General features: G+C 43.5%; 1 protein-coding gene and 7 non-coding genes across 8 annotated transcripts; 2 read left to right on the top strand and 6 right to left on the bottom strand.

The window, feature by feature from the left end:
• The first annotated feature begins 2,438 nt into the window (after window positions 1-2,438).
• Window positions 2,439-2,510, top strand: trnap-agg (transfer RNA proline (anticodon AGG)). The gene has a single exon. It is a non-coding gene; the product is annotated as a tRNA-Pro (tRNA).
• Window positions 2,511-20,084: 17,574 nt separating this feature from the next.
• trnan-guu (transfer RNA asparagine (anticodon GUU)) lies at window positions 20,085-20,158 on the bottom strand. The gene has a single exon. It is a non-coding gene; the product is annotated as a tRNA-Asn (tRNA).
• A 7,091-nt stretch (window positions 20,159-27,249) lies between these two features.
• On the bottom strand, window positions 27,250-27,331 carry trnal-uag (transfer RNA leucine (anticodon UAG)). The gene has a single exon. It is a non-coding gene; the product is annotated as a tRNA-Leu (tRNA).
• A 3,786-nt stretch (window positions 27,332-31,117) lies between these two features.
• Window positions 31,118-31,205, bottom strand: trnay-gua (transfer RNA tyrosine (anticodon GUA)). Its single transcript is given in 2 exon segments — window positions 31,118-31,153; window positions 31,169-31,205. It is a non-coding gene; the product is annotated as a tRNA-Tyr (tRNA).
• A 750-nt stretch (window positions 31,206-31,955) lies between these two features.
• Window positions 31,956-34,637, top strand: LOC138242669 (histone H4-like). Its single transcript, XM_069198225.1, has 4 exons — window positions 31,956-32,256; window positions 34,132-34,199; window positions 34,420-34,536; window positions 34,599-34,637. Exons 1-4 carry the CDS (start codon window positions 31,956-31,958, stop codon window positions 34,635-34,637), a joined length of 525 nt encoding a protein of 174 aa, XP_069054326.1.
• LOC138243905 (U7 small nuclear RNA) lies at window positions 32,568-32,623 on the bottom strand. Its single transcript, XR_011192523.1, has one exon. It is a non-coding gene; the product is annotated as a U7 small nuclear RNA (small nuclear RNA).
• A 6,777-nt stretch (window positions 34,638-41,414) lies between the features above and the next one.
• Window positions 41,415-41,487, bottom strand: trnav-aac (transfer RNA valine (anticodon AAC)). Its single transcript has one exon. It is a non-coding gene; the product is annotated as a tRNA-Val (tRNA).
• Window positions 41,488-60,010: 18,523 nt separating this feature from the next.
• On the bottom strand, window positions 60,011-60,083 carry trnak-uuu (transfer RNA lysine (anticodon UUU)). The gene has a single exon. It is a non-coding gene; the product is annotated as a tRNA-Lys (tRNA).
• Between the last annotated feature and the right edge of the window lie 5,584 nt (window positions 60,084-65,667).

The raw sequence follows: 65,667 nt of genomic DNA on the forward strand, positions 1-65,667 counted from the left end.
GTTGCCTGTTTTTACCTGGAGGAACTTCAGCTCGTTGATTGGCTGAAAGTTCCATGGGCATCAGAGTCCCACGTGGGTTACTCGGCCCTACCAGTCCCTGATTGGTTGATCAAGGTGAGATATGAGTCATTTACTCCTGACACCTAGGAATGCAGTCCAGATGTCCATCTGGCACTCCCTAGACAGATAGGCGCCAATGGATGACCATTGATCATGATAGCCAGGCTTAGCTAAGTGCATCCCCCTTTGGGAGCTGTCCCTTATCAAAGGAAACCTTAAATCAGCCAGCATGAATAGTTTCTCTGTGGCTGCACCACAGAGATGAACAGAGATGGGGCCTCATTTGGGAAGGCTCAGAACACTTAATTTTTTCTTATTAATAAGCCTCGCCGCTACAACACATATGCAGTTTGAGCAAACATAAGACAATAACGAAGTACCACAAACTACCAGGCATCTAGTATCATTAGCAGTTCAGGTGGGGAGCTGTGTCACCATGTGTAGGCTGCAAAGGAACAAGTAATAGGTCTATTCCATGCTTAAAAGAAAAGAAAGAAAACACAACATTTCAGCCGTGGAGCCCTCACACCTGAAGAAGGCTCCACGGCTGAAACGTTGTGTTTTCTTTCTTCTCTTTTCATCTAGTGTCATTAGCCTTTTAACAGTTCCTGTCAAAATAAAATAGAAATGGATAACATTCTAGAGAGAGTTTGAAATACCAAGGTACAATTTAAAACATATCTCTTCCACTACAACCACAATATTTTGGAGAGATCATTTAACCTCACTGTTCTGACATGTCCGTTAGCCTCCGTCCTGCTTCAGCAATGAATGTGGCGGGGCACATTCCGAGGGAGATGAGGTCAATCAGGTGGCAGGAAAACCACGCTATGCTTTTTTTTGAGATCCTGAAAAGGACAGAGGGGCCATCTATATGTGTGCAGCTGGATATGTAATTGCAGGTGGCTAGCAAATTCTGCTGAAGCCCCACTGCCTGGTGTGGACGGTAGCTGTGCATGTTGCAGCAGAATTGTGCATGTGAGATCAAGGGGGCATGTCATGTGTTTCAGCACTTCACTCCCTTCAGAAGCACATGATTCCCTGAGTTCTTTGGATGACCTGTGGACCGATCTTTCACGATGAAGAATTCCTTAAGAAGAATAGATCTCGGCCCACCATCCGAATGCCTCCGTCTCAAAACAGCGACCTCCCACTGCCCTTGGTCTGCAAGGCAGTCTTTTCAAGTGCGATGACGACGCCGGGACCTTCGTTGCCTATTGTACGAGCTGAACTTTTGTGCTCATCAATTCAACGCTCTTTCCATCAACTCATCTTGTCTTTTGACGCTTCGTGTTTTGCGCTCCTTTGACTATCGGCATATCGGGTGACTGCAAACACTGAAGTTCTTGCTTACGGAGTGTGGAACATTGTTTTCAAGTGATCGCTGTTCTGTCATGTTGACGCCGAGTGAATCTTTCTTTGGCAACATGGGCAGGCTGACAGCAGTGCGAGCGAAAGTAATGGCAAATTTCTTGACTTATTTCTGAATGTGAATGTTCTTTAGAAAAGGGATGTGGCGTTGCTTCTCGCCCGTGTAAAGGTCACGCATTCCAGACGTGGTTATGAGCGAACAGTTGCCGCAAGTGTTTGAAAAGAGCAAGAGAGGAAGCAGCCCTGCCCCGTGTGAGGATCAAACTCAGGCCCTTCAGATGACGAGACTGACGCACTACCAATTACGCCAACAAGCCCAGCTGCAGTACACACACCGGAAAGTTTGCCTCACATGGATTTCAGTCGCCCGTTCCCTAATCTTTAGACGCCCTCTGCTGAATGTTGCATTTGCCTTTTGATCTCACCGATACATTTTTGGTCTGTTTCTGTTGCGAGTCCGTCTTTCAGATCTCACCTAGCACAAGTCTCTGTGGCTGAAGTGGCCTCTCTGCTTCAGCATCGTGCCCTCACTCAGCCATTAAAAATGTCACTCGGACTTCTGACATGCTGACATGAAATGTCAAGAGAGAGGGGCGGAGTGACGCTTAAGCCAGAGAGAAGATGAAAAGGGGGCGTGGCTGCGAAACGCTTGACAGCTGCACGATGCTCTCCATGCAAGGCGTGACCACAGGCTAAAGGACACCTTTCGGCACATCAAGCTCTAAGCACACACCTGGAGGATGCAGGAATTGATCCTGCTACCTCCCACATGCAAAGCAAGCGCTGTACCATACAAGCCAACCCCCCTCGCTGGGACTTATGCCTCGGCGTCACCTAGTGCCGCTTGTTCCCCTCTTACCGGGCACAGTTCACTGCCCTTCGTCTGCAAGGCAGTTGTGTAATTGCGGCTTTCTTGACTTATTGATGAAGGTCTGACTGGACGAGCGAATGGCGCCTCTCCCCCATCCTCAAGCTCGCTGACAGATTGAAATGAAAAGTGCTGCTGTGGCTAGTTGGTCTAGTGGTATGATTCTCGCTTAGGGTGTGAGAGGTCCCGGGTTCAACTCCCGGACGAGCCCTCGTGTGCTCTTTTCCTCCTCTTCCACAAGACTGGGAACTGATATCCACTGGGAACTGATATCCACATCACTTCGCAGCGTCTGCTTACGGCAAACGATGGAATGTGACTAATGACTGAACGAGCCTGGTGAATTCTCATCAAGTGGCACAATGAGAGCGTGCAGTCAGCTGTCCAAGGCGGCAACCTCATTGCTTGTTCAAAAGAACACGTACTGAAAACTCATCACCACTGTGTCGTAGATGAGCACCGCGATCGCTTGTTGTCATGCGTCCTTACTTGGGAAATGCCACCGAAACGTGTGCGGCTCGCCTTGCGCTCTCTGCGCCTCGCATATTTGTGGAGCTGTCTGCTCTTCTTTCTGTTGAAGTAATCAAGTTACGGGGCGTCCTGCAGCCTATGATGTTCTCACTGAGAGCTTTCAAGATTTGAAGGAAAACTACGAGCTTGATGGCTCAAGTCGAACGAATGTGATTGTTAAGTAATCGATGATCAAAAGCACGTCTTCTAACAATTCGTGAGAGTATTATCAGCACTGTTTTCACTCGGATATACTTTTCACTTGCTAAGCTGACAAATTGGACGAGAATATGCCGGAGACGCACTCAGTGCAGACTGAGGTTCGGAAGGAGGTGTGGCCCTTCAACGCTTGACAACTGAAGGACATTCTCTCCGCAACGGAGGAGCACCTGTCAGAAGTCGCAGAGGCTGAATGAGAGCACCGGGCTCCCGAATCTCCAAACTCAGACCTGGAGGATGCGGGCATTGATCCCGCTACTTCTCGCATGCTAAGCGAGCGCTCTACCATTTGAGCTAATCCCCCTCGCTTCATGCTTCTTGGCATCATGGCTTACCGCCTCTGCCCCTCTTACCGGGCACCGCCCACTGCCCTTGGTCTGCAAGGCAGTCCTTTCAAGTGCGATGACAACGCTGGGATCTCCGTTGCCTATTGTACGAGCTGAACTTTTGTGCTCTTTCCATCAACTCATCTTGTCATCTTACAGTCTGGGTAATTGGAGACTGCACTGTTCTGCTTCCTAAGGTCATATACGGGTTTTTCTCATGAAGCCGTGTTGAGCAGTATTTCTCGCATTGTGAACATGTGCACACAGCGGTCCCCCGGGTTCCAGTTAGTGCGTAATTACGCATCGATGAAAAACGAAATTAGCTCACTGAAAGTTTGATGTAGAGAATGTGGAAATTTCCACAAGTTGTGGTCTTTAAAATGCATTTGGTTTGAAGACGTTCTGTGTTTCCATTGTGAAGATATGGACAAAACAATATTTGAGCGTGGTAAAAAAAGTAATAAAAATGGCAAAGTGATGGCTGAGAAAGCATTCACAATGCATTTTAATCACAAAGCAAGTGTTTTTGTAACTCTAAGAGATTTCGCGAAAGCACTACAGGTGTGCCAAAATCGTTTTTGAACTTCAAGCTAACTTTACCCCGGTCTTAGAGAAATGACTGCCTTTCACTTCTCTGTGTTTTCTTTCACAGCGCTGTGCACTTTTTCATTGCCTCGCTTTCAGAGCCTCTGCACAGCACACGACTCGACATCAGGAAGCACATTGAAGTGAAAGCAATAAGAGGTGAGTGGGTCTGTTCGATCACAGTGCTAGGCGTATCTCAAACAGTGTGCGTGGCAACAAAAAAAGCTGCTCTGTTTTGAACTGGGGACATTTCACATGTGAGGCTAACGTGATAACCACTACACTATGGAAACAGTGGGAAATTGTGCCCAGTGGCCCAGTGCTGAGCTTCGCCAATGCTATTCAGGGGCTATTCAGGGGCCAATGCTATTCGATGTGAATTGAATGCTATTCAACTCACCAATGCTATTCAGGGGTGGAAAAGGGTGGAGCCGTGTGTGTCTTTTGTTCAAAGACACCCCCATCTCAGAGCCGGAAGTACAGGCCTTCCTCCCGCAGGTCCACAAAGATGTTATTTTTTAAGAAGATCCTGCGAAAGTCGGCCATCCGCCTTTCAGCCCTGCAGTAGGCCAGGCTGACAGAGAAGCAGTCCTTCACCCTGGCAATGTACAGCCTGACAAGGTCTGGCTTCAGGCCATTGTACATCATGAGGTTCCTCCTCTCCCAGACAGCTGTCCTCGTTAGGCTGAGGAGGAGGTTCACTAAAATGGCGTTAACCCCCCTCTCAGACCCGCGGTACCCAAAGAGGAACAGCTCTTTCCAGGGCACCCCGTCAAGAACAGCTCCTCGAACTGAGCGAAACAGGCCATCCAGCAGATCCGTCAAGTACGCCCTGGCTCGAGCTGGGGGAAGATCTTACCCCAGAACACCTCTGAGACCGGCACTCTGAAGCGTTTCGCCAACATCAGCCTGTAGAACATGCTGGTTGTGCACCCCAGGAGGTCCACCCCACGGTCTCCCCACTTCACCCTCATCTCCGGCCAGGCCGGGCCTGCTGCCCCGTCTTGTAGATGGAGCTTCTCCAGCCAACTGTCCGGGAGACTGAGTTTGAGCTGCTCGTAACATCCAACATTCTGATGGATGTTACTGACTGGCAGCTCGTCGTCGACCTCTCGGACAGCGTCGACAATAGCCTGGGTGGGCAGAAACCCGTCTTTTACTTCATCAAGAAGATCCTTGACCTTGGATATGCCAGCCTCGTAGAGCCGCCTGTTCCATCGAGACCCCAGCAGGGGGTTGAGGAACAGAGGCTGCTACAGAAGCTGGGCCCGGGTCTCCGGCGTGTAGGAGACATGCTGGGACATGAACTCCCCCCACTCCAGCAGGACCTCCCTGTAAAAGGGGGGCAGATGTTTTACCAGCCCCGGAGTCAGCCTCGTCAGGAAGTCTCCTGCCCTAAGCCCCCACAAGTCTCGAGGGCCCGGGCGGTTGTACCCCGGCTCGCCCACTCCCCTCCCCTCCCCCACCTCCCTGTCCTCCCTCTCCACCCAATCCATCTCCACCACCTCCCCTTCCCCCTCCATCTTCATGCCCTGTAATTCCACCTCCTCCGTCCCTGCCCCATCCATCTCCAGACACCCATCCTCCATTCCTACTTCCACCACTTCCCCTACCTCCTGTGTAGTTGAAAAGTGAAATTAATTCTCCGGCCCGCGTGACAGTTTCCCCGCCCTTTCTGCCACATTCTCATTGCCAACACTTGCCGCTTCCTCCGCACCTCCTGTCTCCGCCACCGCAGAGACATCAGGGATGGGTCTGCGGACAACTCTTGAACTGGGCTTCAGGTTGGGCTGAGGCCTGACGTGGTGCCACTGGATCCCAGCCTTCGAGGGCCCAGGCGGTTGTACCCCGGCTTGCCCACTCCCCTCCCCCTCCTCCCTGTCCTCCCTCTCCACCCCATCCATCTCCACTACCTCCCCTTCCCCCTCCATCTTCATGCCCTGTAATACCCCTCCTCCGTCCCTGCCCCATCCATCTCCAGACACCCATCCTCCATTCCTACTTCCACCACTTCCCCTACCTCTCCTCCCACGACCATATCCAACTCCCCTTCCTCAGTCTCTGCCAACGGTGCCTGACCGAGTATTGAAGAGGCTCCCTCACCTGGCAGGCCGGTGTCTTGTGGCCGCTGCAGGGCAACCGGGCGCTTCTCCTCAGGCTCCTCTGAGTCCTCGGGCGTCTTTTCGTCTGGGCCTATGTCCACCTTGCCAGGGTCTTTTCGCCGTTGCCGCTGCCGCTGCCGCTCGGTCACACGCCTCGCAGCAGCGCCTTTGCTGACCCCAGCAGGCTTCTCATGCCTGGACCCAGAGGAGGGCCCTGCTGGCTCACTGGTAAGCTGGGGAACCGCTGACGGTGATGGTGGTGGTGGTGCTGGTGCCGTCGCCTCCTCCCTCTGCCTCTCTCCCTGCACAGGCTGGGGTGTCAAAAGCCCACTGGTACGCTGAGGGGCCGCCTCTGGTGGTGGTGGTGCCCGTAGGATCTCAGCTGCACCACGCTGCACCGCCGCATGTTGTGGAGCAACCTCCCTCTGCTTCTCTTGCGGCACAGAGTGGGATGCAGCAGGATTGTTAGGGCAACGGGGCGCCCCTGCTGGTGGAGATGCTGGCTGGTCCCCGGCTCCTTTCTGCTGCGCTGTACCCAGGATTGGAGGGGCCTCCCTCTGCCTCTCCCCCATCACCGGCTGGGGCGTTGCTGGCTCACTGGGGTCCTGGGGCGCCGCTGCTGGCAACTCTCCATGCTCAGCTGCAGCGGCCACTCGTAGTCCATCTTCAACCCCCTCGGCGTTGCGGGCAGCTGCTCCTGCTCCGGCTGGATCTTCCGGCTCCGGCTCGCAGTTGCAGCTCATGAGCGCATGGAGGCAGTCCGGACACTTGGCAGCGGTGCAGTTCCTGGCGCGGTGGCCGGGCTGTCTGCACTCATAGCAGAGGAACTTGGGGCAGTCCTTGGCAATGTGCCCCGAGTCCAGGCAGACATGACACACCCTTTGTTGCTGGTCGTGGAGGACCCTGAAGTACTGGTCCCCCTCTGCCGTGGCGAAGCGGGTGCTGTATGGCAACGAGGCTACATGCCATCAGCAATGGTGGTCCCAGGGTAGTGGCGCATCCTGATGTCCGAAATCACTCTCACCCCCCAGCTACTCAGCTTCTCCTTGATAGTCTCGTCTGAGATATATGCCGGGAGGTGGAGGAAGGAAACCACTACCTCCTTCTGCTCCAGCCTGCGGCAGGGTCCGCGTGTTCTTTTGAGTACAGAGTCAGTTCAAACTCTTTTGGCGTCTGGGGGCGGCAGGCAAAAAGAGAGCCCTCCCCATAGACGCCATGCACCGCTGCGATAATAGCACCCGCAGATGGTTTCTCCACACCGCTCACATCCACCACAACAGTATGCGCCCTTGCAAAAACCCGCCGGGGGGGTCGATCCGAATTCCTCATCCTTCTCTTTCCTACACCACTCTCCTCCTCCACTACAATAACATTCTCTGCCTCCATGTTTTTTCCTTCCATTAAAACACAAACAGGACTCAGAAAGCAACAAAAAAGCAACAACAAAAAACCAAAAGTCTCTCCCCTCCCCAAACAGCGCTAGGCTGAAGGGGAGGGCTTCAAAAATCAACCAAAAATTCACAAAAAACCACAAAAAACAAAGTCTTACTTGAGACAAACAAATGCTCTATTCCTCTCCTTCTTCCTGCTCTCACGCTGACCACGGCCCCTGTGACGTCAGAGGGCCTGCTCAAGGGGGTGTGGCCGTAAGCAAGAGCAGGGCTCAATGGCACCTTTCTTATAGAGAGGACAGCTCCGTCACCTCTTTTACGACGCTGCTTTTTTCCCTTGCGTTTTTCTCTTCTTCCCACGTTCTCTCTCTTCACTGCCTTCGTCCCCACTCTATTTCACTTCAGTCTTTCACTTGTAGCGGCAATGCTTGTTAATAAGACAGAATTAAGTGTTGCTGTGCTTTCCCAAATGAGGCCCCATCTCTCTGTTCATCTATGTAGTGCAGCCAATGAGAAGCTATTCATGCAGGCTGATTTAAAGATGTTTTCTGTTGATAAGAGACAGCTCCCAAATGGGGATGCACTTAGCTAAGACTGGCTATCATGATCAATGGTCATCCATTGGCGCCTATCTGTCTAGGGAGTGCCAGATGGACATCTGGACTGCATTCCTAAGTGTCAGGAGTAAGTGACTCATATCTCACCTTGATCAACCAATCAGGGACTGGTAGGGCCGAGTAACCCACGTGGGTCTCTGATGCCAACGAAACTTTCAGCCAATGAACAAGCTGAAGTTCCTCCAGGTAAAAACAGACAACACAGAACTATTCAAAGGAGAACTCCAGGGGTGCGAGACAGTTCCAGGGCAGGACAGCCCAGGTGCAGAAAGGCTCCCAAGGGCAGGACATTCTCGCAGCGCGCCTCCTGACCATCCTGAGACTCAGCCCGGACAACCACGGAACGGCCAGTGTGTCAGAGTGCCAGAACTTTCCTTTGTTCTAAGAGTCTAGAGTGGAGGTTACCAGAGAGTAACCAGAGGATCAACACGAGGTTAGCACCAGCAGCAAGCCTTGTGAACAGGTCAGAACTGTGGACAGCTGAATCACTATTCAGAACTAGCGCTTCATCAGGAACGAACCGGTATTCTTCCTCACCTGCTGGGACCCACACTTATCTTTTCTCCTGTGCACAAACTTTGCTAGTTAAAGCCAACACTAACTAGCCGGTCAGTGAGCATCAGCAGCGCACCGTCGCAAGCCACACAGCACAGCCTGGCACGGAGCCAGAGAGCCCGCAGGATATCTACATCCCCAGAGATTGGATGAGCATTCAACTGCACTGCATCACAGCTCGAGAATTCAATTGTTATTCCAACCAGTTGATATCAATTTAATTCCTAAGAGTTATGTACTTGTTTTGAGTATCTAATGTAGAAGTTATAACCAAGTTCATTTACGAAACGGTCTAAATGAATGATATACTGAACGTATGTCCTCTTGATATACGTAACTCTTCGTAACTGATTGAATATATACCTTTTGTATTCTGATAACCCTCTCGATAAGATGCACATTTTATGTATAAATATTTTATGTATAAATATTTTATTAATAAATATTTCCTCGTGTATTAGTACCTGTGTGTATGCGTTGTTTGAGTTATATCGCATGGTTGGATTCTAAGGCCATTAAAAGAATCATTTTATTATTTACTGCTACAATTAATAATTGTCCCAGTAAATGCCCAAACCCTACAGAACTGGTGCCTCGTGAGAGCACACTACAACTGTATTATTATTATTATTATTATTATTATTATTATTATTATTATTGAAAGACAGGCTCACTGTCTGTTCCTCAGGCTGGGACAGGAGATCACATACTGTATTTTTATTATTGAGAGACAGGCTCACTGTTCCTCAGGGTGGGACAGGAGATGACATACTGAATTATTATTATTGAGAGACAGGCTCACTGTATGTATTTTTATTACTGAGAGAGAGGTTCACTGTCTGTTCCTAATGCTGGGAAAGGAGATCACACACTGCATTATTATTATTGAGAGACAAGCTCACTGTTCCTCATGCTGGGACAGGAGATCACACTGTATTATTATTATTGAGAGCCTGCTCACTGTTCCCCAGGCTGGGAGAGGAGGTCACACACTGTATTATTATTATTGAGAGACAGGCTAACTGTCTGTTCCTCAGGCTGGGACAGGAGATCACACACTGTATTTTTATTATTGAGAGACAGGTTCACTGTTCCTCAGGCTGGGACAGGAGATCACACTGTATTATTATTATTGAGAGACAAGCTCACTGTCTGTTCCTCAGGCTAGGACAGGAAGTCATACACTGTATTATTATTATTGAGAGACAGGTTCACTGTCTGTTCCTCAGGCTGGGAGAGGAGATCACACACTGTATTTTTATTATTGAGAGACAGGCTCACTGTTCCTCAGGGTGGGACAGGAGATGACATACTGAATTATTATTATTGAGAGACAGGCTCACTGTATGTATTTTTATTACTGAGAGAGAGGTTCACTGTCTGTTCCTAATGCTGGGAAAGGAGATCACACACTGCATTATTATTATTGAGAGACAAGCTCACTGTTCCTCAGGCTGGGACAGGAGATCACACTGTATTATTATTATTGAGAGTCTGGCTCACTGTTCCCCAGGCTGGGAGAGGAGGTCACACACTGTATTATTATTATTGAGAGACAGGCTAACTGTCTGTTCCTCAGGCTGGGACAGGAGATCACACACTGTATTTTTATTATTGAGAGACAGGTTCACTGTTCCTCAGGCTGGGACAGGAGATCACACTGTATTATTATTATTGAGAGACAAGCTCACTGTTCCTCTGGGTCGGAGAGGAGGTCACACACTGTATTATTATTATTGAGAGACAGGCTCACTGTCTGTTCCTCAGGCTAGGACAGGAAGTCACACACTGTATTATTATTATTATTATTGAGAGACAGGCTCACTGTCTGTTCCTCAGGCTGGGACAGGAGATCACACACTGTATTTTTATTATTGAGAGACAGGCTCACTGTTCCTCAGGCTGGGACAGTAGATCACACTCTATTATTATTATTGAGAGACAGGCTCACTGTCTGTTCCTCAGGCTAGGACAGGAAGTCATACACTGTATTATTATTATTGAGAGACAGGTTCACTGTCTGTTCCTCAGGCTGGGAGAGGAGATCACACACTGTATTATTATTATCGAGAGACCTGCTCTTTCCTGACTGTTCCTTAGGCTGGGACAGGAGATGATAATCTGCTTTATTATTATTGAGAGACTGGCTCACTCCTGTCTGTTCCTCAGGTTGGGACAGGAGATCACACACTGTCTTATTATTGAGAGACGGGCTGACTGTCTGTTCCTCAGGCTGGGACAGTGGATCACATACTATATTATTATAACTGAGAGACAGGCTCACTTTCTATTCCCCAGACTGGGACAGAAGATCACACACTGTATTATTTTTATTGAGAGACAGGCTCACTGTCTCTTCCTCAGGCTGGGACAGGAGGTCACACACTGTATTATTATTATTATTGAGAGACAAGCTCACTGTCTGTGCCTCAGGCTGGGACAGGAGATCACACTTTATTATTATTATTATTGAGAGACAGGCTCACTGTCTGTTCCTCATGCTGGGACAGGAGATCACACTCTGTATTATTATTATTGAGAGATAGGTTCACTGTCTGTTCCTCCGACTGGGACAGGAGATCACACGGTTTATTAATATTATTGTTGAGAGACATGCTCACTGTCTGTTCCTCTGGCTTTGGCAGGAAATGACACACTGTATTATTAGTAATGAGAGACAGGCTCAGTGTTCCTCATGCTGGGACAGGAGATCAACAACTGTATTATTATTATTATTGAGAGACAGGCTCACTGTCTGTTCCTCAGATTTGGACAGGAGATCACACACTGTATTATTATTATCGAGAGACTTGCTCTTTCTTGACTGTTCCTTAGGCTGGGACAGGAGATGATAATCTGCTTTATTATTATTGAGAGACTGGCTCACTCCTGTGTGTTCCTCAAGATGGGACAGTGGATCACACACTATATTATTATTACTGAGAGACAGGCTCACTTTCCATTCCCCAGACTGGGACAGAAGATCACACACTGTATTATTATTATTGAGAGACAGGCTCACTGTCTGTTCCCCAGGCTGGGACAGGAGATCACACAATGTATTATTATTATTATTGAGATACAGGCTCACTGTCTGTTCCTCAGACAGGGACAGGAGATCACACAGTTTATTAATATTATTGTTGAGAGACATGATCACTGTCTGTTCCTCAGACTGGGACAGGATATTCCACACTGGATTATTATTATTGAGAGACAGGCTCACTGTCTGTTCCCCAGGCTGGGACAGGAGATCACACAATGTTTTATTATTATTATTGAGATACAGGCTCACTGTCTGTTCCTCAGACAGGGACAGGAGATCACACAGTTTATTAATATTATTGTTGAGAGACATGATCACTGTCTGTTCCTCAGACTGGGACAGGATATTCCACACTGGATTATTATTATTGAGAGACAGGATCACTGTCTGTTCCTCAGGCTAAGACAGGAGATCACACACTGGATTATTATTATTGAGAGACAGGTTTAGTGTCTGTTCCCCAGGCTGGGACAGGAGATCAAAAACTGTTTTATTATTATTGAGAGACAGGCTCACTGTCTGTTCCACAGGCTGGGACAGGAGATCACACAGTTTATTTATATTATTGTTGAGAGACATGTTCACTGTCTGTTCCTCTGGCTGGGGCAGGAAATGACACACTGTATTATTATTATTGAGAGACAGGCTTGCTGTCTGCTCCTCAGGCTGGGACAGGAGATCACACACTGTATTATTATTATTGAGAGACAGGCTCACTGTCTTTTCCTCAGGCTGGGAAAGGAAGTCACACACTGTATTATTATTATTGAGAGACTGGCTCACTCCTGTCTGTTCCTCAGGTTGGGACAGGAGATCACACACCGTATTATTATTATTGAGAGACGGGCTCACTGTCTGTTCCACAGGCTGGGACAGGAGATCACACAGTTTATTTATATTATTGTTGAGAGACATGTTCACTGTCTGTTCCTCTGGCTGGGGCAGGAAATGACACACTGTATTATTATTATTGAGAGACAGGCTCGCTGTCTGCTCCTCAGGCTGGGACAGGAGATCACACACTGTATTATTATTATTGAGAGACAGGCTCACTGTCTTTTCCTCAGGCTGGGAAAGGAAGTCACACACTGTATTATTATTATTGAGAGACTGGCTCACTCCTGTCTGTTCCTCAGGCTGGGACAGTGGATCACACGACGTTGCGCTGCTGATGCTCTCTGAAGACCGGCTAGTTAGTTTTGGCTGAAACTAGCGAAGTTTGTGCACAGGAGAAAAGATGACTGTGGGTCCCAGCAGGTCAGGAAGAAGACCAGTTCGTTCCTGATGAAGCGATAGTTCTGAATAGTGATTCAGCTGTCCACAGTTCCGACCTGTTCACGAGGCCTGCTGCTGGTGCTAACCTCGGGTGGATCGTTTGGTTACTCTCTGGCAACCTCCGCTCTCGACTCTTAGAACAAAGGAAAGTTCTGGCACTCGGACACACTGGCCGTTCCGTGGTTGTCCAGGCTGAGTCTCAGGATGGTCAGGAGGCGCGCTGCGAGAATGTTCTGCCCTTGGGAGCCTTTCTGCTCCTGGGCCGTCCCGCCCTGGAATTGTCTCACAGCCCTGGAATTCTCCTTTGAATTCCCTTTAGAATAGTCTTGGAGCTCTGTGTTGCCTGTTTTTACCTGGAGGAACTTCAGCTCGTTTATTGGATGAAAGTTTCATGGGCATCAGAGACCCACGTGGGTTACTCGGCCCTACCAGTCCCTGATTGGTTGATCAAGGTGAGATATGAGTCACTTACTCCTGACACTTAGGAATGCAGTCCAGATGTCCATCTGGCACTCCCTAGACAGATAGGCGCCAATGGATGCCCATTGATCATGATAGCCAGACTTAGCTAAATGCATCCCCATTTGGGAGCTGTCCCTTATCAAAAGAAAACATCTTTAAATCAGCCTGCCTGAATAGCTTCTCTGTGGCTGCACCACAGAGATGAAGAGAGAGATGGGGCCTCATTTGGGAAAGCACAGCAACACTTAATTCTGTCTTATTAACAAGCATTGCCGCTACAATTAGTAGGAAGAAAGATACAATATTTTGAAAATGTAATATGTTTTAAAGGATTAAAGGGAAAAGAAATACTTTATATACGCAAACTAATTCTACTGAGCTCCTCTAAACAATATCGCCTGAAGAATTGTCAAAGCACAGTGTATCAATTTGGGTGACAGTGGGGGAAAAGGATCACAACATTGAAAACCACAAGGCTTATTTTCAACAACAAAATTTGTGCTTGATAATATTTGACAAAATAATGAATATTACACGCACGGAAATCAATATTTACCATTAGGGTAGAATGCCGCATAGAACAGTTGGATAGAAGGTTAGTGTAACTCTATAGTGCATCACAGAGGCTGGTCTCTTCCCCTCATTATGCAGGCTGACTTGTTCACAGTGAACTGTCCTCCAGCGATAGTCAGCTGTAATCACTGATGCAGACATGATGTTAATACTCTGACAGCATCTTGGCTGATTTGGATAAAGTTTTTTCCTATTAAACAGGAGATTCTGCGTTCAAATCCCAGCAGTGTCTTTCTTCTTGTCTTGTCTTACAAAATGTATCACTATGGATGATTACATGCAGCTTGATTTTGTTTAATTCAAGTTTTCATTCCCTTTCTGATGGCTCTCTACAGTAATTTTTAAAAGTACTAATCGGGATGGATTACTGTACATATCCTCAGTAAAGGGGAATATATAAGTAGTGACTATCCAAATTGCATTTTTGTGTGAAACACATTTCAGAAAATCGAAAAACAATTTTCAAAACTCACAATAACAAGACAAAGGCAAAACATAAGTTCACTTGCACTTTATGCATATTTACCACAACCTTGCCTTCTGATCATAAAAAGTCTTAATTTTAATATAGCAGTTTTAAATGGGACATTCAGAACATGGCATATGAGAATATATGGTTAACCGAGGATGAGCAAAGGATGATCGCACTTTCTGCTTATCGCTATGAACCTACCCCTGGTTATAAAAATGTCTCAAAATTCTGACACTGAGGTGTGAGACACAATGTAACAGGCTCTCATAATCCCGAAAAACAAGAAATTTTACTGTAGCGTTTTATAAATTTGACCCTGTGAACATTGCATGTCCCTCCATCCTCATTACCAAAACATCTCAATGTCCCGACACTATGTACTTTTGTAATTACAACAATTCACTGTTTCATTTATGAGTTGTGACATTGTGAACATGGCATGTTAAAGTATTTAGAAAATCTAGATCAGAACAGGCTAAATGCAATTCCTAGTGATTTATCATTTTCTTACTTTCTAAATGAAAAAAATATTTTTTCAGTGATTATGACACTTCAGTATGACATAAAATATGCTTCAATGACAGAATAAATAATAATAATAAATAATCATCGAAAAAATACCCAAAGTGGACATTCATAGTTGTGATTATAGAATGTTAGATATCGGGTGAGTAGCTGCGTCAGCATGCGTAGGCTGCAAAGGAACAAGTAAAGGACTACTCCTGCTGAAAAGAGAAGAAAAGAATCACAATGTTTCGGCTGTGGAGCCTTCTTACATAACTAACCTCATCAGATCCCTCAACTCCCAAGTCTTCCAGTTTCTCACTTCAGAGAAGGAAAAAAAACTCAAAATCCTCTACAGAGAAAAACCATCAACACCCTTATCACCTCCACCAATCCTAACCTTGGTGTTACTACACCCTCTGACCTTTCCCTTTCACCCCTTTGCATCCTCAGCTAACATATTTTAATAGTACAACAAAATTACAATAGATTGTACAGTATTTATGTTTAAAATTAAGGTAAATATGTCAAAATATCGAAGTCCAAATGCACGGTGCTAATGTAACAATGCTTGCATGTTCTTAAACAATTCTGCATTGTATTTTTAAAATATTTCAGCAGAGGATGCAACGGGGGTATAAATGACGACTCGACTTTTTCTTGGGTGAATATGGTTTTCTGGGGAGTTGCGATGTTGGGCATACAGTAATTGGACATTTCCCGGTGATTCTGACACCTGTTAAGCACTCGCATTTCCTGCAAATATTAAAATGGTTAAGGTTTCGCTGAGAAATCCAATCGACCTTTGCGAAGACAATGTTCACATCACATAAGAAACACGTCTCTGGGTGGACTCGAACCACCAACCTTTCAGTGAACAACCGAACGCGCCACACAGATGGAATGGTGGGTCCGTGTCTCGCATCACAACTTTCAGGTTAAGCTGGTAATATTTCTTCTGCACTGATAATCAAGAATTGAATTTCATTTCTCGCAAGCTGTGTGAATTTCTTGAAATACAAGTTTTCCAGAAAGGAAATGAATACATGCATTCAACGAAATCAAGCCCTTTGTGATAGTCTGAAATGGTACGTTATGTACCACAAGATAGAAAAAAAAACATGACTGGGATTTTAACCTACGTGACCTACGGTACCAGACCGGAGTAAAGTTAGCTTGAAGTTCGAAAACGATTTTGGCACGCCTGTAGCGTTTACACGAAACGTCTTAGAATCGCGAGAATACTTGCTTTGTGTATAAAATACATTGTGAATGCTTTCTCAGCCTTTACTTTTTCGTTTATATGACATTTTTTTGACCAATCACGAATATTCTTTTGTCCATATCTTCGCAATGGAAGCACAGAACGCCGTCAAACCAAATGCATTTTAAAGACCACGACTTGTGGATATTTCCACACTCTTTACATCAAACTATCAGTGAGCTAATTATCTTTTTTTAAACCTCCGGTTTTTCATCGATGCGTAATTACGCACTAACTGGAACCCGGGGGACCGCTATATACACAAGATCACAACACGAGAAATACTGTTCAATACGGCTTCATGTGTAAAACCCGTATATGACTATAGGCAACAGAATAGTGCAGTCTCCAATTACTCAGATTGTAAGCACGCGAATAAAGCTTTGTCTGAATTCTGAAACCCTTCCTTTACGTCCTGTTTTCATTCAGGTAAGAGTCAACTATATGCACAATACTACTGACAGCAGGAAGATTAAAATATTCTTTACTCAGCAGCTTATTAAAAACGGCTCCCATGATGTTCAAACCGATTTTTTACACAGAACACTGACACAGCTTTGCGTTCTGAATCTCTTTTTCTCGTGTGTTTATTTAATGTGGCACAATGCACTGGGATAGGGGTATTCTGTTCACAAACCAATAGCATTTAAACCACAGCACCCACAATGCTGCAAGTAAGTGTTTTGCACACTAAGCAGAGAGCGATGTCTTCCTCGTTAGTATAGTGGCGAGTATCCCCACCTGTCACGCGGGAGACCGGGGTACATCAGGACATGCATTGAAGTGAAAGCAGGATGCGCTGCGACATCCACTGTGCAGATCCCGCCACACTAAGAGGTGAGTGGGTCTTTTAGATCACAGCGCTAGGCGAATCCCCAAACAGTGTGCGTGGCAACAAACGAAACAGGCCTGTTTCCGCCCGGTTTCGATCCGGGGAAATCGGGCCAAGTAGTGGCGGGATCTGTACAGTGCATGTCGCAGCGCTTCAATGTGCTTCCTGATGTCCTACCCCGAGAACAGAAAAGACAGCGTCCGCAGCAACAACAGCTCAGGTCTCTGCACAGGAGCTAAGCTGCCCTCATCTCCTCTGCTCTGCGGCTCCTGCGGAGTGGAGTCCTGCCTGGAGCCGTGTTTGCAGGCGGCGGCTCCCTGCACCCTGTCTGTGCGTCGTGTCCAAGAGCTCCTGGGAGGAAGAGAGAGCCCTCCCACTCGGGGGCTTTTCCACAGTCTGTGTGAGGAGGGGCGGGTGTGTCCAGTAGCTTATCGAGCGGAAGCCTGGGGCGGCGGAGAGCTGTGATCGTGCAGACCTTGAGGTGTCACCTCTTTGTCTGCTTTCCCGCCTCCCCTCCGCCCAAGCTCTGCTCCAAAGTAGCCCGGCAACCCCTCACACCTGCACGTGTCACAACCTAAGGTGTGGTCATGAGACACTCATGGGGTGCCGTTCTGTTCTTGCTAATTGTTTCCTGCCCATCGCAGGCAGAAGTCCATGCGAGGAAGATGCTCTGGACAGAGCTCAGAGGGCGCAGCTTGGTGGCTTTCCTTCTGAGGGACATTCCTGCAACACTCTCCCGCTCCTCTTGGGGCGCTCATGCCGCAACACAGGAAGGCTGGAGCAGGTGGCTGTGCACTGAATGCAACGCCGAAATTGCTCAGTTGGGAGAGCATTAGACTGAAGATCTAAAGGTCCCTGGTTCGTTCCCTTGTTTTGGCATTTTGTTTCATCGCGCCCTTTGTTCCTCTCTCCAGCGCCCCCTGCCTAAAGTGACGCTTCCCTTTCTCAGCCCGAAACGCAAGCGAGACACCAGCAGCAGTCTCTGCAGGTTTCTGTATTGTAGCGGCTATTACGTTCGCCTAACACGCGAAAGGTCCCCGGTTCGAGACTGGGTGGAAACAGCCTCGTTTTGCACGCTCCTGTACTTCACAGAGGTCTTGAGCGACCAGTCATTTGTTCCCAATGTATTTCCGGTGCCTTCATGCACTCTTGTACCAAACGCACGTTCCTTCTGTACGCGGAGCCGATCATTTGCAATTGGGCTGTGCCGACAGACCGGGACGAGCTCTGTCGGCTCAAAAGCAGCACAGGACCTGCAAGAACAACAGAAAGATTAGCATCCAGCGGGGGCCTCTTAGTGAGCCCAAGAGCTCATCAAGAATCGGCTCCAGCAACAGGGCTGGGCGCATTGTTCCATTCTCCGCCCACTCTCGGTGTAAACAAGTCCCTCCTGGTCTCTGCTTGAAATGCACTTTCCTGCGTTTGCTTTGGTGTAACTGGCTTCCCCTGCATGGGCGAATGTGAAGAAGATCCTTAGTAAGTCATTGAAGAAAACCGAGAAGAGGTCGGAGTGGCCTCTGTCGTTCATCAACGATCCAGTCAGGCAGTACTCCTCTGTAGAGCGCAGTTCGTTCACATCGATTGGCTTTTTTTTTGCCTTCATTCGTGCGAGTAGTAAAAGCAGACGCCCCTATTCTGCCGTGACCTGGACTCAAACCGGGGTTGTTGCGGCCACAACGCAAAGTACTGACCACTATACGATCACAGCGAGTTACCGAGACACACGCGGCAGGGCGGAAAGGGCTGTGCTCTCTTCGTGTGACATAATTCGGAAAAGTCCTGACGTTGCATTTCAACTGAGCCCCAGTATACATCGACCCTTCGACACTCTGAGTGACAACTCTCTTGCGTGTTTTCTCATATTTATGTAGTTTGCTTGCATGACGCCGGTGAAGTGGAAATCTAATAAGTAAATTGATTCTTAAAAATGTAGAGAGCTTTGAAAAAATATATTGGTGCTTTTAGATAATATATTTCAAGGATGTAACTGCTGTGCTACAGTGCGTGCAGAATTTTAGAAAACAGTTTGTCAACAAAGTACACTGTTTAGGTTAGTTTAGAAGACAATGTACCAAAACAATATATGCTGTCTGGGTCATTAGAATTAGCTGAAAGTAACTGATAAGCTTTGAATAACAAATCTAGTTTTTCTTCTCTCGCTCTATGATGTAATCTGTTTTCTCTTAGAGAAAGGGGAAGTTTTAGAAGGGACCAAGTGCTGAACTTTTTTACAGCGCAACGTCTTATAAAAACCCTGTACTGCTTGTAACAAATTGAGTCTCTGGTTGCACTTTGCAGGGCTCCCAATATTGCAATATTGAAATAAAGACCTTACTCAGGTGAGAACTCTCTCTTGTGGCTTCCTTGATAGTTATATTTCCATGACAATTTGGGGGCTCGTCCGGGATCACAAACCTGAGCGCGAACGGCTGCTGAAACTCCATCCGGACCCGGACAATTTTAGCAAATTGGACGAACCTCGGAGGATAAACTGTTTATCCTTCCAGAGACGCGTCTGGAGAATTGGCAGCTGTCTGACGTCAGTAAGTGATCCTTTAAAATTAATAGTTATATTTCCATGACAAGAGAAAAACCATCAACACCCCTACCACCTCCACCAATCCTAACCTTGTTGTTACTACACCCTCTGACCTTTCCCTTTCACCCCTTTGCATCCTCAGCTAACATATTTTAAAATTACAATAGACTGTATAGTATTTATGTTTAAAATTAAGGTAAATATGTCAAAATATCAAAATCCAACTGCACAGTGCTATTGTAAGAATGCTTGTCAAGTTCTCAAACAAACCTGCATTGTATTTTTAAAATATTTCAGCAGAGGATTCAACTGGAGTATAAATGAAGATTCGACGATAATTTTTTTTGAGTGAATATGGTTTTCTGGGGAGTTGCAATGTTGGGCATTATTGGACATTTCCCGGTGACCCTGACACGTGTTAAACACTCGCATTTCCTGCAAATATTAAAATGGTTAAGGTTTCGCTGAGAAATCCAATCGACTGCAGACAATGTTTATATCGCAAAAGAACCCCGTCCCTGGGTGGACTCGAACCACCAACCTTTCGGTTAACAGCCGAAAGCGCTAACCGATTGCGCCACAGAGACTGACTGGTAAGGTCATTTCTCGAATCACAAGTTTTCGGTTAAAAAAAAATCTCATCCCGTTTATTTTGCCAGCCTGTAATATTTCTTCTGCACTGATAACCAAGAATTGAATTTCATTTTTCGCAAGCTGTGTGAATTTCATCAAAAACAAGTTTTCCAGAAAGGAAATGAACAGATGCATTTAACGAAATCAAGCCCTTTGTGATTGCCCGAAATCATACGTTCTGTACTACAAGATAGGAAGAAAGACACGGCTGGGATTTGAATCTCGGTTCTTTTGTTTAATAGAGAAGCGCTTTAACCAACTAGGCTACAGTGACAGGGTACCCATCACCTTTTACAGCCGCTTGGACACACCGCTCTGAGACATCTGCGTTCAGTAAGCGCTGAACCTGCGCTCAGAGCAAATTGCCTCTTTTACATAGCAGCCCCGACACTGAGAAACGAAGAGAACTGGCTTTTATCTGCCATTTTCATGTCCAATGCGTTTGACATCTCCCAAGGGCGACAGAGTTCTTTTGCGACACTATTTCTTCTTCTTTTTTATTTCTGTACGCTTTGATAAAAAACGAGAAATCGTGCAACGGAAAAATATCTTTTTTTCATAGAGAAAACGTGCACCAGGAAATGTTGTGTTGAGAAGAAATGATTTAACATGATACGTGACGTAATTTATCGGAGCAATTGCTCGACCAGCAAGATCTGGAGAGGTTGGAGAGTCTGGTGGATGTGATAATTATACGGTGTTGTGGAAGAAAACAGTCTTTCTTTGAATTCTCAGTCAATCGGAATTTCAGTGCGAAACATAAACCCCTTGTCTGATTTAAAGAGATTATATTTTAAAACTCATAAAAAATCAGAAAACACATGTTTCTCACTTTGAAATTTTAGACGGAGCGGTGCATGACTAGTAGCGGCGCTGAGCACACTTTGGGGGAATTCAGGTCATGTGAAATGCCAGCGGTTTAATAAACAACGCGTCTGATTCCGGATCATAAGATTGTAGGTTCGACCTATACCTGGTTCGTGTAAATTTTATTCAAGCTCCTCAGTAATAGATGTATATTATGTAATGAACCGCACCTGAAAGCAAACGTTGGGTCTGTTTCCTTTGTTTTCCAGCATGAAATAGCAAATCGTTACAAAAAGCACCTGCTAATGTCCAATAGCGGGTTTTGTTTTCAAATTACAGTTTCAGGCTTCAGACACTTTTTAATAAAACAAAAGTGTCCGGAAACTCATTAACTTTCAGGTTTGCTTGAACCTGTATTAAAAAAAGTTATCTGAAACTTCCGGGATTCCATTATCTGATGTAGCTGTCTCTAAAGTTGGACGTGATGTTAAGCAGATGTGAACTGTGCCTTTTCTCTTAAAAAACTCATTAACTTTCAGGTTTGCTTGAACCTGTATTAAAAAAAGTTATCTGAAACTTCCGGGATTCCATTATCTGATGTAGCTGTCTCTAAAGTTGGACGTGATGTTAAGCAGATGTGAACTGTGCCTTTTCTCTTAAAAAAAAAAAAACAAAGTTCTTTTTTCCCCTCCACTCCAATGCTGGAGACTGTAAGCCTGTGTGAGCTCCACACTGCGTGTCCTGTACTGCTCTATTTTGTTTTGATTATCTATGTGGTGTACAGATAGAACTCAACTGCATGGGGTGAATTCCGTGTTCAGGACCAGCAGAACCTGAAAAAGTAACAGCTGACCTCGACATGATTTGAACACGCAGCCTACTGATCTGGAGTCAGGCGCGCTACTGTTGCGCCACGAAGTCACGGTTGTCAGAGCTGTTGAATTTCCCAAAGGAGACAAATCAGCTTCACAAAAAAAAAAATCTCCTGTGAAGAGCGCAGCTCTCCGAAGAGAGTCTCTTCTTCACAGACCACATTTTATTCTTCCTGCGCAGCTCTTGTGCAGGTGTTGTTCTCAATTACAGATCCAGGAACACTGATTTTTTTTCTATTTTTTTTTAATTAAGTACCCCATGGTGCAACGGTAGCACGTCTGACTCTAAATCCCCAAGTTCATTTTCAAAGTATATCGGAGTCAACTGATACTGATCAGGTTCTGCTGCTACTGAACCCGCAGTCTTCACCTTAAGGTTCAATTCCTCAAGCCTTTTGACCTTATATGTCCATCCCTTCTCATCAAAACTCGTATTTTCACAGAGTACCCTTCAGAAATCGCAGTATAGAATGAAAAAACTCCAGTAGATCTCGGCCGCTGTTGGTGATTTTCCTTTAAAAATAAATGAATCTCTGGAAATTTTACGGAGTGTATCACTTTCACTGAGACCGAGAAGTGTTAAGCTGTACATGAGTCTTTGTGGTTCGGTTGTTAACCAAAAGGGTGTTGGTTTGAGCCCTCCCAGGGACACTATGAGCCTTTTAATGTACACACCCGTCTCACTTTATCTCCACGGCCGGTCTTGTACCGCAATCAAATACAGAGCCCGTAGGAGGCAGTAAGCTCGCATATATAGCTCACTGTGTATATAATGAAGAAGCAGAGGTTAGTTTCTCATCTGCGCGTTACAGAGCCTTACGCAACTCGTACTGTACCAACAGTTAGGGTTTGATCCCTGCACGGGCTATTAGTTGAAAAGCCATTGTAAATGACGTGTAAGAGATTTATAGATACTGTAGATCAGTAGTTCTCAAACTGTGGTACGCGTACCGGCAGTGGTACGTGGAGTGCCACCAGGTGGTACGCCAAATGACCCTGGAACTGTGTAGTGTGCACTGAAAAATCGGGACGGGTTTTCATATTTTGTATTTTAATACTTGTCGAATACGCAGGCTACATACTACGATACAGTGCGTGCTAATACTTCAGTGGACACAAGAGATACTCTGTAATTCTATACCACTCTATAGGAATGCGTGCTACGGATGCAAGTGACCAATTGTATTTAAAAAAAGCTATTGTATCTCCAGCAAATAGGGAGAAAGGAGAATTAGCGTGATTTTGGAACAATGCCAACATTGTAAACACAGGAATGCATAGAAATACGTGCTACGAACGCAGGCAATCTTGTGAGCACACGAAAGCGTGATAGAAAAATATTTAAGAACTGTTCGAATTTGAGAAAAATACACCGAGCGTCTCTGTGTTTCGCTCCCATGCGCATGAAATAAAAACTTTAAATAAATACGGAAATAAAAACGGAAACGCGGAAAAAGCTTGCGGATTGCTAAAGCAGGTAAGCTACACTATTTTTGAAGAACCTTATTTACCGTTGGCAAAAGAGCTGACACGTATTATGTGTGGAAAAAAAGCTGCTAAACAGCTCGACCGGCTGCCCCCCTCCCCCTGAAAGACACAGTCATTTATAGAATTATTGAAATGAAGGATTATATCAAAAGTACACTGATAGAGCGCGTTAAGATGAGCAGATGTTTTTCACTGCAATTAGATGAGTCTGTAGTCGATTTGGCCAATTTGCTCGTTTACGTTAGATTCGAGTTTGAGGGTATGTCTCATGAAGACTTTCTGTTCTGTAAACCGCTACCAACAGGAACTACAGGAGAGCACATATTTCAGCTTCTGAATGAATTTATCGAAGAGAATGACCTCGACTTGATAAAATGCATCTGAGTTTGTACCATTGTTCTCCAAGAAGGAAAGCTGTTTAACACTGACGTCACTCCTTTTTATTTAACCCAGATTGTGAAGACAACTCCACCCTATCAAAGGAAAATGTTGCACAAAAGTTGGAAAGCACACTCTGAATCCATCTGTACTGTATATTTGATTTCCGCGATCCATTCAAGGCTGCTTGGTGCTTCGCAAGCAAGTCATGTTCAGGGAAGAAACTCAGCTTAGAGAACTACTGGTGCATTTTCACTCATTGAATTTGATCTTTGTACTCTCTTTACATTCTCAGCTATAATATTTCAAAATTACAGTTCGGATTTGTTGGAAAACTTCACAGGCATTATTAAGTTAGGACTGTACAATTGTATTTTAATATCTTGGTATATTTACCTTCATTTTAATATGGATGTAACCATAAATGTTGTACTTTTGTCGTACATTTTAACTGAGGACGCACGACGACTATTATACCTTGTGATACATGCAAGACATCTGTAAACGAAGATGTAATTAGTCAAATTGGCAATTAACAGAAAACCACAATTGTATAATATTATTTCTCTATGTCGATGATCAGTTGAAGGATTTGAAGAAACTATATATTATTCCTCGATATCGATGATCAGTTGAAGGATTTGAAGAAACAGCAGTGATAGCAGGTGATTTTGGTTTTGAACCCATCTTTACACCTCAATAATCCATTTGTCCTCGAAAAAAGAAAAGACAGGCATGTTTTGAGTCTCATAATGATCATCTTCTCGATCCAAAGAAACATATAAATTTGATTCCTTCCGTAGTATTTTGGATTTTCTTACGAAGATCTCACGAAGTATTGCCAGGATCTATATTTAGCGTTCGGTAGCGATAACACTGCTGATATTGATTGAGTAGAAATCTATGATGTATTGACAACTTTATCTGAAGTGAGAAGTCCTAGAACGCTGTCTATGAAGTGTTAGGATTCATACCAAGATATACTTTTTGTTTTCAACCCAAAATGCTGCTATTGCATTACACATTATATGAACATTACCAGTTTTGGTAGCTTCTCTGCATGATTTTTCAAAACTGAAACTAAATACAAAATTATTTAAGATCAACCATGACAAAAAAATTATAAATCAGGACTAATATTAATATCAACTGATGTTACTACAGAAAAAAAGATTTAACTGAAATATTAATAAGACTATGCAAGCCTAAAAAGTAGAACAATTCAATTTATATAACTTTTTTTTTTAGAAATGGGCTCACACACCGGAAGACACTAACGTTTCTCTTCGTTAGAGTATGTGAATAACAGTTTAACCCAAAATATTTGGAGTCCAGAGGGAGGACTTGCTCGCTGAATGATCTCTCAAGAAATCCCTGGTGAGATTCAACAGGTGTTTTCTTCAACAGCCACTAAAAGTCTGATGACCTTCTCTGGATTTCCTGAATATGACGTAAAATTAGTTCAAATCATTTGGTAGTTAACACAACGAAATGCTTTGGAGGTACATTTAAAACAGCAGAGCAAGACTGTAGCACTTCGTGTGTGACTGAATTTAATTGTGTAAACCTGGCTCTCTATGAACACGAGCAAAGAGTTCTTACTCAACAGAAGATTGCGATGTGAGCACAATAATATAAGACATCTGGAGACGCCAGAGATTGAACTCAGGACTTCATACATGAAAAGCATGCACTCTACCACTGAGCTACATCCCCTATGGCACAGATGGTGGAACTGACTTAAAGATGTGCATATGTTTACTGACCACAATCCACCCTTCATGAATAATTGAAATGAATAATTTATTTTTATATCCAGTCACATGGGCGACGGTGGTTGATTCTTCAATGGGGGAGTGCGTTTTTCTACCTCCTTACTCGACTGTCTTTCAATTATGTTTTCTTTGAAACCTTTTTGCATCTTTTAAGTGCTTGCAATTAAATTACGCATAGAAAAACAGCAGTACAGTTGATGTTCATGGACTGATGCACACAACTCCAGTGATAAAGCCCTTTTGTAAATATTGTAGAAGAATGTTAAAGGGCGAAACAACGCTCCAACCACGTGAATGGTAACAAGAAGGATCGTGTTCTTATTTAATATGTGCTTTTGAATTGCCTAGTCAATACACACAGGCTTTAGAGATGGACAAATAATTGAGTGAATCAAATTAGTTTTTGTTGGTCGTCTGTGTCTTCATAACTTTGTAGGTGAGAGAGAGGATTGCGAAAATGTGCAGGTGCTTCTCAGAAGTGCGTTGGTGGTATAGGTTCCTTCAAATAACTGAGCCAGTGCATCCCAAATCTTTTCAAGATGATCTGTGATCTGGTAACACATCTCCTGAAACTAACATTCGAGGTAGGAAGTGTGCTCTTAAACACCAAAACACTCAAAAAGGAAGAAGCAGATCTCTGTACACAAGACGGTAGTGCGATATTAGAATTTCAGAGTTCTTGACGGATTCAGGCTCCTTCTCAGAGGTCCTTGCTCGCCAAATAACTTTGCATCTGAGGAAGAGCACCACGGAAAAAACCCAACTCAACAAGAGAGCGCGTTGGTTGCTCTTGCTCTTAATGCAAGGAGCTGTTTTTTTTTCCTCGCAATAATAATTATTAACCAGAAACAGCAGCACAGGTAGGTCGCATTTGTGATTATGTCATTTCTCTGCTTTAGCAAGGTCAATAAAAGACTCTGAAAGTAGTAAAGCAAAACTGAACTCAAAATCATATTGGGAATTCTGAGCAATATCTCCATACAGGTAATCCAATAAGAACGTTGAAATATTTGAATATCATCTCTCTGTAGATTGCGCTGCTTTTTACCCAGAGTAAAACTATTGGATTGAAGGAATGCTAACCGCTGGGTTAAAATGTATAGTTGTTATTTGGAGAAATCTGTAAACTCGTGATCGACAGTGCTGATTATTTTCCGGAGACGGAGCACCGATGACCTATCCGAGCTAATTGATAAAGCTCACCCAGTGGATACTCTAGCAGAACGTCAAAGAACATTCACCTTTGTATCCAAAGAAACCACAGGAACAACATCAGGAAGCACAATCAATTCCCCTTTTAAATCTTTCCTGTAAGGTATGCTATGTGAATTCATGAAGTTAATCCTCTGATCTCTTTTGATCACGAACAAAGTACTTCTGATGGAGCGCTATGTTCAAAGATTTAATAAGCTTTACCCCTGCCAACAATTCGGCGTGAAGAATTAAAAGTTTCACAGACAAAAGCAGCTCACCACCACAGCCAATATTAAATGTACTGTACTTGCCGGTACACTATCATGTGCACTGCCTCAAAAGTGATCTTGGCAGATGTTGTTCCCTACATAAAGCTGAACGTACCAAAGAGAATTTCTGTTGAGAAAACAAAATATTTTTTCTGCCTTGATGTTAAGCCTGTCTTTTAGAAAGTCTATCTCTTAACACCTCCTGCAGCCTAACAAAAAGCACTTTTACTGATCGTATTGCAGGTCTTAAAACACTAACATTTGGCAGCGGTGGGATTCGAACCCACGCCCCCAGAGAGACTGGAGCCTAAATCCAGCGCCTTAGACCGCTCGGCCACGCTACCTTCCTCCATGTCCATCTTCCTCACATTGCTGGCTTGGACTGGGGGGCTTCAGCTCTTGTCGTCGGATCTAATGATATCATGACATGTGGAAGTGACTGCACCTTCACCTTCCGAGATGCTTTCAATAGCACAAACGCTACTTTCACCGGCACAAACATAGCAATAACGAAGGAGGTGGGTTTCATCCTTTGTGCTGTTTGTAGGGGCGCAACTCTACGTCGATCTACTGACTTGAAGAGCAAAAATCAAAATCCTCTCCTACTACTATTGCTTTTTTCATAGTTTCTTCAAATCCTTCATTTGAACATCGATTTTGAAGGATATTGATGATAATACCACATAAATTGTGGTTTTCTTGTGATCGCCAATTTTATTCAAATATCAGCCTTTTTTACGGTTCCTTGCGTGTTTCACAAGGTATAATAGCCCCCCTCGCATCCTCAGCTAACATATTTTAAAATTACAATAGCTTATAAAGCATGCATGTTTACATTTATATTAAAATTAAAGTAAATATACAAGAATACATACAGTACTAACCCAATAATTCTTGTCAGGTTCTCCAACAAATCTGCGTTGTTATTTTAACATGTTTCAGCTGAGGGTGCAAAAGGAGTATAAATGAATTTTCCCGCCAGCCATTCAAAGACCAAATTCCATGAGTGAACATTATTTTCTCAGAAGTTGCCGGCATTGGACTTTGCCGGTGGTATTGAATTATGTCCAAACTGTTGTAGTAGTTCCTTCTTGAAATTCGACACGTGCAAAGCACTCGTAATATCATAGGTGTTAAAGTTCGCTGAGTCTATTCGAGTCATGGTGTGTATCCCTGCCTATCATTGGGAGACAGGTAGCTTTTTTACACTCAGATTCCAATCTTCAATGCTTTGTGTGAGAGCTTACATAACTTTCATTTTCTCACATTTTCTGATGACTGTTCCAAAGGGGCACCCTGTCAATTCCGAATACTTTTCAAAAATCTGCCTGCATGTTTGATTATTGTCATTTCATTTAAAAAAAGTTCAATATTGATCATAACTAAAGAAAATAATGATCATGAACAAAAAAGGGATAAAGATGCGAGTCGATCTTGAATCACAGCTGGGTGACACGGGCTTCTGTTCTGATATGGTTGTATGAGAAACAGGAGGAATCGCCAATCTCCTATAGAACATGAGTTGAATCAGGAGTGAGACATTTCGTATACTCGTGCATATGTCAACGTCTGACCTACATCGTAAAACTAACATTAAGTTGTCAGAGACATTCATTTATATACAAACAAGAGACAGACCAAGTAATAATTCTACATTAGTTCAGGTGGGTAAACCTGAACTAACTAACTAATAAACCTATTAATAATTCTACATTAACGTGTCCTACACTGATCAGACTAATTGACATGGTCTGATTCAGAGCCTGTGCAGTTCGTGCTAATTACAACAACGACAGTTCTGAACCCTCATCACCGAACTGAGCACAAGTTCAGCTGTTCTCCAGTTTTGTTACGCATGGTTTTTCATTGCAATTGAGTTCAGAGCTGGAGCTGATCTCCAGACAGTACAGTGTTTTGGGTAAGTTGTCAAAATTCACATGAGGCTGCAGACAACTTACCCAAAGTGTTTTCTATAGCTTTCAGGTGCAGTTCATTTATATAAAAGAATGTAAGTGGTATAAACTCAACAAGCCAGATGGCAGTCGAACCCATAATTTTCTGACACGAGGCCTAACGCGTTATTCATTACGCCACTGACCCTGCTATTATAGTGTTAAAAAAACGCGTTTTCTACGTCTGTTTAAAAATCACTAAAAAAGACAAAGGGCTTGTGTGTTGCGCTAAAATTCTGCTTCATTTCGAATGCAAATAAAAACCGTTTTGTTCCGTGAAATCATACATTTGTCACATCCTTCATACTATACTTCTCTCTTGTATTAGTAAAGCATTTTGATTTAAACTGAACAATATATTGTAACGCAACAAGGGCGCATTAGGTCGGCCCCCCACCGTCGGGGGCTCGAACCCGGGACTCCCATGTCTCTCTGCAGCAACCCAGCCCGGTGAGCTGAAGAGAGATCTCCCCACAACCCACGGGCTGTGGTCCTGCTATCACAGGGAAGGGCAGTGACGTCACCTGCTCTGGTACACCGGCTCTTACACAGTGCCTGTCGGCCGTAAGCGTTACACTATGAAAGGTTTCATCTATACACTTACACATAATAAGTATACGAATAAATACTCGGAAGAAGCCGCAGCTCAGGTATTAGAGAGATTTAAAATCGGATCGGAGGATTTAGAGTCCAGACTGCAAACCAACAGCTGACACAGGTCTTTTATAGAACTGTTTTGATTTCCTCTACTTTGTCCCCGTGACGTCATTGTCCTGCTCGCAGCCGAGCCCGACACACGTCTGGTTTCTGTCGCTGGGCGCACACACTGCGGTCCATGCGGGTCCTGATACCCCAGTACAATGACGGGGACGCTAAACTGTAAACAGGTGCCGTCCTTCGGCTGAGACGTAAAACCAAGGTCCTGACTCTCTGTGATCATTCAGGAGAATGGTGGTGGTGGCGGGGAGTCCCCATTACCTGTAAAGCGCATTGAGTGGAGTATCCAGAACAGCGCTATATAAGTGTAAGCAATAATGATTATTATTATTATGTAAAATGCAATAAAAAATAAAACAAAATATCAAACTTTGATTCAAAATAGATTAATATAAAACTGATAAAGCTAATGCTTTTTTCAGGGCTATATCTACTTTTTTTTTTTTAAAAGCGAAGTCTGTCGCGACTGAAAGTTAGAGAAGGTATACCAGCGGGTGCCTTCATATCGTGAGCGTCAGTCTCGCCCGTAGCTGCGAGAAGGTTAAAAGCGCACAAGTGATTTGTCTTTCGTCAAAGTAACTGCCGGAGCAGTAAGATGCAGAGCACAATCCAGCAGCTGTAGACGATGTTCGGGGAAGAGCTTATTCTGTTTTCAGCACAGGGAGTGAGAATGAGCTCAGTCCGGCTCCCAGCAGAATCCATCCTGGTTTGGTTACAGTGAGTCTGAGGCTCTTTGGATCGTAACGTAAAAAAAACAATTGCTCACATCGTGTGACTTCCACGACAGGAAGGAAAGATATCACTTAAAAAAATCAGAATTGAAGATTTGGATCCGGGGCCTCATACTTATAAAATTATTAAAATAATAATTATCAAAATATCAGATTGTGTTTCTGCAAAATTTCGTGCACAGTACGCCATTTTTATCTAAAACAGTCACAACGAGGGCTTTACACGCAGTCTGGGGTATTTTCCCCTTTTATATTTTTGCCACTTTAAATCGAACCTGTTATACTCCCAGAAGTGCACAGTAGCTAGTACTTAATAAAAATGTACAATTCACCGCTGGTATAAACAGATGTGTGCCGTGTTTGCCTTTGTAAGCATTTGTTTAAAAAATAAGTTCACAATACGATAAAAACACAGAAAGCACAAACTTTATAATACAACGATACAAAATCAATACCAAATCATTATGCCAATTAAGTAACTATCCTTTGAAAACAGAGAACACCTTTATATCTACAAAAAACTTGACATTTGTATGTATTTTTGAATTACAAAGCAGACAGTGTAGTCCCTTAATTCAAAGATCAGATCTTGGCAAAAAAAAGACAATCAGACGTGGGCTGAATTCGGAACAGGAGCCTTTGCTTAGTCGATTATTGAGCTTTTGATCAATGTCTGAATAAAACAGAGTCGCTTTTTTAACTCTTTGATTAAATTACATGAAAAGCACCTTCCTTCGAGCCGGAATCAAACCAGCGACCTAAGGATTCCCTGTTGACCCCACTACAGTCCTCCGCTCTACCAACTGAGCTATCGAAGGGATGCTGTGGCATTGCTCTCTGGCACATACTGCCCAATGAAGTAAAATGTGAAATGGGTGATTTAAATCCCACTTCGACATCAAGTTTCCAACTCGTTTCCTTAGTCTCATTTACCTTGAATTTAAGCCACGAACCAGGATTCTACTGTATAAACTTCCAGGGATATTACAAAATGTTTGATGGGGCATCAATCATTCCAGGCGGAAATTGATTCCTTTTTTTTCTGGAGGGATCATATTAAACATTTCATTAGTATCGAGAGGAGGATCACCAGTAGACACAAAACAAACAGTTTCTTTCTGTCTTTATTAGAAAGTAGCGTTTGTGCTACATTAATAATATTTTCGTGGAAATAAAGAAGTTGTAAATTTTAAAAATTTATATTTGAATCGAAATGTGGTTTTGAGTTAAATATTAGCGTGTTCATGTAATTAGTTTGTGTTTGTCATTACTATATATATTGCCATGTTACTAGAATTTGTAACTGAAGTTTACTAGTTGTGTTTTTTATGATGATTAGACATTTGAATACAATATTGTATATAATGTATAATTTGAACTACATATTGTTCAGGTGTGAATAATTGTATATTTTAAGAATACATTTCTAAAACAAATCATTGGCTTTATTTACTAGTTTCTACACCTATAAAAATCTTTCTTTGATGTATAATAGACATCAAAGAAAGATGTCTATTATACATCAAAGATGAGCAGTGTGTGTCATGTTCACAGCTGATAACTAGAAGATGTCTGGAAGAGGCAAAGGCGGAAAGGGACTCGGGAAAGGAGGTGCTAAGCGTCACCGTAAGGTTCTCCGCGACAACATCCAGGGAATCACCAAGCCCGCAATCCGCCGCCTGGCTCACCGTGGGGGAGTGAACCGGATCTCCAGGCTGAACTACGAGGAGACCCGCGGGGTGCTGAAGGTGTTCCTGGAGAACGTCACCTACACCGAGCACGCCAAGCATGCCAAGAGGAAGACCGTCACTGCCATGGACGTGGTGTACGCGCTGAAGCGCCAGGGCCGCACCCTGTACGGCTTCGGAGGCTAAACAGGAGCGGAGCTTCACTACCGGACCCCGACGTATAAACCCAAGTGACCCAGTGACATTTGTCACTGCTGAGGTTGCTTTATGGGTCTATTTTCTATACTGTGCTGATCAATTGGAAATCAAATGGCAAAAAAGACCCGTTCCCGCACCTAAGGTCAAATATTAGGAATCAAAACTGCTTGAGTGTATGGAAGCACACAGCTTTATCAAGATTTCCAAGTGCAAGATCTTTTTATTCATAAAAGACCCTATTTATGTTGTATGAGAAATATTAATATTAATACAGAATCCTTTTTCACCAAATAAATGGGGTTCTTGACTTCAGAAAGCCTTCTAGACAAATACTAAAAGAGCAAAAATTCAATTTGGTAAATGAAATGAAAACACATACCCTACCAAACCTTGAGTACAGGCCATTCAGGATGATAATACAAAACCATTTATAATTCAACAAATAAAACCTGTCAACTGGTAATCACCATTTATCATAAAAAAATAAGTAGCAATACACAGTAGGGGACTCTTGGGTGCAAGTTAAATCCATGCAAGAAGGGGTTTAGTGTTATATTTCCAAATCAGATATGCAAATGAGAGATCTGGCCCAGCCAATCTCAAAGCTCCCATGGTATGGAATGGAGCTGCTCCCCTCTTCTAGTTATTCACACTGGAGTTAGGTTACATATTAGCACATTTCATCTAACAGTTGCTCCAGAAACAAAAACGTAAACAAATGATCTGGAATGTGACCACACCTATGAGAATGTAGTTCAACAGATAACTTGTAAACCTTGTCATAAGATGTTTTTTGTTCTACAAAATATACTTTATTCTGCAAAAAAAACATCTCAAAAGGAACATCTCACACATATTAACACTCCATGTAATAAAAAACAACGGCGGAACGGAGATTGATTGTCCGTTATCAATCTTTGCGAGTGGGGGCGGATTTGCGCAATTAAGAGAGTCCCTCCAAACCTACCACTTGCTATTGTCCTTTAATCTCTGTATAGGGCCCAAAGTCCATTCCAGAGCTCCCTCGCCGTGGGGAAACCCCATTTGGCGACGTGGTGCTTCGTCCTCCTCCTGAGGTCCGCAAGGATCCTCTTCTCCAGCTCCCTCGCCCCCCACTTTATGTTGTGCCGGATGAGAGTGTTCCTCACCTTCCACAGTCCTTGTTTTGTGAGGGACAGTAGCAGCCCCCACAGGTCCTGTGTCCCCTTGTCCAGTCTGGTGGGTGCCAGCCCCCAGCAGAATGTACTGGTAACTGAGCACTGCATCCTTTCCCAGGAGTTGGATAATGTTGTCCATTCTGCCCCACACCGCCTTGGCGAAGAGGCAGCTCCAGAACACGTGCTCCTGAGTCTCCTCGACAAAACACGTGTCCCGGGGGCAATGCGGATTCCTGGTTAGCGAGTGTCTGTAGAGGACCTCTCTGGTAGCCAGTCTCTTGTGCACAGCCATCCAGTTGAGGTCCTTCAGTTGGTTGTCAAGTTCTTTGGGCTGTGTCCTTTCCCAGACTTGTCTGGGAACCTGCAGCCTTTCGTCAGCGACCAAATGCCCCCTCACCTCTTTGTACAGGGCTCTGTGGTTGGCCTCCTGCTCCACTTGACAGCGTGGGTGTAGAACTTCGGTCGCCTCTCTGCCTTGGGCCCAGTGTTTGACCACTGGACCAAGTGCCTCATCGGGACAGAGAGCCACAGCCTGACAAAGTACTGGTACTTGTGGCCAATGGGCTCCTGCAGCGCCCGACAGAGGTTGCAGTAGAAGATGCAGTCGAGTTTCAGGGGGAAATGTGGGACATCTCGAACCCCTTCCTCGACCGGCTGACACATCCGGTTTTCGAGTGATGTACTCGTACTTGCCGCCCCAGACGAGGCCGAAGATAATCCCTTGCAGCGCTCGTCTGAGTCTGGCCGGCAGCGGGTACACCACCGCCAGGTAAACCAAAGCCGGCAGGATGTCTGCTTTCAACACCATCACTTTCCCTGTGTAGGACAGCGACCGCGTTTTCCACAGACCCAGCTTCGCATTCACCTTGGCGATCCTCTCGGTCCAGTTGTTGGTCTCGTTGTCCTGGCTCTGGAAGGAAACCCCCAGTATTTTGAGGGGCTCCGTGCAGAGCTTGAGACCCTCCAGCGCTGTCGTCCTGTGCTTCCAGGGCCCGAAGAACTTCAGTTTTCTCTTTCGGCGGTTGAGTTTCGACCCCGAGGCTCTGGAGTATTGCTCCATGACCTGCAGGGCCCTCCTCAACCCCCTGTCCGACCTCAGGAACAGCGTAATGTCGACAGCGAACTGGGAGATCTTCAGGGTTTCCCCCGCGCCTCCTGGTATCTCCAGGCCGTCGATGACAGGGTCCCGTCTCACCGTCTCTGCTAAGGGCTCTTGAAGAGCAGGTAGATGATGCCCTCCCTCATGGTGTCTCCGAGTTTCCCCCGGCGGAAGATCTCCTGCGCCACTTCCACCAGATCTGCCGCCAGGGTGTCCCAGAAGCAGGTGTAGAGTTCCTTTGGGAGTCTGTCCGGCCCCGGCACCTTGCCATTCTCCATGGACAAGAGCGCCGCCTTCAGCTCCTCGGCCGCGTTCGGACCCTCCAAGTCCTCCCTCACCTCCTCCGGTACTCGTGCCTTCAGCTCCTCCAGAAAAGCATCGCCTGCCTCCACCTCCGTCTGCTTTTCTGAAAAGAGCTCCGTGTAGAAAGCGGTGGCCGCTTCTACTTTGTCGCTCTCGTCCAGCACTTCCTCTCCATCTCCCCGTCTCAGGCCGTGGATCACCCTCTTTTTCTGGGCTCCTCGGACCTGATTGAGTTTGTGGAGCCTCTCCTTCAGGTCCCGTGCCCGGGCTGAATTGAAGGCTCCTCCCCCGTTAGCCGAGCTGTACTCCTCCTATAGTTGTCTCTGGAGTCGTGCAGCTTCCTTCCTCTCCCTGGCCTCCTTCCGTCTGCAGTACGTCTGCGCCAGGGTTCGGGTCCTGTCCTTCACCGACTCCCACCATTCCACCATGGAGCTGTAGCCATCTCTCAGATCGACCCAGCTCGCGTAGTCTTTACGGAACAATGCCTTGAAGTCGTCTTCCTCCAGTATCTCCCGGTTCAGCTTCCAGTACCCACGACCGAATCCCGGCAGGTTGGTGTTAGCCACCACCGTCAAGCGCTCGTGGCTGGAATACCACTCCGGGGACACCGTCGCCGATTCCAGGGAGCAGGTCGTGTGCAGAAAGATGTAGTCCATGCGGCTGCACACTCCCCGGGAGTTTTTCCATGTCGTTCCGGCGTCGTTAGGGCGGCACCGTCTGAAACCGTCTACCAGGGAGAACTGCTTGAGTAGCGACTCCAGCTCTGCCGAGCTAGCGTTGCTCCCCTTCTCCCGGTCAATGTTGAAGTCCCCGCCAAGCACCACCTGTCTGTAGGTGGTGCAGCAGCTGGCCAGGTCAGCAAACACTTCCTTCCGGATAGAGGGTTCCGTCGGAGCATAGACATTAATTGCTCTCAACTTCTGCCCCCTCCAGTCGATGTCTGCGACCAGGATCCGGCCCTGCACCACCGAGAAGGAGGAAACCAGCGTCATCTCTGGGTTTCTGAGGAGGATTCTCACTCCGGAAGAGTGGACCCCTCCTACGCTCCAGCATGATTCTCCCTTCGTCCATTCCCTGGTGAATGTCAGCTTGTCCCTTTCATCTTTCAGGTGGACCTCCTGTAAGAAACAAACTGAGAAAGACTTTGAGACCAGATCATGAAAGTCTCTTAGCCCTCTCACGTTAGTTGTTAGAAAGGTAAGTTTCACAATCATGATTAAACAAGTGAAAGTTGAACCTCCTCTCTTTGTGCTTACAGTGGAAAACTTGGGAGTCTACATCTGGGCACTGTTTAGCCTAGATGTAACTCCTCTCGTTCGGGTCCTGGGGGGAATATGCTGGGCTCCCTCCAGGTCTCGCTGGGGACTGAAAGGTAAACATGCTGGACAGGTCCAGCCCTACCATCAGTCCCAGCTCCAGGGCGGCTTCAAAGTAATCTTGTCTTCCTCGAGGATACTCTCCGCCACCGCTTCGGGAAGGCTTTTTTCTTCCCTTTCTCCAGGAGTTTCGGGGACCTCCAGTTGCTCCTGGGCCTTGGGGGAGGGGGGCTCCACTTCCTGGGCTGCCTCTTCCTGTTGTTCCTGGGCCTCAGGGGAGGGGGTTCCGACTTCCTGGGCTGCCTCTTCCTGTTGTCCCTGGGCCTCGGGGGAGGGGGTAACCTCTTCCTGGGCTGCCTCCTCCTGTTGTCCGTGGGACTCGGAGGAGGGGGGTTTAGTTTCCTGGGCTGTCACTACCTGTCATCTTTGGGCCTCGGGGGGGGGGGGGTTTCCATTTCCTGGGCTGCCTCCTCCGGTTGTTCCTGGGCCTCGGGGGAAGAAAGTTCCGTTTCCTCTAGGACGAGGAAACGGTTCTCCCTTACCACTGTAGGAAAACCGGCTCAGGGACGCCAAATATGTAAGAAAACCGGCTCAGGGACGCCAAATATGTAATCATAGTGGCTCTCTGAAGGCACCAGTTCTGTAGGGTTTGGGCATTTACTGAGACAATTATTAATTGTAGCAGTAAATCACAAAGTTGATTCTTTTGATGGCTTTAGTATCCAACCATGCGACATAACTCAAACAACGCACACACACAGGTACTAATACACGAGGATACATTTATTAATACATAAAATATGCATGTAAACCTAACAGATCTTATCGAGAGGGTTATCAGAATACAAAAGATATATATTCAGTCAGTTACGAAGTGTTACACATATCAAGAGGACATACATTCAGTATATCATTCATTAAGACCGTTTCGTAAAGTGAACTTGGTTACAACTTCTACATTAGATACTCAAAACAAGAACATAACTCATAGGAATTAAATTGATATCAACTGGTTGGGATTACAATTGAATTCTCGAGCAGTAATGCAGTGAAGTTGAATACTCATCCAATCTCTGGGGATTCAGATCTCCTGCGGGCACAAAGAAACAGTTGCAGGCTGTTGCTGTCCAATCTGCGCTCTCTGGCTCGGTGCCAGGCTGTGCTGTGCGGCTTGCGATGGTGCGCTGCAGATGCTCACTGACCGGCTAGTTAGTGTTGGCTTTAACTAGCAAAGTTTGTGCACAGGAGAAAAGATGACTGTGGGTCCCAGCAAGTCAGGAAGAGGACTGGTTCGTTCCTGATGAAGAGCTAGTTCTGAATAGTGATTCAGCTGTCCACAGTTCCGACCTGTTCACGAGGCCTGCTGCTGGTTACTCTCTGGCAACCTCCACTCTAGACTCTTAGAACAAAGGAAGGTTCTGGCACTCGGACACACTGGCCGTTCCGTGGTTCTCCGGGCTGAGTCTCAGGATGGTCAGGAGGCGCTCTGCGAGAATGTCCTGCCCTTGGGAGCCTTCTGCTCCTGGGCCGTCCTGCCCTGGAATTCTCCTTTGAATTCCCTTTAGAACAGTCCACAGAATCCTCTCCAGAATCTTACTGAATCTTACTGAATCTCGTGTTGCCTGTTTTTACCTGGAGGAACTTCAGCTCATTGATTGGCTGAAAGTTCCATGGGCACCAGAGTCCCACGTGGGTTACTCGGCCCTACCAGTCCCTGATTGGTTGATCAAGGTGAGATATGAGTCACTTACTCCCGACACTTAGGAATGCAGTCCAGATGTCCAACTGGCACTCCCTAGACAGATAGGCGCCAATGGGTGACCATTGTTCATGATAGCCAGGCTTAGCTAAGTGCATCCCCCTTTGGGAGCTGTCCTTATCAAAAGAAAACATCTTAAATCAGCCTGCATGAATAGTTTCTCTGTGGCTGCACCACAGAGATGAACAGAGAAATGGGGCCTCATTTGGGAAGCTCAGAAACACTTAATTCTGCCTTATTATTAAGCCTCGCCGCTACACCACTCTTTTCTTTTGTCCTTCCGAAGGTGGATCCTCTTTCCCTTCTTGCTCGGAGTTATCCAGGGCCCTTCCTCCGGTCAGCCATTTTGTCCGTCGTCCTGGCGGCCATCTTGAGGCACTGGTGCGGCTGAGGTGTGGCCTCGGCAGTTTCGGTTATCTGCGGGGGAGGTGCGGGTTCTTTGTTCTCACCTCTCTCCCTTTGTCTTGGGACCGGTTTCTGCTGGTCGGCTTCCACCACCTGCGCAAACGAAGGTTTGCTTACCTTGCATTAGTGAAGGAGGTGTCCCTCGGCACCGCATCCATCGCACTTTTTGGCTGCCCGGCAGGTTTTTGCCAGGTGCCCCTCTTTGTTACAGTTGTGACATCTGACGATGTCACACGTGTTCTCCTTGTGGCCTGACTGTCTGCACTTCTTGCAGAAATCCGGCATCCTGGGGTAGTAAAGGTACCCCCTGTTGGCTCCGATGTTGAAGCGGGCCAGGGGGTGCTGGAAACCGTCGACGCCCTCTAGGTCCTCTTTCAGGAGGACTCGGTACTGGCCTTTGCCGTACCAGACGCCGCAACTGTCCCTGATCTCCGTCGGTTTGCCCACCACAGTTACATACCTCCCTAGGTACGCTGTTACCAGTGCCATTGGTACGTAGGGGTTGTACGTGAGGATTGTGATGGTCCTCTGGTTTGTCTTCCTCATAGGCTCCGGCCTGAAATCAGAGAAACGGGGGTGCTTACCTTTTTCTCTGATCATTTTCGTTGCCTTTTCATATGAGGCGTCCGTGGCTATGTAGGCCTCCATGTATCTCTCTGCCTTGTTGTCTTGCAGGCAGTAGAGATCTCCGGCCACCAACTGCAGGATCCCTCTCAGGAAGGTAATGAAAAAGGATTTCGCAGTTGGCATCGTCTCTGTTTTCTTGGTCCAGTGGAACCGGATCAGTGTCTTCTTGTCTGCCATCTGGAAAGGAGAAAAAAGAAAAAAGGAGAGAAAGAGAGAGAGCAAGGTCCTGTGGAGAGGACGGTTTAGCTGCTAAAGGAGCAGCGAGTGAGCCCTGGACTTTGTCCTTGTGGGCAAAGCCCAGCTAGGTGCAAGCGCAGGAGGAGAGAGAGAGAGGGAGCGGATAGCGCTTCTGAGTCTCGAGGAAGAAAGCAAGCACCGCGGGCAGGCCACAAGTACCTACTCCCAGCCAAGAGGCCAAGGAGGTGGAGCAAGAGAAAGGGGGAGGGGAGAGGAGAGAGCAGAGAGAGAGAACGTTGCTGCCGGATCCCAACCAGCTCAGCTGCTGATTGGCCTTAACCCCCTAGGCTCAACCTAGGGCGATACCAGCTCAAGCACTCTTCAGGATCTTCGATTGCCTTCTAGAACTTTGGAAAGACAAGAACTGCGGGCATGCCACTTGAACTTGATCTTAGCCAAAAGGCCGATAAAATTGGATTCCAGCTCACTGGCCCTGCAAAACTTAGTTCAAGACTTTAAACTCTCAGACACATATAGATGTATATATCCCACAACAGCAGGATATACATGGTCAGGGAAGAATAGCAGCTCCAGAATTTACTATTGCTTTGTCTCAGAGAGAGTGAAAGTTGTTGGGGTCACTCTTCAGCCTGTCTTCTTCTCAGATCATCAGGCTTTAGGGTGTAGAGTGGAACTCCAGGGCGGGACTGTCTTTGGCCCAGGCCTCTGGAAACTCAACACAAAGCTGCTAGAGAACGAGGGGGTAGTATCCCGCTACAAGGAGAAACTATCACAGTGGCTGTCCTTGCAGTGTCTGTACGGGTCAGTAAGAGAGTGGTGGGAGGAGGTGAAGGTGAGGACAAAGGCCTTTTTCATGGCTGAGGGAAGGAAGGCTGCTGCCAGACGGAGAGGAGTGCTAGCCAGGAAACAGAGGCAGCTGCAGCGTCTCTACACGATGCTGCACAGTGGCTTCGATGTGCTTGAGCATATCACCCTTTTAAAAAAGGACATCCGGAGCATAGCCGAAGAAAGCAGTCGAGGAGTGCTGTTAAGAAGCAGAGTGCAGTTCTTGGAAGAAAATGAGAAGTGTACCTGCTTCTTTTTCAGGAAAGTGGTAGGATCCAAGTCTGTCATGGAAAGTGTAGTTGATGAGGAGGGAAGAGAGAGAACAGAGCTGAGTGCTATCCTCTCCTGCATCGAGGCCTTCTTGTCACGGACGTCCAAAGGGACTAACTGTGGGGAGCAGGAGTGCGGAAAAAGACCCATATGCGTAGCGGCGAGACGGGAAAAAGGCCCGGGCTCATTAGTGCAAAGAGTTCAGGAATGCCGTATAGAAACCTGTGCCCTCAGGGAGCGGACGTGGGGCGCCCTGGTGCTAGGCGGGTCTCAGGACATCCGAACGTCAGTGCTGAGCGAGGACAGAGTGCAAGACCCGGAAATATATAGCCCAAGGGAAAGAGAGGGAAAGGAAGGACAGCAGACCAGGAACTAGGGACAGGACAGAGAAGGACCGCCCTCTGGCTGCAGAGCGCGTGACACTTCTACTCAAGACTGTACAGCTCTACAGAGGTAAAGGATGAAGAAATTCATTTTTTTACCTCAAAGCTAGAAAACGTTTTGAGTGAAGAAGATAGGGAAGTACTTGAGGGGGATTTGACAGTAGAAGAGCTGAGAGGCTATGGAGAGCTTACAGAAGGGGAAAACTCCGGGTGCTGACAGGCTCCCTAAAGGGGCGTCTGCTTTTACTACTTGCATGAATGAAGGCAAAAAAAAGCCAATCCATGTGAACGAACGGCGCTTTACAGAGGAGTACTGCCTGACTGGATCGTTGATGAACGACAGAGGTCACTCCGACCTCTTCTCGGTTTTCTTCAATGACTTACTAAGTATCTTCTTCACATTCGCCCATGCAGGGGAAGCCAGTTACACCAAAGCAAACGCAGGAAAGTGCAATTCAAGCAGAGACCAGGAGAGACTTGTTTACACCGAGAGTGGGCGGAGAATGGAACAATGCGCCCAGCCCTGTTGCTGGAGCCGATTCTTGATGAGATCTTGGGCTCACTAAGAAGCCCCCGCTGGATGCTAATCTTTCTGTTGTTCTTGCATGTCCTGCACTGCATTTGAGCCAACAGAGCTCGTCCTGGTCTGTCGGCACAGCCCAATTGCGAATGATCTGCTCCGTGTACAGAAGGAACGTGCGTTTGGTACAAGAGTGCACGAAGGCACCGGAAATACATTGGCAACAAATGACCGGTCGCTCAAGACCTCTGTGAAGTACAGGAGCGTGCAAAACGAGGCTGTTTCCGCCCGGTCTCGAACCGGGGACCTTTCGCGTGTTAGGCGAACGTGATAGCCGCTACACTACGGAAACCTGTAGGGACTGCTGCTGGTGTCTCGCTTGCGTTTCGGGCTGAGAAAGGGACGCGTCACACAGCTTACAAGTCACCCAGTTTTTAATTTAGAGCTGGATTAAAGCTCTAGTCTCTTTGGGGGTGTGAGTTGGAATCCCACTGCTGCCAAATATCTCCAACTATCTCAGTGTTAAGAAGCAAAAAACACACATTTGCTGCAGAAGTAACAGGAGAATTTGTGCCATTCAGCCTTATAGCGTGATGTCATTTTCTCATGCTCATTTTTAGATGCTTGTGATCGAATCTATGATTCTTATGAGTGTGCCCTCCATAAAGGTAGCAGATATAACGTGCCAAGTTTTCAGAGAATCGCATTAAATACAGGTCAGAAGAAGGTGACAAAGTGTCCGCTAGGCAGTTCAGCGATTTCAACAGTGTTCTCTGTTGTTTAGGTCCAGAATGACACCCGTTACAACACACAGTGTCAGGCATCAAAAAGACTTCCCAAAACCCTGATCCTCTCCTTGATCCGGTGATGGCATCCAGACATTTCCTGCAACAAAGCCAGGATACGGTCTTCAACAACACGAGTGAAAAGCTAATTCCCAACCTTTGCAATCCTTTGCAAAGAAGGACCGCATGTGCTCAGTGTTAAATGCACTGTTCATTATTATTAATCATAATAATAATAATCTTTACATTATATACTGTAGTGCCTTTCAAGGTGGCTTTCCAAAGCGCTTTACAGAATGAAACCAATAAAGTTAAAAAAATACACAAGATAAGCAGGATGAGAATACACAGTTAGAGGAGACAATAGATGGTGGTATTAAATACAGTAGGAACAGAGGGGTAAAGAATAGTTCATTAAAGGCTCTTCTTTGTCAATTCAATGAAATGTTTCAGAAATGCTGAACGATTGATGTGTTTCACGCGCAGCGCGGGCTCTCCTTTGCTTACAAATATTTTTTTCCACCAATTTACTCAACTACGATTTTTGCTGAGCATTTTGTTTGACTGCTTCCTATTGTATACTGCACTGATTTCTGTATTGTTCAATTTCCCTGTTGATTTTAATTTCTTGTTTTCTAAGACAATCAGACCAGCTGTTCTGACCATACCTTGCACTGGAGCCACTCTTTTCTTTCCAAAGGCGTGGAGAGAGATGCTACTGCAGGTAACACCCCATGAGAAACATCATGAGCATCTGTAAAAGCTCTCTACCTGCCCGCTCCCCACACCGACGTGTGTGAGCAGGGATTTAAAGGGACATTTTGAAGTGTAGAAACATTTTATTGTTACATACTTTTTCTGTGCAGTTAGTTCTCCTTCAACTCCGCCCAACAACAGAGGTCAGTTTTAATACAGGAGTAAAGGCACATTGCACATCTGCAAAACATCACATACAGGTTTAGGGAGAGCTACATCAGTGATTGGAAGGTAGGAAGTTTCGGGTCACTTTTTTATTATAGATTCAAGCAGCCCTGAATACCTTTTCAAGAAACATTTCAGAATCCCAGTCACGTCCAGTATGATTGCTACACAGGTCTACAGTATACAATCAGAATACTGTTTGTGCGTTATATAAAACACACCGCCCAAAGTATTTCTAAAACAGGAATTACACGTTTCTGAATGCGCCCTCCTTTATAAATAAAATAAAAGGTCTGAAGCCTGCTCCAAAGAAGCACTATATTCAGAGCTGACAAAGAAGTGATAGGAAACATCTCGGAAAACGAAGGTGCAGTCATTTCCAAGCATCGCACAACAAGAGCTGAACCCACCCGACGTTCTCCAAAAGAGTAAGGTGTTGGGAGTGTGGCTGGGTGGTCTAAGTGCTGGGTTTGTGCTCCATTTTCTTCGCTGGGTTAGGTTTGAATCTTGCCGCTGCTAAGTGTTGGTGGGTTAAGACCTTCCTTCTATTGCGAGTTCAATGGGTAAAAGCTTTGCTTGACAGTCTGTCGAGAGACTGAACTAGGTGTTTCAAGATAGTCTTTGTCAGCTTAACATCAAGGCATAAAAAAGCCTCATTTTGTGTTCCCAACAGCAATGCTCTTTGGTCCCTTCAGCATTATGCAGGGAACAACATCTGCCATGATCACTTTTGAGTCAGTGTGAATCGTAGTGTGCCGCAATTGTTTTTTAAATTGGTTTTGTAGGCATGGTGCATTTTTCTGTGAAACTTGAATGCTGTGCTTTTTCACGCAGAATCATCGGCAGGAGCAAAGCTTATTCAATCTTTGCGCACAGCACTCCATCAGAAATACTTTGTCCAAGTTTTGAAGAGATTGTGGGATTCTCTGCACACGTTCACATCGCGTACCTCAGACAACAACACCATTCGATGGGAAGTTGATTCTGCTTCTTGCAGTTGTCCCTGTGGTTGCAGTAGTTACAAAGTTGCACTTTCCTCCACCTTCTGCTATAGTATTCACTGGGTGAGCTTCATCATTTGGCTCAGAAAGGTCAACTGTGCTTCGGAAAAAATCAGCTGCAGTGTCGTTATTTTGTCGGTGAGTATGGCTGTCTTTTAAAGCACATGAAAAACACGAGTTTGTGGATTTCTCCAAATAGCAACGAATTCAGTTGTGCAGTGCTTTACTGCTTTCAGAGGGTCTTTTATCAACGCTGCTATAGTAGAGAAGTGACATAATCACAAACGCAACCATTTGTGCTGGCTGTTTCACTAAGTATTAAGCTTTTTCAACTATCACATGATTTTAACTAATTTAACATCATCTCCAGGAGAGCACCTCGCACTGCTCACTGAGCTGATGTACAGTATGTGCCCATTTCTCAAAAATTAAATATCATCTGAACTGATTTTTTCTATTTTAAATGCTTTCCTACTCTTTTAATATTTCAGTTAAATCTTGAAGTACTTTCCATTGATATTAATCCTAGTCCCGATGAACGATTCTGGGACATGGTGTACCTTGAATAATGTTCTTATAGGTTTCAGTTTGGAAAAGTGCGCTCTCCAGAAGCTACCGAAACCTCCAATGGTCGCACAAAGCTTAATGCAATAGCAACGTTTGGGGTTGAAAAAGAATATTACTTGCTATGAATACGAACACTGTTACAGGAGGCGCGTAAGGACTATTTTAGCTCAGATCATCAATTTATCTTACATTTCTACTCCATTAATATCGCTATTGAGTGCTAAAGGTAGGTCCTGGCAATACTTCATGAGATCTTCTTAAGAAAACTTAAAAAAATAGATTTCCAGTGCTGAACAAAAAGTAAAAAATATCGATTATGTGCAACTGATAAAATCTCTCTTCCAGGGATGTTGTAGCCACATGCAAATTACTTTATCAGCTTTAAAAGTTTCTTTTGCATTTATAAGACGATCAGCATGACACTCAAAACATACCTGTATTCAGTAAGCGCTGAGTCTGCTGGCTGAGCAAGTTGCCTCCTCTACACACAATAGCAGCCCTGAAGCTAAGATAAATGAAGAGAAATTGCTTTTATTGGGCACTTTTCATATCCGATGAGCTTGACATCTCCCAAGGGCGATGGAGTTTTTTTGCGACACTGCTTTTCCCTTTTTTCTTCTTTCTGTACTCTGATGGAAAAAAAAAAACGAGAAATCATGTAAGGGAAAAATGTATTTTTTTTCATGGAGAAAACGTGCACCAGGAAATGTTTTGTTTTGAAGAAGTGATTTAACATGATACATGACCTAATTTACTGGAGTAAATGCTCACACTGCAAGGTCTGCTTTACTACAAGAGAGAAGTAGAGTGAAAGATGTGATAATTTCACTGCGTTGTTCAAGAAAACATCTTTTTTTTTAATTCTAAATTCTTCAGAATTTCAAAGTGACACACAAACCCTTTGTCTGTATTAAAGAGATGATATTTTAAAACTGATAAAAATGTAGAAAACACGTTTCTCACTTAGAAATTTTAGATGGGATGGTGTATTACTAGTTGCAGCGCTGAACTTACCATGGTGCAATTCAGTTACATGATTGGCCAGTGGTTTAATGGATAACGCGTCTGATTTTGCATCGTGAGATTGTATGTTCGACTTCTACCGGGTTCGTGTGTTTTTAAATCAGGCTACTCAGAAATAGATGTCCATTATGTGAATGAACCGCACCTGAAAGCAAACGTTGGTCGGGTTTCCTTCTTTCCAGCATGAAATAGCAAATCGTTACAAAAAGCACCAGCTAATGTCCAATAGCGTTAGTCATTTTAATTAACATGAATATACTGTAAGGTCTTGGTACATGGGATTGGATTTCATCCACAATTTAAAAAAGGGCAAATTATATTTACAGGCTTCAGACACTTTTTAATACAAAAGTGACCTAAAACTCTGTAACTTTCAGGTTAGTTTGAACCTGTAATGAAAAAGGGGCCTGAAACTTCCATTCTGTGATGTAACTGTCTCTAAAGTCAGACGTGATGTTTCACGGATGTGTAGTGTGCCCTTTCTCTTGTCGTGTTCAAAATGACTTGATGTGTAATTTCCTGAATGCGTGTTCTGTACTGCTCTGTTATTTCATTTAGATTATCTATGTGGTGTACAGATAAAACCAAACTGCATGGTATAATTTCCGGGTTCGGCACCAGCTGAACCTGAACATACATCAGCCAATCTCTACATGATTTGAACACACAACCTTCTGATGTGGTATCAGATGCACTACCGTTGCACCACAAGGTCACTCCCCATAAGTGCTTTTAATTCCCCCAAGGAGAAAAATCAGCGTCCCTGAAAAAGATTTTTTTTCATTCTCTCCTGTGAGAAGCGTCGCTCTTCCAACGAGGGTCTCTTCTTCCCAGACCACAGATTATTCTTCCTGTCCGGCTCTCATACAGAGAACAGACACACTGTCTCCACTAATGTGTTTACTACATCTATAGATCTGACCCCCTTACAGCCCTGATATTCCTGGACAGGATCCCATATTGAGCAGTATTTCTCGCGTTGTGAACTTACAGATGCAGCCATTCAAAATGCGCGGTAAAAACCCGTGGTACAGTAACCTACCCACAAGCCACCGCGGGGCACCGGAGGGTACCGCAGGGCAAGTGATTGGCTGGCCAAAATGACCGACAGGGGCACTCGTGGTGCATTGGTTGGTAGTGCAAAGATTTAATCATTTAATGTCTTTAATGTGCACATTTTAATCTGCTTAGTTTTGAATATTTATATGGATTTTACCACTAAAGGGAAATTTTAGTAGCTGAGCATAAAAAGAAGAGGAGCATAACGCATCTGAAGGTCATAAACGATATTAATTTAGGAACATAAACATTACTGTATGTATGTAAACTGTACTGTGTATGGCTGGTCTTGGTAGTTTAAAGAAAAAATACACACCAGTCTTCCATTTCTCCCTAAACATTTTAAGCATGAAAGTTTTATGAAACGGTACCCAAATATGCGATTGCTGTATAGAATGAATTTTAATTTAAAAAAATTATTTAACACGAACATTAAGCTGTTTACATCTTCCGCCTGAGAACAGTCACCCGTTGCTACCCAACGCAGAATGGTGATTGGCTGACACCATCTGACACCCCTCTGATTGGAGAAAAAAGACGTGCTGGTTTGCTATACATACTGTACCAGGAAGAGGATTTCTTTCTATTCAAAACCTGTATTTTAAAAGTTTAAGAAGTAAAAACCTTACAGCGTACACAGATTTCTAAACTGATCAGGATCGTTATCTTTGTCTTATGCATAATAATGTTCACCGCTCTGTCCAGCAAATTAATAATAAACTTTATTTTATATAGCTTTTTAAACGAATAAGTAATTAGATTGCTCATAAACCTAATCAGTTGCTTTTTCTTTTTATTTAGGCTCAGATTTCAACTATAGATCGTATTATTAATAACCATAATAACAACCAACCAACAAAAACAACCATATAAACATAATACCAACCAAAAACATAGATAACAACCACAATACAAAATCAAATAATCAAACCATTTTACTCTCGCAAGTCGTCCAATTATCATAATCCCGCCCCTTATGCAAAACCAAACCTTCCTCCCATCCCAGTTTATCCTGTTTATCATAAACAAAATCCACCTCAATTTTCAACATAAAGCATTACACAAAATCAGTACCTCAACACTCCATACTCAACAACGATAATTCACAAACAGCCAGAACATGTAACTACACATTCCCAAACAGACCTAATTTCCATAGCCCCGCCCCTTATGCAAAACCTACATCCCTCCCCTGTTCTCTCTCTCCCCTGGTGGTTGTAATTGTTTTTATTTTCAAATAAATTTCAGCAAAGTCATGTATTTTAAAAATCTTAAGATTTTTATATTTATGTCTTTATTTAGTGGTTTCATTAGTGACAAAGGCTAAACTTTCTTGGAAAAATGTCTTTTATGTAAACCATGTTTGCTATTAATTCATTCAGGGCTAAAATATGTTCATTGTCTTCTAATGAAAGAAGGGTTCCTTTCGCCGTAGTCGGGAGCCTAGCCTTTAACTAGTAAGTACTGTATTTACTGGGTTTTTGAGGGGGGTATCTTTCGCTGGAAATCTCGCCTTCTACTTTGAAAATACCCGTGAAACCGGTTCAATTCGTCACAGCCAGCACTCCTGCAGAGAGGGGGGTTGTACTTGCAGTGTATACAGTACACGCGTTATGCTCTTCGTTAATGTCTGTGAAGTTTTATTTAATCTCTGAGCCATACTGATTCTTCTGGAAGCCAGTTTCCGCCAGGGAGTAAAAAAAAAAACACACTATGGTATTCTCTCCAATGCAGTGCAGTTAAAAACATACCTCTGATGCTGCTCCTAAATGAATATCGTTTATGACAATCAGAAGCTTTATGCTCCTTTTCTTTTTTCCAGTGGATTGAACAGGGAGAGGCATTTCATGATGTACTTTTCACTGATGAAACAACAGTGGCTCTGGAACAGTTTTCAACCAAGTCGTTTTATAAAAAGGGGAGATATGTACACGTTACTGAAGCTAAAAGTTTAGCCTTTGTCACTAATGTAAACACTAAATAAAGACATATAGAAATCCCTACGTTACAGACTGTATATGGCTGGTATTGGTAGTTTAAAGAAAAAATACACACCAGTATTCCACTTTCTCCCTAAACATTTTAAGCATCAGAGTCTTACATGTGGTTATTTCGAAAACGTTTGTACGTGCTCCTTCTTACCATGTTACTGTTTACTGTTACTGACCATATTAAGTTTAAGTGCCTGTGGGCACATTTCCTGTCCGTGGGGGGTGGACCGTCTTTCATTAGAAGGTTAGTCTGTTCTACTCTGAGAATGTAGAGGGGGTGGAAAGTGCCCGCGGTCATTTAATTAGTATTAAAATCTTAGTTATCTTTCTAGTTCACAGGTTTGCATGCATAATTTAATTTTGAAAGCTACTGAGACATCAGGTACTACTGTTGTATTTATGAAAAAGAAACAAAACAAAAAACATACTAACAACTGTGCCATCCTACTCCTTAGTTAATACATTTTATTATTCATAAACAGTTAACATTGTTAGCAAAATATTTTGAATTATATTTAACCCTATTTTTTCTTTAGTTTTGTATTTAACTTATTATATGATAGTCAGACTTAATGTATATTAATGTATATTTGAACAATGAAAATATATTTTTACAAGATTTTACATTAAGCACTTAAAATTAATATGGTTAATAATAGTAAACTGTAACATGCTGTAACAAGATCGGTTAAACTGCGAAGAAAATCCTTTCAGAGAAAATGTTTCAGGTGTGAAGAACATAGATCTCCAATGCAATTTCAACCAAACCTGTTCCCACACACCCTGCCCCTACTACCATTAGAATATACACAAACATTTTAGCGTTTCATTCTGAGCAGAAGACCCTCACACCTGAAGAGTGCTGGCTGTGACGAATTAAACCGGTTTTACAGGTTTCAATCACAGACCATGTGACATGGGACTCAGTAAAGTAACACACAGCGCCACTGGATTTGATAATACTGTATCTAACCAAAATCCGCAATATGGAAACAGAACCTGTGTAATTGTTGATAGATGATGTACTCGTAACATTTTTTCAAGACGAACTACAACATTTAAAAAATGACTTGTATGTACTTGATATCTCTAATCAATCCACGGGTTCCAGCACAAAACGATACTAAAACGCATACCGTTTCGCGCTTCTTATTAGTTGCTCAAAAGTAATTTGACCGTATGAAATGCATAATATAAACCTAGAAACATATACGTGAGCAGTACTTAAGCACTGTAGTATCGGTGTTAAGACATACCTCTCAAATACTGTAAATCAAGTTAAAAATATCTCAAGACCGATTCTGGTCGTAATGAAACCATGTTTCGTGTATGTTTTCTTTTTCATCTTGAAATAACTCATTTCTAAATACCTTTTTCACTGTTAACATCTTGTAGCAACTTTGCGACAAAATATACACTCTGACAGTTCATCCTGCTACCAACATTAAATAAAACAAATCTTAAGATTTCTATATTTATGTCTTTATTTAGTGGTTTCATTCGAAGCTTACAATGTTTAGGGAGAAATGGAATACTGGTGTGTATTTTTTTCTTTAAACTACCGAGACCAGCCATATACTGTATGTTTATGTTAAGATTTCCCTTCAGTGGTAAAATTAGATATGAATATTCAATACTTAAACGGGCACAGTTAAGACATTAAATATACATATACATATTGTATACAGTACAGTTTGCATACGGTAATATGTTTATGTTACGCGATTAAAAAATAAATAAATAAAACTGGAAGGTCCAGCACCACCATTATGTTTATATTGTTGTTTTTGTTGGTTGGTTGTTATTATGGTTATTAATAATACGATCTATAGTTGAAATCTGAGCCTAAATAAAAAGAAAAAGCAAGTGATTAGGTTTATGAGCAATCTAATTACTTATTCGTTTAAAAAGCTATATAAAATAAAGTTTATTATTAATTTGCTGGACAGAGCGGTGAACATTATTATGCATAAGACAAAGATAACGATCCTGATCAGTTTAGAAATCTGTGTACGCTGTAAGGTTTTTACTTCTTAAACTTTTAAAATACACGTTTTGAATAGAAAGAAATCCTCTTCCTGGTATAGCACACCAGCACGTCTTTTTTCTCCAATCAGAGGGGTGTCAGATAGTGTCAGGCAATCACCATTCTGCGTTGGGTAGCAACGGGTGACTGTTCTCAGGCAGAAGATGTAAACAGCTTAATGTTCGTGTTAAATAATTTTTTTTAATTCAATTAAACGGGCACAGTTAAGACATTAAATATACATATACATACTGTATACAGTACAGTTTGCATACGGTAATATGTTTATGTTACGCGATTAAAAAATAAATAAATAAAAATGAAAAGTCCAGCACCAGCTGGATTTGAACACACAACCTGCCAGTTGGTAGTCACGCACCTAGACCAGTAGGCTACAAGACTGCTCGTATAAGCAGGCAGGCGAAACAGCCCTACACAGTTCTGCCGCAGTACACGGATATAATCATACCGTTATTAAATTCTTTAGATACGCGATTCCATATTATATTCCCTTTTAATCAAATTCTAAAAGTATGCTTGTTGACGTATCCGGTATCACGTTAGTTAAAGACTTCGAAGCTTACAATGTTTAGGGAGAAATGGAATAGTGGTGTGTATTTTTTTCTTTTCATGATAGGTGTCGCATTTTAAATCATTTTCGTAGTTAGAAATTATGAAACGCCCTGTTAAAAGCAAGGAAGTTTTTATGCCCGTTGAAGTAAAACAAAATGCCTGACAAAGTATGGCTTGGACAGATTCCAAGTGCTTGTACAAATGTGCTAAAGAAATTATACTTTGAGTATACAGCTTGTCCAAAGTCATCCATTATTAATACTATTAGTAATATCTTCAGTAAAGGCTTTGATGCATAAATATTTCTGATAAAGGTAGGTTGTGTACTTTTGTCCAACTGAGCAATCTTGCTTTCATAAAATATACCAACATTTTAATGACTGATGATTAACATGCTGTAATACACAGTTCAAAATTAAAGGCTCAAATGCTGTACATGAGAGGTTAAGCTCCCCCTGGCGGTTTTACAAGGCGATGCCGGATAGTTAGTCACGTGACACACGTGAACCGCGTGATACCCCGGTGGGCGTCGCGGTATGCCGCGAAATACCTCACCCATTTTGAATGGCTGCATCTGTACAGTGTGTACACAATGTACTTTATACACAAAGTAAGTGTTTTCGTAACTCTTGAACGTTTTGTGAAAATATTACTGGCATGTCAAAATCGCCCCCTCAACTGAACAGTTCCACCCCCCTCAGTTTTGGATAAAAGGTTTGGATAAAAAGTTTTTGAACACTTTCACTTACTTAACTTGAGCCGTAAAAAATAGTTGTACTTTGTCAATGGTCAGATAACTATACTAACCCCGAATTCACAGTTACTACATCAGACTGTTTGATGTGCAGGGGGCTATCCATCCAGGAACAGCACGTTACATAGTGTCTATGTTTTGGGGTGTCAACATTATTATGACCTTATTTGCTCAGGTGGACCAATGGCTTGCAGTAGTTTATCCTTATACTTACAATCGTTATATAACTAGGACTGTAGTTATAGAAGTTTGTACTTTCTGTTGGTTTTACAATGATTTCTTAATGATTCAGATCCTCGTTACCGTTGATGTTGTTGAGAAAAAGAACACATATGGTTGATGCTCCAGGCAAAAATAATCACGTGAGTTCTGATGAACGTGGAACTGTTCTTTATCACTAAATACCAGATTGCTTGTCGTTATCTTTTAACATGAAATACTAATCAGTGGCATGCTTACGAGAATTCACTTGGATGGTTGCAACGGCTCCGTTTAAACCAAAATATCACTGCCCCCCTCAGGATTTCAGACCCCCCCCTACAGATCATTCCCCTGGCGCCAGTCCTGGGTATAATGATGAACATAGCTGCCTTGCAAGCAGTGAATCCGGGTGTGATTCCCACCTGACCCATCGACAAACCTTTTCCAATGAATCTTTGATCGATTTTAAAAAGTCTTGAAGCTGGTAGGCTAGGGAAGAAGCACTGTTCGAGTGCACTGAGGAAAATGTGCTACTGTGCTGTGCTGCTCCAGTAGCGCAATTGGTCAGGTTGTGGTGCTTTTGTAGTGGAGTCATACCAAGGTTGTGAGCTCAATCATCACGTGGAGTAGGTTCCGTTTTCAGCTGCAGAAACGTGCTGTTGAATTTAAGTTGGTTCTTGTGTTACTTTTTCCTCTCAATGGAGCTGTATTAATGCAGGCACACCTGCATCCATGTCAAGTTATTTTATCATTGCTCACAAACCAACACACTGCAGGCACCTCTGATATTGTCACTGTTTGTGGGCCACATGTTCCTGCTGTCAGCCTACCATGATCATACACCTATAGAAATATTACTGCTGTAGTACAGGAGCGAAGAAACGAAACGAAAGCACACCAAGTTTAAAAAGGTCAAAATGTGTCAAAGCCCTTCCTCGAGGAGGATGGGGTTCGAACCTACTTGTGCAGAGTATCATGTACTAAGAGGAGAGTGCTTTAACCACTAGGCCACCTCCATACACACTTTATCCCCCTCCGGACATGAGTTGGCTCTTTCCCCATACTCAAGGGTAATTTTCCTCTTCCACCTACAATTTCAACATTTACCTTGTGAGATGTCAAACCACAGAGCCTGTGCTGCGCTTCAGTGTTAGCTGTAGTGGACAGCCCATTGAACATAAAAAGCATATTGAACTCCTTTGACATAAGCCATTTCTCGTCACTTTGCTCAGCGAGCAGGCTCAGCGCACACTGAATGCAGGTGTCTCAGAGCAATTGAGATGTGTCCAAGTGGCTGTAAAAGGGATATTTGATGCCAATGCCATGGCTTAGTTCTCTGGTTGGAGTATTCTCGGTCGCATTTAATGGCAACGTCATGGCAACGTCAGCTCAAACCACCAAATGGAGACGGGCGTGCCGACAAGCTGACCCTGCTGATGCAGGATTAACACTAGGATGCGAGAATGCTGTGGCTTAGTTGGTTAAAGTGCCTGCCTAGTAAACAGGAGATCCTGGGGTTGAGTCCCAGTGGTGCCTGTCTTGCCACACAGTTTATCATTATGGACAGCAACATGCTTCTACATTAAATTTAATGGAAGTGTTCATTTAATTTTTGGAGCAACTTGTTTTTAAAAAAATCCATACAAATTGCAAAAGATAAAATACTCATCTGTTTTGTCAGTGCAGAGGAACTACTGCCAGCTGGCAAGGAAACGAAAAAGATTTTTTTGTCTTTAGCCAAAAACCTGTGAATGTAGAAGAAAGGTGATGTGCGTTAGTTTCTATGGCACAGTCAGTCAGCGTATCCTTCAGTTAAACATAACGTTGGTAAATCAAAAGTCCCCAGAGACGCATTTCAAATTAATCCGACCTCAACACTGTCTCCCCTAAATGTGATGGGGTTTCTTTGGATGTCCTTAAGCATTCTGATAGTTGCAGAGATTTCAAACTTTTGGCTAAAGTCAAACTACAAGAAGTTAATAGTTGAGCGCCTAAGTCAATATCGCCGGGAATGTGACTATGTAAACTTAAATAGTATTCAAAATATTGCAATTTTGTTGTAGTTTAAAAAGATATTTTAGCTGGGGATCCTCAAATGATGAGGGCAGAAAAGAGAACTATTCAACACCATCAGGAGTGCTTAACATGTGATAAAAGTGTTTTTTAATCACAAAGTGAAAATAGTGAATTTGTCTTTCACTTAGATGTTTATCAAAAGCTCATTAAACAATGAAGGAGAGGCTCGTGTTCCGAATTCACTTCGTGTCTCATTGTCTTGCTTTGATTTTTAAAATGTACACTGTTGACTATACACTCTTCCTAACACGATTAAAGAGCCGAGTTTAGTTCAGAGGTAAAGCATCTCATGCATCATATGAAGCTCTGTTTTTTATCACCAGCGTCTCCACTCTGGATTTCTTTTTAAGCGCGATATCTTTTCTGCGATTTCTTTCATTTGAATTCCCTCATGTGTGAATTTCAGCGCGACATAAACTCGTTTGTCTGTTTTAAAGAGATGCAATTTTTAAAACAGACAAAATGAAAGACTTATTAACTAAATACACGTAGAAAACGTGCACCTAATTGAGAAAATTTGGACTGGGGCGATTTATTATTGTAGCGGCGCAAGCTGACAGTGGTGCACTTGAGGAATGCGGTACAAGGGCCAGTGGTGCATTGGATAACGCATCTGATTACAGATCAGGAGACTGTAGGATCGTAATGCTCTTAAACCCAATACCATAACCGTAGTGTGTTCAGTCCTACACAACCTTTCTATCGACTGAATAAGCCTCCTGTTCCATCTCCATCTTCTTCCCACACATTCCGGCTATTTCAGCACCGTTATTGTTGGACCACAGTCACAGATACGTAAGGGACACTGTTCCGAAGACCGGTCTTAAATAAATAACGTTGCAAAAGGTAACAATAAGGGTTTCTTAATGTAACCTTACATTTGGCCGTACAATACAATTTTCTGTACCCTTAAAAAACAAAAAAAAAATATTACTGCTTTCTCCTGAGAAACACAAGTGTAGTGTCAAATCACAATAAATAATACAACAAATATACTAAATTAACACCCAGATATGACAACACACAGCTATGACAGAACACATTGAAGACTTAAAAGCCCTTTAAATTTTTATTTCCTTAATCTCCATTCTCTTCCCTCCCCAGGATAACTGAAAACTAACTATAATAAAGACTGTATATGCGTTACTTGTAATACAGCTACTAATAAAGATATACATGGAACTTCATTATTAATAAATAACACTTTTATTAATAAATATGTGTAATGATAACATTCATTGTGAATATAAGTTTATTGCAATTGACCCATTGTAGCTACCAATCAGCAGCAAGGAAAAACAAACTTCACTTGTGCCTTTTAAAAAAAAGGAAACAGAGTAGTAGTTTATGTGGTAATTTCAGGTACTGTACAATGTAAGAACTAATGTTAACTACTCCCATAGTAATGCGTGGGGTCCTATCAATAGAAAAAAAAAATTGTTGTAACCCGAAAACACAACAAACACAAAACAAGAAGTCTTCCAGGAACCTAGGTAAATCCCTGTAGTAGTCTAACAACTACGAAAAAAAAACCAAACGCAACAACTTCAAAAGAAAAAGAACATTAAAAACAAATCTGGGGAACAACAAAAACACAGAGTCTAATGCGAGAGCTTTTTCAAGTCTTCAGTGCTCCTCTCGTCTCAGTAGACCTCTCTCATATATTTGTGTACAGGTCAGCTGGAGGTACACAGCTGATGGTAATTTAAGTAGGGAGCTGCGTCAGCATGCATGGGCTTCAAAGGAAAAAGTCAAGGTTTATTCCATGCTGAAAAGAGAAGGAAACACAATGTTTCAGCTGTGGAGCCTTATTTGATTGTGACTCGAAGTAAACCTTTACTTCTTCATTTGATGTTAATTCATCTCCATCGGATACCTGATAGTATCTAAACTTAACAGTTGCTTTCAGTAGCTAAAGACACTACTCTAGGTGAGGCTTGAACTCACAACCTTGGCCTGACTCTGCTGTGCATTGCTGTACAAGTACCACACGCTGACCGATTGCGCCACTGGAACTGTGCAAGGTGTGCAGAAACACAGGGTGAAAACGGTTTCGGTTGTGGATCCATCTATACATGGGGAACACTAAAATAGCAAGGAAAATACAAGAAAAGAAACTGAAAGAATTGTGCTAACAGCAAAGGGGGACGGAGGGAGGTGGTCAGACAAGTAAATCAACCTGGCAGATTATTTGTATCGACATTTTTTGAGTCAATCAGCAAACAGATTTCTCTTCATGTGCCTTAAACTGTGCAGTTTGTATCTTCGTTGTAGATAGGTTTCTTCAGAAGTCCAGTAAACTGACAATAATGGAGAACTAGCTGACGCACCCTGTCGTGAAGACCCTCTGTAAGGTGATTACACGTTTCATTTTCAAGTCGCCTCCTTTACACGCAATTGCAGCCTGGACACTGAGAGAAAGTATGAGAAATGGCTTCAATTTCAATGTGAAAGCGCAGTACAGGCTCGATGGCTTCACATCTCCCATCAATCAAATAGAATTGCAGTAAAGCGATCTAAATATGACTCTGAAGTACTGGGAAAGATGATTATTTTGAGTGTGCCTCCCAGGGTCTGCTACGAGGCTGAAGTTACAGTAGCTTCTTATTCGCCAGCTTCTTATGCGTGTTTTTCGTTCCACCTTAAATGGTGCTACTAAGATGTTATGTCGCCTTTCGCCTGTAGATGGCTCTCTTCGATCAGTACTAATCCGGCTGGAATACTGCAGACATCTTCACTGAAAGGGAATATCCAAATAAATAGCGACTGTCCAAATTATATTTTTGTATAGAATATATTTCAGAAAATGGCAAACCAATTTTAAAAACTCACCACAACACGGACTTACACTGGGAAAAGGTGATTGCACTTTCTGCTTATTGCTACGGCCTTCCCCCCGATTATGAAAATGTCTCACAGTTCTGACACCGACGTGTGAAAGACAATGTTACAGACTATCAAAATCCTGAAGTACAAGAAACTTTAATGCACAGATTTGTTCGAGAAACTTGTAATCGCCTTAAAGAGAGTCTTCTTGAAGATGAGCACCAGCTAGCTCTCCACTGTCAATTGACAGGACTTTAGAAGAAACTGTTCTCATACAACCAACATACAAATTACACATCTTAAGGAACATGAAGAGAAATCCGTGTACTAAATAACATAAAACTGTCGCTGCAAATTATTACCAAGCTGTTTTATGTGTCTGACCACCTCTTTACTACTTTGCAGCGAGCACAAATCTTTCTGTTTCTTCATCGCTATTTTACTGTCTCCTTCCCCTATGTGGAGATGGATCCACAGCTGAAACTTTAGGTCAGTTCCTGTTACTTTGTCCGATTGAAAGCGCTGTATTAAAGGCACTCCCATCTCTACAGGAAAGTTATTGCTGCTCTCAACACAATATAGTGCAGCCAAATGTGATAGCGATACTGTCACTGCCTGTGGGCCATGTGTTCCTGCTGTCAGCCTATTATGTCATGTTCATCCACACCCAGAAACATTACTGCTGTAGCACAAGAGTTATATAGGCGCAGTCCATAGAGCAAGAATCTCTTAATCTCTTACATCGCCAAATGTAAACCGGAGGCAGCAACAACAATAAAAGGGATACTTGTCCTTAAACTCGGACGTGATGTCCTGTTTTCTTGCAGTGTAGACATTTTGCTGTTCACACTCCGCATTCATCTGCTTTGTGCATTGTTAGTCCGCACCTGTAACATGTAATGTCAGCCGTCCCCTGTTCTTCTATTTCTCTAGCATGACTGTGTCCTGCTGCTCGGCTTTTGTTTGTAAAGTTTGAGCGAGCGCCCCGTTCAGTGTCACTTTGTCACTGTGGTCAGAAAGCATTCTTGATTCTGCTTGAGCTGCTTCATGAATTCTAGCGACTGTAAGAGCTCTTTTTAAAGTCAGCCCTTCCTCCTGCAGCAATTTATAGTCTCTTATGTGCACATTTTTCCACAAGTTGATCTCTTAACATGTCAGTTTCCAATACTCCAAAGTCACAAGATTTAGCCAGTTCTCTTAGTGCAGTCACAAAAGCATCAACAGATTCGTCCTGAGACTAAGTTCTCTGCCTAAATTTATGCCGTTCCAAAACCACATTTCTCCGCGGTGTAAAGGAAGCGTCTAAGGCAGCTACAGTCTTTTTCTCCAGGTAGGTTGGCAAAAATCCGCTGCAGGGAAGCCCCGATAGAGTGCAGTAATGTAGCACGTCTAACGGCATCCTCAGCTTCTGTAGATCCACCGGCTATTTTAAAAAAAATCTGTACGACTCCATCCATATCTTGTATTCCGTATACAAATCCGGAGCTCCGAGGTTCAGTAGAAATGGTGGAAAAAGCTGAGCATAAGCAAAGCTTCTCGGCGCGGCGGCCATATCTTCCAATGCGCAAGCTAAACGAAAAGTCCGAAAATTCAGAAGTTCGTTTCTACCAGCAAGAGAACTAAAATCTGCAGTGTTCTGCTCGCTTTGAGTCTGTCAAGCACTCATCTCTCGTCGCCATAAATGTTGTGTATCTTAATAAAGAGACGTTTTTATATTATTTTAACTATTTTGTTAACTACACAGATCACGCCCTTACACCATATATTCCCGCCTTCTACTCTCTCGTTCTGTTGTCTCGCGATGTCTACTCACTATACTACATTTAGCATGACTTCTTGTTGCAGTTGAGCTCAAAGCTGGAGATGATCTCCATATTTTACCGCAGTAACTAGTCCGAAACGTAGTACACAGTACACACTTTTTAAGTGAACTCAGGTTGTTAAAAAATTAAACCAGTGCCCTGTCACAGAAACGTACCCCAGTCTCCCGCGCAACAAGCGGGGGTACTCAGCACTATACTAACGAGGAGCGCTTGTCTGCAGCTGAGCATCAGCTCTGTTTACTGTCAGCAGTTATTTCCTCATTTCCAAATACTTTTTCACCTGCTCTCAGCTTTTAAAGACGGTCATAAACGCTCAAGAAGTAATTCATGTCAGTTTGAAGTCTGTTTCTGTTGTCTCAGCTCTTGATAAAGAAAAGCCGTGCGTGGGAGACTCCCTCTCTGAAGAAGTTTGCCGTCACCCTGCGAGGGAGAAGAGCCATTAATCACTAAGGCAACCAATGAGACAGTTAACATTAAACACGTGAAATGCGAGAAAGGCTTCTATCGTTTCTACTCTAACGAGAAAGACCTCTTTATTAGAAGTGAGATTTTAACAAACGTCTCCAGGGTTAACTGCGACCTGAACGCAACGCCTTAGACCACCAGCCATCTTGCCTGTGGTACTTAGAGCAGCGTTCAATAAAAATGATCAGAACCCGAAAGCGCTTCTTATGCGGATCAGTATATTCCGATTCCACTGGTTCTGCAGAAGAAATAAGAAAAGCCGAACTCAAAGCACTGTGTTGCCATTACGGGTACTCTGCAGCTGCTTTAAAATCTACTCACACCGTGTTGCCATTAAGGCTACCTAGTTAAAAAAAAAACTTATCGTCATCTTTTTGAACGTGATTATTAGACACCCGTTAAATCTCCACCGAGGTTTCTTGAGAGATCGTTCAGCGAGCGAGTATTAAAACACTACGTCGCTTCCAACCTCTGCTGTCACTGTAAACTCGGACGTGATGTTCTGCAGATGTGCAGTGTGCCTTTCCTCTTGTCGTATTCAAGAGTACTCACTGAGTGAGGTCCTCAGTGCGTGTTCTGTACTCTACTGTGATTTAATTTAGATGATTACGTGGAGTAGAGTGACAAGATCTACTTGAACATTTTCGGTTTGTGAAATGAAACACTAAATACACTACTGTAAATACAAGTAATGGACATTTAAAATAACCACAGTAAAGCTAGAAGAGTGAAAGATAAAAGACTATTTAGAATGACATTCACAATAGAATTAAAAACGGCACAGCGCCCGAACAGGGACTTGAACCCTGGGCCCTTAGATTAAAAGTCTGATGCTCTACCGACTGAGCTATCCGGGCTCTGAAAGGACGCCGACACTGTCGGGATCCTCGCAAGTCACGTGTCTCTTGTGCCGAAGAGCAGTCATACCTGACCCGTCTGGAATGACCACTGACAGACTTTATCCAGAAGCGACGGCACCACTCCCAGTAGAATGAGTGAGAAATACTGCATGACATGGGTAGTTAAGGGGCTCCCACAATCCATCTTTCCTCACATTACTAATTTTTTTCAATAGCATTTTGACCTTTTTTCACATTTAATAAAATCTTTTAATCAACAACATTATTGTTATGGTTATGGTTGTATACGTTTATAAAGGGAGTTGCAACATTGCAGAAATGTAAAGAGCATTTCTGTAGAGAAAACAGCATTTTTTCTGCCTTGATGTTAAGCTTAGGGAGCCTGTCTTTTGGAAATTCTATTTTATAACACCTTGCACAGCCTCCTGGCAGACTAACAAATATTTTTTTGGAGAAATTGGCTCACACACCGGAAGACACTAACGTTTATTTACGTTACAGTATGTAAAACTCAGGCTTTAACAGATGCTCAAGATGTTTTACACGGGGTGTTACCTGTTGTAGTGTTTCAAAAGATGTGTTAGCGGACCACAAATTATCTTGAAAAGATTTGGGTTTGTACTGGCTGGGATTCAAACCCGACTCAATTATTTGGAAAGCGCCTGTACCACCAACGTACTTCCGAGAAGCACCTGCAAATTATCACAATCCTCTCTCTTTCACCTACAAAGTTATGGAGACACAGACGTCCAATGAAAACTAATTTTATTCACTCAAGGCTCCACTTTTGTTGTGATGTCATTTTAATTAATATTAGTTTTGATAAGGTGTCGTTTTTGCCTCTTAAAGTTAAAGTCTGCTCCATTCTTCCTGGTATAGAAATAACATGTTCCATCTTTGTTTAAAAACACCACTAAAAGTAAATTATTCAGCTCTAACGCCTGTGTGCATTGACAAGACATCTCAAAAGGACTTATCAAATAAGAACACGATCCTTCCTGTTACCATTCCTGTGGTTGGGGCGTTCACCCTTTTATTTTCTTCTACATTATTTGCAGACAGGGCTTTATCACTCGAGTTGTACAGAACAAGTGTGCATCGGTCCATGAAAATCATCAGTAGTGCTGTTTTTCTATGCATAGTTTAATCAAGAGCACTTAAAAGATGCAAAAAGCTTTCAAATAAAACAGAATTGAAAGACAGTCGAGTTAGGAGGTAGAAAAAAAGCACTTCCCCATCTGGGAATTAACCACCGTCGCACGTGTGACTGGATACAAAAATAATAGATTAATTTGTTCCCAGTCTCTTGAAGCTTTAATGCGATTATTTTTCCTTCCTTATTTCTTCATTCCCATTAATTTACTCTGTAGTAGAGGAAACGCGAAAGTGGGAAACTGCAGGCTTTCTTCGTGAGTGGTGGATTGTGATCAGTGAGCATCTGGACAAGTCTGTTCCATTACCTTTTCCATCGGGGATGTAGCTCAGTGGTAGAGCGCATGCTTCGCATGTACAGATGCAGCCATTCAAAATGCGCGGGGGATACCGCATTATTTTGCGGTACGCTGTACGCAGTCTACCGCGAGTTACCGGTAAATACCGCAAGTTACCTTAAATTCTCCTATAATACGACAAGCAAAATAATAGTATCCGGAATTACGGCAAGGTGGAGCTAATAAAGCTCAACTTCTCATGTTTGAGCTGTGGCCATTAAAGTCTTTAACGAAGATATTACTAATAGTATTAATAATGAATGACCTTGGACAAGCTGTAAGTGTAAACTCAAAGTATTGCCCTGGTCAACATTCTTTTTTTCCATTGACCGTCTTGTTAAAAGTAACACCAGAGCATTTCGCAATCACGCATTTGTTTCCAATCATGCAAAGTACAGTAATTTTTGAGAATCTCCGATTCACCATGCCTTTCACATGCTCATAAAAGAGATTGATTTAGGAACATAAACATATTACCGTATGCAAACTGTACTGTATACAGTATGTATATTTAATGTCTTAACTGTGCCCGTTTAAGTATTGAATATTCATATCTAATTTTACCACTGAAGGGAAATCTTAGTAGCTGAGCATAAAAAGAATAGGAGCATACCGCAACACGTGTGAAGGCCATAAACGATATGAATTTTGGAACATAAACATACAGTATATGGCTGGTCTCGGTACTTTAAAGAAAACATACACGAAACATGGTTTCATTATGACCAGAATCGGTCTTGAGATATTTTTAACTTGATTTACAGTATTTGAGAGGTATGTCTTAACACCGATACTACAGTGCGTAAATACTGCTCACGTATATGTTTCTAGGTTTATATTATGCATTTCATACGGTCAAATTACTTTTGAGCAACTAATAAGAAGCGCAAAACGGTATGCGTTTTAGTTTCGTTTTGTGCTGGGACTCTGCTTTTAACAATGTCGCCGTGGATTGATTAGAGATATCAAGTACATGTTAGGAATCCCTGGTAGGAAGATACACGGATCCTGTGCAGACGCAGGCACGGGTGATAGATGAGGCAGGCGAACAAACCAAAACGAGAGGCAAGGTCGTAGTCAAAAGGCGAAAGGCAAGTCGTAATCCAGGAAGTTCTCCGGTAGCAGACAGTCCGAGGCGAGAGGCGAGGTGCAAAGTCGAAAAGGCAGAAGGGGAATCCAAAATCCAGAATAAACGTGGTACGGGAAAAACGCCAGGTAGAGCTCTCAAGGAGTAGACTCAATACCGATCAGTGGGAAACAGGTGAAGAGGGTATAAATAGCAGTGCGCACCGCACCGTGAGTGTGCGCAGGTGGTTTAACTTGTGCGGCGGCGTTTGTTAATAATCACCCGCTGCTGGGGCTGATTAGCTCGCTTACGATTTGATCTTGACTGCCTGGCGGTCGTGACAGTACATACAAGTCATTTTTTTAAATGTTGTAGTTCGTCTTGTAAAAATGTTACGAGTACATCATCTATCAACAATTACACAGGTTCTGTTTCCATATTGCGGATTTTGCGGATTTTAGATTTCACGTTGTGAATATATGATTTGGGCAAACAGAGCCGCAAAGAAGTACATTATGGGTTGTTTTTTTTTTGCAGTTTTATCTAGAACAAGCGATGCTTAAACCTTTGTCTGATTCTTGTGAAACTATCCACACGACAGTTACAGTACCTAGGAGTTGACTTCAGTGATGTCACTGATAGGATGTTTCTAAAAATCCATCCTCTGTAAAACGTCTTCTCTAGTTGTCCTGCATATGTATTCGCTAATGAAGCTGTGTGTTCTGAGCCACGATCTCTACATTTCTGTATGAACCAGCTTAGAGGGCTAAAGACAGCTTGTGTTTAAATTGAGTGTAAGGCAATTTATGCTTCTGAAGTCATGGTCAGCATTTATTATTGTACTGTGCTGTAAACTTGTTTTGTGCCTAGTCACATTATTTTATAGTGTTTTTATAGCGTTATTAAATCCGGTGGCGCTGTGTGTTAGTTTCCTGACTCCCATGTCACATGGTCTGTGATTGAATCCCATGGAACTATGACTTTATTTTTTAACAAACATTTCTTTGAAAAAATGAAACGTTTACCTTGGTAAGAGATTAAGGTCGCTGCCTTTCATCTAAAACCCTACTTGAATCCTTCTAAACTAAAAATCAGTGTTAGTGAGTTAAATAAAGAGGTATCCAGGTAACAGTGAAACGGGCAGACAGTCTGGGGAGATCGCCCGTTTTCCATGTAAATAGTTCCCTGGTTCCGTACCCCTTGGTGTTTCTCTCGCTCTCTCTCGGGTCACCTGATCATTAGCTCGAAAGATTTGAGTGCTTTGTGTATATTCTAATGGTAGTGGGGGCAGGGTGTGTGGGAACAGGTTTGGTTGAAATTGCATTGGAGATCTATGTTCTTCACACCTGAAACATTTTCTCTGAAAGCATTTTCTTCGCAGTTTAGCCGATCTTGTTACAGCATGTTACAGTTTACTATTATTAACCATATTAATTTTAAGTGCTTAATGCCATTTTTTGACCAGGCACGAATATTCTTAAGTCCATATCTTCGCAAGGGAATCAGTGCGAATTGCAATACTAATTAAATGACCGCAGGCACTTTCCACCCCCTCTGCCAGCAGGAACATTCCTATTCTTAGCTCAGCAGCTCATTACAAACCAGGTTTTTTTACACAGCGATACAGCTTTGCGTTGTGAATCTGTTTTTCCGTGTTCACAAAGAAAGTGGAATACAGTGATACTACCTGCTATACAGATACATATGTTTAGATATTTAGACCCTTAAATTAATATCATTATTAATAATAATGATTATAATGATAATAATGATAATCGGCCAGTGAAAGCTCTCTTGTCCTTCACATCAATGCCTGAAACATTTTTTTCATAATGTCGACATACACAGTCGTGTGACTGACAGTTTGAGGTAGCCTATCGTGTAAATTTCGCTTTGTTGCTGATAGGTTAAGCTTTCGAAACTCTGCCCCAAAGTCATGTGACTGATTTTTTGCCCTGTTTCGTTGGTTAAACGCAATGATCACAAGCACCACCATGGTAACTGGGATGTGTAGTTTTTAATTCCGTTTGAATTATAACTGTACGTACTGTCTTCATATTTGGCTAGGGCTTTAAAGAGAAGGTGCGCCAAAAAATTTCGGTGCCGTCGTCTCCGCTTTAAAGGTACCCCCGTGCTGGAAGAATTTGACCTTGGAACGTTTGCCCAGCGTAGTTATAGTGGACATAAAAACAAGAGTTCGCTGGCATTCTATAATTATGCGAATTACACAAATATAATTATATCTTATTAATTTCTTGAGATACGCGATTCTTTTAATACAGTCTTTGCTGTGCTCTAGAGGATCCTTGTGATAGTCGAGATCTGGTTGAATGATAAGTGTCGCAGTTTAAATAAATTTTGTAGTTGGCAATTATGAAACACTCTGTTAAAAGCAAGGGAGTTTTTATGTCCGTTGCAGTTCTTTTGAAACTGAACTTGTTTGAATTGACTGAGCTCCGTTCTGTACCACACAATGTCTGTTTTTTTTTGTGCTGTCCTACTGTACTTCCTACTTTGAAAATACCTGTGAAACCGGTTTAATTCATCACAGCCAGCCCTCCCGCAGAGAGGGGGGTTGTACTTGCTAATGTCTTAGCACAAAGCAGAAACTTCTTGGAAAGATTACAGATTTTAATCGTCTTTTTTCTGAACCAGGGAAAATCTGATCATGTTTCTCTATAACAATAATAAAAAACTTTATTTTACATATCACCTTTAAAAGTGGCATCTCAAAATAATACAGTAGATGTAAACCACAGATTACAAAGTAAATACCCAGACAAAAGCAAACGTGTTTTTAATAAGATGCTTTTATTCGTTCATAATCCGACGATCTCAGGAAGACTAATGGCTTTTTTTCTGGAAAACCATAACTCTAGTCTTGTCCAGATTGACTGTCAGCGCCCAGGTCTGACAGTGCTGCTCCAGCCCCTGTTCTGTGGGCGACAGCAGGACCAGTTCCTCTGCAAAGAGGAGGAACTCTATTTCTGTAATTAATGCAGATCAGTAAATCAAGGGACGACAA

This window comes from Lepisosteus oculatus, chromosome 14, assembly GCF_040954835.1.
Source record: "Lepisosteus oculatus isolate fLepOcu1 chromosome 14, fLepOcu1.hap2, whole genome shotgun sequence".
NCBI lineage: Eukaryota > Metazoa > Chordata > Actinopteri > Semionotiformes > Lepisosteidae > Lepisosteus > Lepisosteus oculatus.

Excerpts from the sequence above, each read along its gene's own strand:
- LOC138242669 (XM_069198225.1), top strand. The coding sequence starts at position 31,956 with ATGTCTGGAAGAGGCAAAGGCGGAAAGGGACTCGGGAAAGGAGGTGCT. Across the intron at positions 34,200-34,419 it reads AGCGGGTACACCACCGCCAG|GGCCCGAAGAACTTCAGTTT; the intron begins GTAAACCAAAGC and ends CTGTGCTTCCAG. Across the intron at positions 34,537-34,598 it reads TGTCCGACCTCAGGAACAGC|GCCGTCGATGACAGGGTCCC; the intron begins GTAATGTCGACA and ends TGGTATCTCCAG.